General features: G+C 49.1%; 3 protein-coding genes and 2 pseudogenes across 4 annotated transcripts; 3 read left to right on the forward strand and 2 right to left on the reverse strand.

Moving 5' to 3' along the window:
- Positions 1–20,728: 20,728 nt before the first annotated feature.
- Positions 20,729–28,284, reverse strand: LOC136539661 (cyclin-dependent kinase E-1-like). Its single transcript, XM_066531625.1, has 15 exons — positions 27,948–28,284; positions 27,728–27,838; positions 27,536–27,639; positions 27,403–27,445; positions 27,212–27,310; positions 26,869–26,938; positions 26,683–26,777; positions 26,386–26,419; positions 26,222–26,303; positions 26,053–26,130; positions 25,899–25,946; positions 21,756–21,788; positions 21,515–21,623; positions 21,159–21,368; positions 20,729–21,074 (listed from the first exon to the last, which is right to left on the reverse strand). The coding sequence occupies exons 1-15, from the start codon at positions 28,167–28,169 to the stop codon at positions 21,000–21,002; spliced, it is 1,413 nt and encodes a 470-aa protein (XP_066387722.1). The 5' UTR covers positions 28,170–28,284; the 3' UTR covers positions 20,729–20,999.
- A 530-nt stretch (positions 28,285–28,814) lies between these two features.
- On the forward strand, positions 28,815–32,190 carry LOC136491935 (ATP-dependent Clp protease proteolytic subunit 4, chloroplastic-like; annotated as a pseudogene).
- A 344-nt stretch (positions 32,191–32,534) lies between these two features.
- On the reverse strand, positions 32,535–35,040 carry LOC136491945 (uncharacterized). Its single transcript, XM_066488137.1, has 4 exons — positions 34,866–35,040; positions 33,942–34,111; positions 33,555–33,833; positions 32,535–33,334 (listed from the first exon to the last, which is right to left on the reverse strand). Exons 2-4 carry the CDS (start codon positions 34,086–34,088, stop codon positions 32,675–32,677), a joined length of 1,086 nt encoding a protein of 361 aa, XP_066344234.1. The 5' UTR covers positions 34,089–34,111; positions 34,866–35,040; the 3' UTR covers positions 32,535–32,674.
- A 2,379-nt stretch (positions 35,041–37,419) lies between these two features.
- Positions 37,420–39,529, forward strand: LOC136462268 (probable serine/threonine-protein kinase At1g54610; annotated as a pseudogene).
- Positions 39,530–46,404: 6,875 nt separating this feature from the next.
- Positions 46,405–49,714, forward strand: LOC136539670 (probable methyltransferase PMT21). 2 transcript variants are annotated; one of them, XM_066531642.1, is made up of 5 exons: positions 46,405–46,744; positions 46,823–46,930; positions 47,091–48,690; positions 48,800–48,877; positions 48,957–49,714. In XM_066531642.1, the coding sequence occupies exons 3-5, from the start codon at positions 47,135–47,137 to the stop codon at positions 49,168–49,170; spliced, it is 1,848 nt and encodes a 615-aa protein (XP_066387739.1). In that variant the 5' UTR covers positions 46,405–46,744; positions 46,823–46,930; positions 47,091–47,134; the 3' UTR covers positions 49,171–49,714. The 2 variants fall into 2 exon arrangements, with proteins under 2 accessions (XP_066387739.1, XP_066387734.1); XM_066531637.1 differs by having other exon boundaries at positions 46,410–46,744; positions 48,960–49,714.
- Positions 49,715–70,235: the final 20,521 nt, after the last annotated feature.

Genomic DNA, 70,235 nt, shown 5'->3' on the forward strand with positions numbered 1-70,235 from the left:
ATTCCTGTAACGTAAATGCACTTCACATATATACATATAGTGATTATCAAAAATAAGGGTTATGCACCGAGGCTTGCCTTAGGTAGGCGCGGTGTCAGCCGAGTCAGTCGGTGGTGGCTCCGGGACCTCCTCCTACATGAGAATCTCCTCGTACTCCTCGACTATCTCCTCAAACTCACGATCGTCTATGGTCACTATCTCCACCAACTCGTTCTCTACATGCATGTAATGATGATGCAACACTTAGCATTTAGGCAACAACAACTCTTAAGATAAGAATACGCATACTAAGCTACTAAGCTAGCTCTAATGACTAAGATACTAAGCTAACTATCGTTTTCATCAAGCAATGTGTTGGGTCCAACTAACAAACCCTTAGCTTGGCAAATTAAGGATATATCTTTATTTCTACTAGTGATTTAATGTATATTGAAACAAAGAGCATTTAACTACCCTAATGCTTAGTCTATTCTAAGGCTACAAAAATTACAGTGAGCACATAATATTACAATGAAACTACCATAAAAATTTCAGGATTAAAGCTATCACCAATTCACCACAAAAATTCCTACAATAATCAACTTAATAATATTAAGCATTTTCATACTATTTAATAGCTCCTAGTGTCAACACATATAAACATGAACTAAATACACTAACAGATAGAGCACAATTTTAGGAACCTAAGATTAGCCCAAAAATTAAATTAGAAAACTATTTCTAATTCCTTATGAAAAGAAAAATGAAATCTCCTACGTGGTCCACAGGCGTGACCCATGTGACGTAGTGTGCACGCATGCAAGTGCGTGGCAGCCCATAGATGCCACCCACGCAAGGCCGGCCTGTAGCGCGAGACGGCCCGTGGCGGGGGAATCCTGCGCATGCTGCCATTTACCCAAAAGAGGCCTTGAACTTCTTCCAAATCATAACTAAGTACTAACACTATTTCTCCCTCTCACAGGCTTTCTCACTTAACTCCCCGACCTTTCCCTAATTCACCCGCGCACACCCCCAGCGACTTAGTGCATGGCGGCGCTGTAGGCGATGGCACAGCATGGCTATGTCGGCCACCTAGGGCTCACGCCAACCCGTTAGCTGGGCTAACCTTCAACTATGGTCCAACCACCTACGCCAAGCAGCAACGCGGGGTGGCAGGACGCGTGACCATCCACGGTGGCGGCGCACCCATTCTAGTGAGCTAGGGCTACTACGAACCTAACTATCTAGCGTGTGAGTATCAAGAGGCTACCATGGGCCAGGAAGAAGTGACAGTTAGAGTGGAGGATGGTGGAGGAGGGGTGGCCACATGCGACCAAGCCATGCGGCGCTGCACCGTGGTGGCATGGTCACGTCAGCGGTGATGGGGAGGCGGTAGCGGTTCCACAGACATGCGCAAGGTGGAGAGAGAGGCAAGGCAAAGCTAGTAGTGCAGGTGAATTGGATCGGTGCAGACAGTACAGGGCTGCCCTCGTCCGCGACTGGACATGGCCTTATCGGCATGGTAGCGGGAAAAGTGCCAAATTGGAGCTTGACAATGCTTTCATGGCTGGGTGTGGTTGGGTAGCTAGAGAACTCACTGGTGGGGCCGTAGATGGGCAAAATTGATTGGAGATGACCTCTCGCTGTCTAACGTGTTGGTGCGGCTCCGATAGCAGTAGTAGAGAGAGAGAGAGACGGGGCATGACCGGTGGGCTCAGCTTGGGCTCTCCTTGGCGGGATGTGGTCAGCATGATCATGGAGGAACACACGCAAACACTATGGACAAGCGCGTGCGTCAACAACCAACATGGCCCGCGCGTTCGTAGTGCCATAAATGGCATGGCGACGGTGAGCTCGACCACGTGCGCACAACATCTAACCAGGCCAACAGTAGGGTAAAGGTACAGCGGACAGGCGTGGACACGACAACGATGAGATGGCAGCAGCAGTGGCTATGTCATGGCACGAGGCGGGTCGGCAGAGCGGTAGCACGGCGAGGTAGGCGGCCGCACCGCTCGGCCATGCGAGTAGCAGCAGTGGCTCCTCGTGGTAGGGCTAGTGGCGGCTAGGACAGGGCAGTCGTAGCCAGCCATGCATCGCAGCACGCGTGCGCATGCAAAGCGAGCCGGCGTGGTGACGTCGTGCTCCTAAGGCGTGGTGACCGCGCTCACTTGGTGAACTAACCCGAGGACGTGTTGTGCATGAAATTTAAAGCGGCTATAACAACTAAACGGTTGCTTCTGGACCTAAACCATCTTCACCATGTTTAAGATGGCATATGAGGCTACCAAACTAAGCTAAAACATGACACCTTTCCTTAACCTGATTTCACAAAATAAATTCCTAAACATTGCATTGTCTTGCTGCCTATGAACTTGAAAATATTCTAAGTCTTTGAGCTAAACTTGATTCCTAGTTGCATTTCTAGGCTATTAGAAACATTAGCTAACAAGGTTATTTTTCAACAGCAAGGATTTCATTGTGATCTACAGAGTTCATATGCCAAACTTTATTTAAGTACCATATAGATGTTCTATACTATTTTTGTTCAATAAAAATTGGCTTAAAACCCTACTTGATAATTACATGAGTTATGGAATAGCTTCTTGTTTAGTATTTTTATTGATCATTTTAGGTTGCAATACTTCATCTATTCATTCCATCACATGCATTATCACGTAAACATAATGCTCATGACATGATTTGGTAATTTATTTAGGGCATAACACCGAGGGTGTTACATTAGTTGATCAAGCAGCCGAAACTGAAATGCTAAGTTTCTTGGATTGTTTTTTCGGCTATCATCAAATTTGGATGAAAAATGAAGATGAAGAATTCACAAGTTTTATCACCCCATTTGGGACATACTATTTTGTAAGAATGGCAGAGGGGCTTCACAATGCTGGCACAACATTTGTTAGAATGACTTCAACAGTGCTACGGGAACAAATTGGCAAAAATCTACTCACTTATGTTGATGACATAGTAGTCAAAAGCAAGAAAAGAGGAGATCGCATCGAAGACCTCCAAGAAATATTTACAAATCTCAGGAAAGCAAATTTAAAGTTGAATCCTAAAAAGTGCACCTTCGGATTCCAAAAGGGCAAAATTCTAGGCTGCATTGTATCAGCAAAAGGAATCGATCCAAACCTAGACAAAGTCTAGGCAATCTTGAACATGAAAGTTCCTGAAAATATAAAGGACGTCCAAAAACTGACAGGAAGACTTGTCGCCTTAAACAGGTTCATTTCAAAATCAGTAGAGCGAAGTCTGTCGATATTTCAAGCACTCAAAGGAACAAAAAGAGACTTCGCATGGGGACCTTCGCAACAACATGCATTCAAAGAAATAAAAAGTTACTTATCAAAACCAAATACTCTAACCACACCAACCCTAGGGGCTGAATTGCTCCTATATGTCTCAGCAACAGAAAGTGCAGTAAGTGCAGTCTTAGTTGTAGAACAGGAAAATGAACACACAAAAAGACAAGCCCTAGTCTACTTTATTTCAGAAGCTTTATCTGGCTCAAAAATCTATTACTCGGAGATTAAGAAAATAGCTTATGCAATTTTAACTGCAGCAAGAAAATTGAAGCACTATTTCCAAGCTCATAAAATCAGAGTACCAACAAATTATCCTCTGAAAGAAGTTTTACAAAGTTGCAGATCATTTAGAAGATTGGGAAAATGGACAGCAGAACTATCTCAACCTTACATCGAATTCAAAAAAAGAATATCAATAAAAGCTCAAGTCTTGGCAGATTTCATGGCAGATTGGACTCCGTCTCAAAATCAAATCGAAGACAAAAAGCAACCAGATGGGATAATATATTGTGATGGAGCATGGGGCTTCGTAGGGGCTGGTGTAGCAGCAATAATCACATCACCCTCAGGGTCAAAATGAGATACGCTGCCAGACTTGAATTTTAATGTACCAATAATATTGCTGAATACGAAGCCATTTTACTCGGACTCTGAAAAGCAAGAGCAATGAGGATCCAAAGACTAATAATCAAAATAGATTCACAAGTCGTGGCTGGACACATCGAAAAAGATTACCAGGGCAAGATATCTAGAGCTAGCAAAATATTTGCAATTTTTAAGAGAATAAGAGAAATACTTTGAAGGCTTCATAGTCAAAAATATCTTAAGAATAGACAACTCAGATGCTAAAGAAATAGCAAAAGCTGTAGCTCAAAATACAAGTTTGCCTCAAGATGTCTTCTTCCAAGTACCAACTCATGCATCTATCAAGGCAAAGCAAGAAGTTCTAAAAAGGTTCATAAAATACAAAGCAAAGACTGGAGAGCACCAATCATGGCATACCTTCATGGACATTACGAACCAGAAGATGAAGTTAACTAAGTCAGAATGAAACACAGGACAAGAAATTACAAAATCATCAACAATCAATTATACAAGAAAGGAATTTGTGAACCCATTCTCAAATGCATATAAGTAGAAGAAGGAAAAGAATTACCATTAGAAATACATGAAGGGATTTGTGGCACACATCTAGGGGCAAGAGCCATGGTAGGGAAAGCATTCCGACAAGGATTTTATTGGCCTTCAACACAAAGTGACAACAAAGAAATAGTGAAATCTTGTCACAATTGTCAAATGGCTGCCAGCAAGATAACAGCTCCAGCAACAAGCTTACAAACAATAGAACCAACATGGCCACTTGCAAGATGGGGAATTGACATAATAGGCAAATTGCCTCCAGCTCAAGGAAATTTCCAATATGCAGTTGTGGCAGTAGAATATTTCACAAAATGGATCGAAGCCAAGCCAGTAACAAATATGTCTTAAATCACAATGAAAAAAATTCTATGGTAGAACATCATATGCCATTTTAGAGTTCCAAGACATATTACAGTAGACAATGGAACTCAATTTGATAGTCAAGATTTCAAAAATTATTGTCAAAATATGGGAATCCAATTATGTTTTGCCTTAGTCAGACACCCACAGTCAAATGGTGCAGTCGAAAGAGCAAATGGAATCATATGCACTAGTATCTCAAAATGCCTAGTGGGGCTTCCTAAGGGAAAATGGCTCAATGAATTACCTAAAATTATTTGGGCACACAATACAACTACTTCAAGATCAACAAACTTCACACCATTCAAGCTATTATATGAAGAAGAAGCAATGACACCTGAAGAAATAAAGTTTGAAGGTCCAAGAACCAATGTGCAAATCATGGAAGAAGAAGAGCATATAACAAGCAAAGGCCTGCTCGAAGAAGAAAGAATGAAAGCAATTCAAAATCTCGAGAAATACCATAAAGATACAAAGAATTGGTATAACAAGAAAGTAAAGCCAAGGCAACTCTCACCAGGAGACTTTGTCCTAAAAAGAAAAGGAAATGAAGATACAGTTGGAAAGTTTCAGCAGAAATGGGAAGGTCCTTACCTCATCACAAGAACAAATAAGTTGGGGTCATTCCACTTGGCAGATATGAATGGAAAAGAGATTGACCACACCTGGAACATTGAAGCACTACGAACATACTACCCTTAGACTTTTCATTTTTCTCATTACAAGTATTATTCTAGAAGTATATTAGTCATTTTTATATTCTAAAGTTTCAATTCAAATATAAACAAGTTGCACTCTTTTTCCACTTAGGGGAAGCTCTTCACAGAGTGAGTGGTTTTTTAACGACACAATCTCTATTTTAAATTCTCATCAAATATAAATGAGAAATTATTCCCCTAAAAAGTCTCGAGTACAGCAAAACAAAAGAGCCAAAGAGTATACTTAAAATATACTAAAAAATCAGCTAAAATAAACCAAAAATAGGTAGCTTCATTTTTCAAACAAGCAAAAAATAACGCTAACCTACCTAAAAATATAAAATACTTCATTTACTTTCTAGTTTTTCAAAATTTCACTAAGGTGAATTATGACTTCTAAGCGAAGTCCACGCGTTGCCTTCGCAAAAAAGTGAGGGGACGGCGTTTTTCAAATTCACTAAGGTGAATCATGACTTCTAAGCGAAGTCTACGCGTTGCATTCGCAAAAAATAGTGAGGGGACGGCGTTTTTCAAATTCACTAAGGTGATTTATGACTTCTAAGGGAAATCTATGTGTTGCCTTCGCAAAAAAGTAAGGGGACGGTGTTTTTCAAATTCACTAAGGTGAATTATGATTTCTAAGCGAAGTCTACGCGTTGCCTTCGCAAAAAAGTAAGGGACGACGTTTCTCAAATTCACTAAGGTGAATTATGACTTCTAAGCGAAGTCTACATGTTGCCTTCACAAAAAAGTAAGGGGACGACGTTTTTCAAATTCACTAAGGTGAATTATGACTTCTAAGCGAAGTCTACACGTTGCCTTTGTAAAAAAAATAAGGGGACGACATTTTTCAAAATCCACTAAGGTGAATTATGACTTCTAAGCGAAGTCACAAAAAGTATGGAGACGACGTTTTTTTCAAATTCACTAAGGTAAAATTATAACTTCCAAGCGAAGACTACACATTACCTTCGCAAAACTTCAAACATTAACAAAAAAATACAAAAATTTAAATTTATTGTACAGAATCATTTATTACATATTACAAACACTATACAACAAAAGTCACAATTAGTCACATTCAGAAGCTACAATAGTGGCAGCTTCACTAATTAAGTATTCAACAATTTTATCCAAAACACGATTCACTTCTGAGCAAAGAAAATCTTTAGAAACAAAGCTTGGCGAAGCACTTGAGCATGATGACTAGAAAAAAAATGTCAAAGCATGACTTACCCAATTCAAATATCATGATAAAAAGGGAAAAGGAAAAAAAATAAAACAACTACCTAAAAAAATTTGTTGAAGTCAACAATGTGTGGCAAACAAGATTTCTAGTTCTCAGCAATAAGATTTTTAGATTCAAAATCTAAAACAGGATACATCATCAGCAAAATAATCACAGCATCAAAACATAAAGACATCATAACTCAACACTTACGTTAGCTTACGTTCAACAAATATATCAAACGTAGGATTTGCCTCACTAGTTGCATACTCCTACCACAGCAAAGGTTCAATGACAAAGTTGTTCTTACACATTAACAACGGCATAACACCAACTTCATCTAGCCCAGTTCAATATTTACAAATGTCAAAAGGTCTTTTAAAACCTCACCCCTCAACTAAAAATCTAAAAACTAACCACAAAGACAACTAAAATGAATTATCACCAACATCGTCATCTCTAGCACTCACTTCCTCACGCTTGTTCTGTTCCCTCTGTGCCTTTTCATCAGCAGCAATTTCCTTCTCAAGCTACTGCAAAAAGAAAAACAAATGATAGAGTATAAAATAAAAAGAAAGAAAAAAATCAATCTAACATTCTCCATCTTCTTCTTCGCCTTCATGAAAGCACACTCTCTACCACCTAAATTCCAATATTGGTTGAAATACTTCTTGCAAAGCAATTGAGTCTGAGAAGAAACTTGACTCAACGACTCCACAGAAGAAAACTTATAATCTTTATCTAGCATTTGCTCATACAAAGGATCTTTTGCCTCTTTCATCAAATGGAAAAGTGCACGAGTTACGTACACACAACTTAGATCAGCACTAGTCTGAATAACACTTGGCAAATCCTCATATTGATGGCACAACCAAACAAAGAATGGATCAAATTCCCCAAGTTCCCAACAAGGATCTTCTGGCTTCGCACCAAACTTATCATAGCAATTCTTGCAAAGTTCCCAAAGACAATTACACTTGTCATGAAAATTTTAATCTTTCTCAGCAGACTTTTTCTCAAGGTAATTTTTCTCCTTCATAATCTTATCAAAATCTTTCTTTAAATTATCAAAATCTTCAGTCTTTGTCTCAAGCTTGGCCCCAACAGAGATACAATTTGAATCCATATTATGGAGAGCTTCAACTATTTCTACTCTTTCTTTTTCTTTGGCAGCAAGTTGAGATTTCAAAGACTTAATTTCTTCAACCAAACCCTTCTCACGAAGTGCCGCATTCTTCGCATCTTCTTCAAGAGATTTATGCAAACTCCTTTGCAAAAGTGCAGTCTACAAAATTCAACACCCTCAAATATTAAGTCGCAAAGCCAAATCAATATACGAAGTCAGACAAAAACATACGTACCTTGTAAACCATAGTAACACTCGCATCTGCCAACTCAAGTAAAGATTTCCCAAGCGTCAAGAATTGCCAAGGCATCATCAATATTCTTTGACAACTTTAGCTCTGACTTTGGCATAATGCGAAGTCTGTCCAAGCCAATCCCAACAAATTTAAAAGTGTCTAAATTCACACCTTGAGCTTGGCAGTACTCCATGCATCTTTTATACGCCTCAAGGTCAACTCCACCAGGAATTGCTTCTAAGGCTTCGGCAGGAGTAGCAGGTTCCTAAGCCACATCCTTCATCTTCCCAATATCAACAGTAGTCTCCTTCTAAGACAAAGGATAGGGAAAAATCCTCTACACAAAAAGAAACAAAGTTTAAAGTAAAAATAGAAAATTAAAACACAAATCAAACAACACACAAATAAAAAACAAACTTACCTGTAGAAACACCCTTTTCAAGTTGACATGCAACTTTTTCCCTAGTGTTCACATCAATTGTAGACTCAGTCAGACGTGAAGCCTGAGCATTTTTAGCCTCTTTGTCAAACACATCATCATCAGAATCATCAAAATCAAGGGTAACAGTAGTAGTACCCTTACCCTTAAGAGCCTTAGCTTTTGGAGCATTAGTCTCCATAGCCCCACCTCCTAAATTAGAATCTTGCATCACAACTCGGGGAGGTGAGGCAACATGAAGAGTAACACCAACATATCCTACAATTCCTTGTGGAGTTTTGGTAGCAAATCTTTGAGAAGACGGCTCTGCAGTTTCCCGCGAACCCATAATCATAATCCCACCTTCTTTAGTCTATGCCCCAGCGGCAATAGAAGCAATAGTAGCACCAGCATCAACAATAGCAGATGAAGAAGGCAAAGTGTCTTCGCCAATATTTTTCTGAGGTGAAGACAAATTACCTTCAACAACATTTTCATTATAATGAAAAGTACTCGCCAAATTCTAGAAATAGTCACCAAGCAGAGTCAACATTGGTGGAGTCAAACCACTCGAATTAAAAACTAAACTAATCATTCTCACCTCATCATCACGAGCTTGTTGACTAAGACCTCTTGGCTATCAACATCAAGGCCCAAATCAACTTCATCTTCTGTAGTTTTTTCTTAATCAAAAGAAGCTAAAACCTTCTTTTTCTTGCTAGTCCTCTTAGCAAGTTGACCACCAGCTCTTTTCTTCTTTGTAACATTTTCTATGCTCAGCTTCGTTGCACAAGTATACGCTGGTGGAGGTCTTTCATCATATTTGATCTGAGAGTAGTTTCAAATATTCTATTCAGACGCTTGTAATCTGTTCCAAGAATTTTGTCCATCAAATCTTTCTCTTTCTTCAAAAATTTGCCCAAAATCTCAACTGCCTTAACTTTAGCAGCAGAAACAAAATCTTCATCTCTTTTATACTTCTTCAGGTGAAAAGCTTCTTTGTTAGGATAAAAATAATCTTTCCCCCTCACAACTTTCTTATGAAAATGAATAAAGCTCCAAGCCTTTTTGAGAGGCCAAACTCGAGCTGCAATATATTCTTCGCATAGATCACGAGCACTTTGCAGACTAGCAGTCAACTTGTAAGCCTTTTCACAAATCTTTAAATTCCTTGTACTAAAAAATTTAGGCTTGCAATCAAAAACATTCTTCCCCATCTTTGCAGCCAATGGATAGTGCTTCGCAATCTTCTTTGACTCATCCCTTTCTTCAACCATTGGAACTATATGGTAAAACCAGTAACTATACCAATTTTCAACCCGTTTATTCTTGGAAGCAGGAGAAATTTGCTTAGCACCTTGAGCAGGTTTAAAACTGCAACAACCAAAGTACTTGATAACAGTCTTCCCATCCACATTCTTATTCCTAAACTGAGCATGCATCTGATGAAGAGCATAAAAAGCCCAGATGTCCAAGTTTACATCTTGAGACTTCATGCCCAAAAAAAGAGCAATCTTCGCTATTCCAATAGGAGTCAAATGATGCATTTCTATGTTATATACCTTTAGAAGTTCTTCAAGAAAATCTTAACATGGCATACAAAGTCCAGCAACAAATTGATCCCGAAAAACCACACATTCATAAGGTTTTGGATCAGAAATTACTTCACTTCTAGGCAAACGAACAGATGCCCTCTCCACCATCCGATTAGTCACCATCCAATCTAATTATTTATCATCCATCAAAGTTTTGTCAAACTTCAAAGACTTCGACTTAGACACAGAAACATCTGATAAATCTTCGACCAAATCAGACTGATTAGGTCCAACCGAAGAATTTACAGAAACATCCTTCTCTTGATTAGACATCTAGAAAAAGAAACATCTCAACAAGATAAAAATAATAAACAAAAAAGAAAATAGAAACAAACATATTAAAAAACTAACCTTAGTCAATCAAACTTTCACCTCTGGAAAGAAATAATCTTCGAAAAAGAGTCTTGGCTTCGCTAAAATTTTTGACTTCGCTTCAAAGAAAATTTCAATAGCACCTCCCTGTCTTCGACAAAGTAGCAAAAACAGGGGGAGGGAATGAAGTATATATAGGCAACTTTAGGTCAAACCTAATGGTTCAGCTTTCGTAGGTCAAAAATGACCGTTATAATTCAAAAAACAACTGTTCAAAAGTCTAACAGCTATAAACGAACAACTCCAAAGTCCGGGACGGTGTTTTCTGTATTTGTTTTAAATCCAAACTTCGCAGAATTTAGACCTTTGGAGTAGGCCTTCGCCCGCGAGGGGTGCTGTTGGGGATTTAACTTCACCAAGAAAACTCAGCCCCTAGAACTTTGGAGTTGAAATTGTGATTTCTATAACAAAGTTTACTTGCAAGAAAAATAAGTGATGCGAAGGTGGAAGTTTGACTTTGCTAGAAAGATTCTATCTTCGCTGAAGAGATCTCATCTTCACTGGTGAAAAGAAGAAGGCAAAGTTAGGCGAAGACAAGAGTTTGACTTCGCCTAACATTCTGGAAGAAGAAGAAAACCAAGATAGAAATCGACTAAGTCTAGAAGACGAAGACATCGATAAAATTGATGTACAAAAATTGAAGAATGAAGACTCAAAAGGGAAAAAAGACCACTTCGCCCTTGTAGTTGAGAAGGGTTGTAACTATTTGAGTTGTGGGTAAAATAGTCATTTTATGTAAAGTACGAAAACTAGGACCCCTATAAATACCCCCTCTGACATGTACAGTATGGTCATGAAATGAATACAACTTTAACTTGTGTTAAGATTTTGATGCTTGAGTAACTTCTTTACCCAACAATCATATACCATTGATCCCTAGTGCTTAGCCAGTCAACGTGAAGCCATATAGATATGCTCCCCAACAAAAGAATGAGATTGAAAAGCAAGTATCTAAGATGTTGTAGTCTAGGATCATAAAGCACAGTGTCAGCCCATTTGCATCTCTAGTATTGTTGGTCAAGAAAAAAGATGGATCATGGAGACTTTGCATGGACTACATACAGGCATTTGAATGCAATCACAGTGAAAAATAAGCACCCCTTACCCATTGTAGATGAATTATTGGATGAGTTGTCTGGTGCTTGTTACTTCTCCAAATTGGACTGTAGGTCTGGCTATCATCAGATCAGGGTAATGGAAGGAGATGAGCTGAAGATTGCTTTCAAAACACAAAGTGGATTATATGAGTTCAGGGTTATGCCATTTGGGCTGACCAATGCTCTAGCTACATTTCAAGCAACCATGAACACAATTGTTGCTCCATTACTAATAAAATGTGTCCTAGTATTTATGGATGGCATTTTGTTTTATAGTAAATCTTTGACTGATCATATTACTAATCTAGATCAAGTGTTTCAGATCTTACACAGTAATAGCTTTCTGTTGAAGAGGTCCAAGTGTGTGTTTGCTGAACAGTCTTTGGAATATCTTGGCCACATTGTATCCAGAGCTGGTGTAGCAACCGAACCTTCAAAAGTTGAGGCAGTAAACAAGTGGCATGTTCCCAAGTCAATCAAGCAGTTAAGAGGCTTCCTAGGATTAACTGGCTATTATAGAAGATTTATCAAGACATATGGCTTGATCAGTAGACCCTTGACTCAACTACTGAAGAAAGGGGTGTAGTTTCAATGGACAATCTCTACTCAGGAAAAATTTGACCTACTAAAGTCTGCTCTAACTTCTGCACCAGTTTTGGCTATACCTAATTTTGAAGAAACATTTGTTATTGAGACTGATGCTAGTGATAAAGGGATGCGTGATGTATTAATGTAGAATGGTCACCCAATTTCATTCCTGAGCAAGGCCTTTTGTCCTAGGAATCAAGCACTGTCCACATATGAAAAAGAGTGCTTAGCATTGGTTATGGCTGTGGAGAAATGGAGGAGCTATTTGCATGGCAAGGAATTCATCCTTAGAACTGATCACAGAAGCATGTTACCTCTTAGTGAGCAAACAATGACATCTAGGCTATAGCAGAAGGCCCTCCTAAAACTCATGGATTTGCAGTATAAGATACAGTACAAGAAAGGTATCACTAACACAGCAGCTGATGCTCTATCCAGAATACCTGAATAGGATGTGATCCTTTCTATATCTAAGAGTACCCCAGCATGGCTAGAGAGATTACAGCAAGGTTATGAAGACAACACTAAAGCCAAGTAGCTTCTTACTAAACTGGCCTTGAGTTCTCAGAATGATAAAGGTTATACCTTGGTTGATGGTATCATTAAGTAGAAAGGAAGAGTGTGGGTTGGTAATAATACTCTGGCACATCAGTACATATTGTAGGCCCTCCATGCTAGTGGGTTGGGAGGACTATTAGCCCATAGGATCACCGGCTCAGGTGAGTGAACCACTCACCAGTCTTACCAAGCACCCACTAGTGTTGCTGAGCACCCACTAGCTATGACAACCACGAACAAGCGTTGTCCATTCCCATGCACTATGGCTAGAGCTAGAAGAAGGGAGAATAGAGCATACACACACAGTACAAGACACCAGCGTTGGCCGAAGCCCTGTCTGGGAGATGGCAAATCTAAACTCTCTTTACTGAGTTGTCGTGGTAATCTATTTATACAACTCTATCCATCTAATCCTAGTACAGCTGCCATGCTGCAATAGTGACTAGATAACATATAGGGCTGACTCTGCGCCGGCCTCTACATATGCCTACAGTGCTGCAGGTGAGCCATGCGGTGCCTGCACCTGCTGCGGCTATAGTATCACAGCAGGGGGCCTTTTCGATGCCGCCTTCCCCTTGCTGTATTCACACAAGGTAGCAGTAGATTATCTAACAATCTTCCCCTAATCCTACTATTAACCCTTGTACCCCCTCCATGCCGACCATCTCCTTTAGCTCCATGAGTCGAAGACGTCTAAGTGGCTTGGTGAGGACGTCCATGAGTTGCCGACCAGTTTCGACAAACTCAATGATGATCTGCCCTCCATTAGCATAGTCCCTGTGGAAATGGAACTTCACATCGATGTGTTTACTCCGGTCATGCAGAACCGGATTCTTCACGAGGGCGACGACGGGCTGGTTGTCCACCATTAGTGCTGGTGGGTGAGCTTCCACACCGGTCAGCTCGCCCAGCAGCCGATGTAGCCACACAACTTGGCACGCCACTGTGGCCTCCGCTACGTACTCTACCTCACACGTAGATAGCGCCACCACCTTCTGTTTCAGTGACAACCATGAAATAGGGGCCGACCCGAGGAAGATGAGCACACTAGAGGTGCTCCATCGCCCGTTGATATCCCCCACCATGTCTGCATCGCTGAACATAGAGAGCTACAACCTACTCTCGCCGGTCTTTGGGAAGATAATCCCATGATCTACCATCCCCTTGACATAGCGTAGTAGCTGCTTCACCGTAGCCTAGAGATTCTCTCTAGGATCCTCCATGAAGTGACTAATGTAGCCCACAGCGAATGTAATGCCTGGCCTCATGTGGACTAGGTAGCGCAGACCGCCGACGATGCTTCAGTAGAGTGTTGCATCCACCTTTGCCGCGGTACTGGCCTTCATCAGCTTCAGCCGCTCCTCCATCGGAGTCACGCATGGCTTGCACTCAGCCATGCCGCTCCTCTCCAATAGCTTGGAGGCATACGCGCTCTAACCAAGCGTGAGTTCCTCCTTCCTTTGTCTTACCTCGATGCTGAGGTAGTAGAAGAGTGTGCCAAGATTGCTCATTCAAAAATGAGCCACCATCTCGCATTTGAAGCTGTTGATGTCCTCCGTGCGTGCATCAGTGATGATCAAGTCGTCCACAAACACACCGACGATGAGCTCCTCCTTCCCCCATCGCCATGTGTAGAGCGTGTGCTCAGTTGCGCACCGTTGAAACCCAAGCTCACCCAGCGTGGCATCAAGCTTGGTGTTCCATGCTCCTAGGGTCTGCCGCAGCCCATAGAGCGCCTTGCGTAGTCAGAGCACCATGTGCTCCTCTCCCTTGACAGCGAAACCTAGAGGTTGCCTGACGAAGACCGTCTCGATAGCTCATCATTGAGGAAGGCCGATTTAACGTCTAAGTGATGGAGACGCCAATCCTTTGTTGCTGCCAAAGCTAGTAGCAAACGGACTGACTCCATGCGCGCTACTAGCGCAAAGACCTCCACAAAGTCTATGTCCTTGCACTGAACAAAGCCTCAGGTGACGAGGCGTGCCTTGTGCTTGACAACGGCATTGAGCTCATCTCGCTTGACCTTGTACACCCACTTTAGGCTGATCAGATGGCATCCTGGAGGTGGATCGATGAGCTACCAAGTCTCATTTTCCTCGATCGCCTTCATCTCCTCCAACATCGCCCGTCACTAGTTTCTGTCTCGCTCAGCTAGCGCGAACATGGGTGGTTCCTCTGCATAGACAAGCTATAGCTCTGCATCATTGAGCAGCCGACTAGCTAGTCCTGAGGGTTCTGTGCCACCGATGATGTTATCTAGCCTATAGAACCACACCTCCTCACCTTCGTGGAAGGCATCCACGAACTCAGTGATGTCACTTGGAGGTGAGGCGAACTCAATCAGCATCGATGGAGTTCCCTGTTGCGCCGAAGTGCTCATCACAGCACCTAGAGTGCTTGGCACCCTAGTTGTAGTGCTCGGCACTACTTCTGGATAGCTCATCATAACTCCTACAGTGTTTGGCCACACTGTAGGAGTGCCTAGCCTCAGTCTTGGAGTGGTTGGCACCACTGCAAAATGTCTTAGCTTCGCCACAAGAGTGCTCAGCACCCGTCCTAGAGTGGTCGCCACCACTGCAGAACCTCCCAGCACCACTCCTGGCGTGCTCGGCATCCCTCCAGAAGTGCTCGACACTACTCCCGGAGTGCTCAACATCCCTCCCGAAGTGCTCGGCTCTACCACCGGAGTGCTCGGCACCTCTTCCCTAGCATCTCCACCACAGTAGATGACCAAGTGCTCAACGACGAAGGTGCTGGTGAAGCCGCCAGCTTCCCCCATGCTCGGACTGCTCTAGTCCCAAGCTGCCTCCTCATCAAACACGATGTTGCGCAAGACAAGCACCATGTCTCCATGTGGGTCATAGAGCCGGTACGCCTTGGTACCCTCCGCGTAGCCTAGGAACACCATCGGTGTGCTCCTATCCTCCAGCTTGGTGAGGTTTGGCTTTGTCTTCCTAACGTGGCCGATGCAGCCGAATGTCCGAAGGAAGGACACGCTTGACTTATGCCCATACCAAGCTTCGAATGGAGTCTTGCCCGTTAGGGCTTTGGTCAGAGCGTGGTTGAGGATGAACACCGCCGTGGTCACCACTTCTCCCCAGAACATTGTCAACATGCCTTTGGCCTTCATCATGGATCGGGTCATGCTGACCATCGTCTAGTTCCACCTCTCCACCACGCCATTCTATTGTGGCGAGTACGGCATGGTGTGGTGTTGCCCCACACCCTGATCCACGCAGTACGCAGCGAACTCCACCAAAGTGAATTCGCCGCCGTGATCAGTCTTCAGCACGCAGAGCTTCTTGCCGCTCTCGGCCTCCGTGCGCATCTTGAACTTCTTGGTCACCGCCGCTGCTTTGTCCTTACTCATCAGGAGTTGCAGCCACATGTAGCGACTACAATCATCCATGAGTAGGAGGAAGTACTGCCGACCACTGTTTGTAGCAGGCGTGATCGGCTCGCAGAGGTCGCCGTGGACAAGCTTGAGAGCGTCCTTCATGCGATACTTGGCCGCCTTTGGGAAAGGTAGCCTCCTCTACTTCTTGGCCAGGTAGCTGTCACATAGCTTGCCTCCATGCTTGATGTAGGGTAGCCCTCGGACCATCTTCTCCAGCCGACCAAGCGTGTCAAAGCTGAGATGTCCAAACCAGGCATGCCACATCCATGGTTCCTCAGAGTGCCGTGCCGCTAGGCACACCGGCTGCTCTACCTTCAGGTCGAGCAGGTACAACTGGTTCAAGGACCTCTTCACCTTGGCAAGAAGTCAGTGCTCCCGGTCCTTGATCCTAAGGACTCCATCCTTGATCAGTACCTCGCTACCATGCTCATCCAGCTGACTAATGCTGATGATACTGGAACACAGCTGTGAGATATAATATACATCCGTTAGCGCGTGGTGCTCCCCGTTCTGGCACCTGAAGATAATGGTGCCATGCCGTTGGATAGCCACCCTTGAGCCTTCACCAAACTTCACCATACCGGTAACATCGTCGTCGAGCTTAGAGAAGGATTCCTTGGAGCCCTGTCATGTGGCTTGCTGGCACCAGAGTCCAGATACCACCGCTACTCCTGGTCGGCGCCCACACGTCTGAGGTGGACTTGGGCACGTGGTTCGTCGAGGTTGACAGTCTTCAAGGCCTTCCTAGGTCCTTCCACCGTCGTTGCCTCTTCCCTCTCCTCAGCCTCGATGTCGTGCAGTGCACAGAACAACGCCATCAGGATAGTGACCTCATCCTCATCATCGGCTTACGCCAGATGAGCCTGAGCCTTCTTCTCCTACTTACGATTTAGGCACTCCCATACCCAATGGCCCATCTTCCCGCAATGCCAGCAGGCGTTGGGATCGACCTGCTTCTTCTCCGAAGAAGCCTTGCTGCGGCGCTTGCCATCGCCACCGCGGCTGGAGGAGGCTGCCTTCCCGGAGTTCCTCCGAGTAGCCCACTCCTCTTCCATCAGCAGGAGTTTCCTGTTGTCCTTCATTGTTGTCGCCTACTCTAGGCACTCGTCCACCACCCTGTAGACGGCCTGTCACATCCTCAATGGTGAGGGTGGACAAGTCCAGCATCGTCTCTATGGAGAGAGAGATCTAGATGTACTTTGTCCAGCACGGAGTGGAGGTACTTGGAGACCGCCTCCTCTTCGTCAATGGTGATGCCATGGCTCTTCAGCTTGCTGATGAGCGTCTGTAGGCGGAGGGAGAAGTCCTCCACCATTTCATCATCCTTGAACTTGAGGTTGGCGTACTCCTGCTTCAGAAACTAGGCTGTTGCCTTCTTTGCGTGGTCGGAACCAACGCGCATCGCCACAATAGCCTCCCACGACTCCTTAGACGAGCTCTTCACCCCCAAAGGCTCCCTATACTCCGTCGATACAGTAGCGAGGATAGCCTCCAACGCTGACATGTTATCTTCCTCAGTTGGTGCCCTTGTCAACGGCATTCCAGAGCCATCGGGAGCTTGACCTTCATGGTCACCGACCACTCTCCATAGTTGGTGCGAGTCAGCGTCGGCCAACTAGGTGCCACTGACCTCCCGCACTATGCGAACAACAACCTCCGGTCATGGCTGGGTAGCCACAGCAGTGCCACTGTTGTCGCCCATCTCCAAACCGCCCATCATCGCCAGCAGTTAGTTTGGCGATGGCGCTTATACAACTCTGATACCACTTGTTGGCCCACAGGATCACCGGCTCAGGTGAGTGAACCACTCACCAGTCTTGCCAAGCACCCGCTAGTGTTGCCGAGCACCCACTAGCCATACCGACCATGAACAAGCGTTGTCCGTCCCCACGCACTATGGCCAGAGCTAGAAGAAGGGAGAACAGAGCATACACACATAGTACAAGACACCAGCGTTGGCCGAAGCCCTATCTAAGAGATAGCAAATCTGAACTCTCTTTACTGAGTTGCCGTGGTAGTCTATTTATACAACTCTATTCATCTAGTTCTAATATAGCTGTACTGCTGCAACAGTGACTAGATAACATATAGGGCTAACTCTACGCCGGCCTCTGCATGTGCCTATAGTGCTGCAGGTGAGCCGTGCGGCGCCTGCATCTGCAGCGGCTATAGTATCATAGCAAGGGGCCTTTTCAGCGTCGCCTTCCCCTTGCTGTGTTCACACAAGGTAGCAGTAGATTATCTAACAAGGACACTCTGGGATCCAAGCTACTTACCATAGGGTAAAAGCTCTTTTCTCTTGGCCAAAGCTCAAACAGGTGGTGACTGATTATGTTCAGAGCTGTACAGTTTGCCAGCAGGCTAAGGTGGAGCACAACAAGATACCAAGCATGCTTCAACCATTCCTAAGTCTAGATTCTACATGGTCTATTATAAGCATGGACTTCATTGAAGGGTTACCAAAAGCTGGGAAACATGATATCATACTTGTGGTGATAGATAAGTTCACCAAGTATGCTCATTTCTTGCCTCTATCTCATCCTTATATAGCACTGACGGTTGCTCAGCTGTACTTCAGTAGTATTTACAGGCTACATGGGTTACCTAAGGAAATTATATCTGATAGAGACAAAGTGTTTACCAGCACACTTTGGAAAGAGCTGTTCAAGTTGTCAGATACCCAGTTGTTGATGAGTTCATCATATCATCCACAGACTGATGGTCAAACCGAGAGGTTGAATCAGTGCCTGGAAGCTTTCCTTAGATGCTCAGTTCATGCTTGTCCCAAAGAATGACCCAAATGGTTACCACTTGCTGAGTATTGGTATAACACTAACTTTCATTCAGCCCTAGGGATAACTCCATTTGAAGTATTGTATGGTCATCCTCCTAGAAGCTTGGGTATTCCGAATCCTACTGTAGTATCCATCAGTGATCTGTCTGCTTGGCTGACTGAGAGGAATTTGTTGCATGAACTGATTCAGCAGTAGTTGCTTAGGGCTCAGCAGCGTATGAAGAATCAGGCAGATAAGAAAAGATCAGAGAGGGAATTCAAAGTTAGAGATATGATTTATCTAAAGCTCCAACCTCACATCCAGTCGTCAGTGGCATTCAGAAGCAATCATAAACTTTCATTCAGGTTTTTTGGGCCATTCAAGATCATAGCCAGAGTGGGTGTTGTAGCCTACAAATTGGATTTACCACAGACTGCCCAGATACATCATGTGGTGCATGTCTCACAGTTGAAGTTGCATATCCCTCCTAATACTAAAGTTTAACAGTCACTGGATATAGTTGCTACTGATCATGCAGTACCTATTTTGCCAGTTCAGGTGTTGGATGTTCCGAACATATGGTTGGGTGGAAAGCTGAAGCAAAGGTTGTTGGTGCATTGGGACGGGCAGCCACCATCTATGGTGACTTGGAAAGATGTTGACATGAAGAGGAGATTTCCCACAGCTTGGGGTCAAGCTGTTGCTAAAGCAGGGTGTAATGTCATGACAAAGATAAGGCCCGTGAAGAAGACCAGGAGAAGCTCCAAGAGTGGCTATGCTCTTCATCGTTATGTTGATAGCTTTGTAAGCTGGGCTTGGCCCATGTAGGTGTAGGGGCTCGTCCCATGTAGTTGGTCGGTGGCTGCGACGGTATATGAGTCGTTGTAACAAACTCTGAAGGCTTATCGAATAACAGAACTCCAAACGGTTCCCCTACTACCTCTGATCTCCACCCCATCTCTCTGCTGTTCTTGCTACTCTTCCCCTGTTCTTGCTTCTCCAATCCCCAAATCTGTCGGTTCCTGTATCTTGGTTACTCAGGATTGTTACACCCTATTCTCCAAGGGACATCACGACGATGATGTGTTGCAGGATTCAAACCTAACCATTAAAGGAGAAGCTGTGGGAACGACAAAACCTATGACTACATAGGATTTTTTTGGAAAGAATCCTAACACTTCATTGGGTGGGATGGCGGAACAAACCAAAAAAATTGCTTTATTTGATAAGGTTCTAAATTAACAAATAAGAAAGGAAAGAGTAAATATTCACCCGCGAAATCCTTATTGGATTAGAATACTTTACCACGATTCAATAAGAATAAAAAAAAAGGAGATTCAAAAAAAGGAAGGATTACATTTTATATAAATATTGAATTTTGATATATTCTAGATCTTCTTTCTTGACTATATATTTATTTTTCTTTTTTAAGAAAGTCAAAATAAAAAAAAAACCTAACTTTTAGAGCCCATTTGGAGGGGTTTCTCTCGGCTTTGGCTCCTCCACTATGGCGGAGACGGGAGAAGCCCCAAATGTGGTGCTCCTCCGGCTCCTCTTTCTAGTTCATTTTTGAGGAGCCGGAGCTGTTTTTCTCCTCGCTACAACAAAAACAATGTTGCACAGTATATTGGGAGCCAGAGCCGGAGCACCAGGAGCCACGAGCCACACCAGACACGGCCTTACTTCCGCTAGAATTTAATGGAGCTCACTTCAGTTTCAAAAATGAAATGAAAGTCCGGTCATAAATTTTTGGACCACGGCCAAAATTTGTCTCAAACCAAATAGATGCTAAATTTACAACGCATGTGCATAACTTGCTTGATTCACTGGGCCAAGAAAATAAGTAAAACCTTTCTATTGCAAACCAAAGCAGCCAAATTCAAGCAGCTTAGGTCATAACTCACAACGACGACCGGTATCTCGAGTCTGAAGTCTGAACTGATTAATGTGTTTTACATATACCAGCATTCGCATTCCGACGCTGATAACAAAATACAACAGCTGCGGCAGCAGCCAGCTTACACAGGCAACGTGTTTCAAACACCTGATATACATCACAACAGACAGTGCTACACATCAGTCGGTAGCCAGATGGCTCCCTCTTGTCAGGGTCAGAACCGTCTCTTCTGCTGAGGATACCCAGGGTTCTGCTGCATCCCCGTCCCTTGATCCGCCTTCCTTCTCAACTGTTTGTCACACACATCAGGTTTAAGTGCTTCCACAATCACAAGCCTTCTTCAATAACACATCACACTTAAGGCCAAAATTACCTGGTGCGGATGAGACTGGCCACCTGCGCCTCTCTGCATAGGGATGTTACCAGGATTTAGCCCAGCCATGCCAGCCTGTGATGCATTGAAGGCAGCCATGTTTGCTCCAGCTGCCACTCTTGGCATCCCCCCAACCATAGGTTGCTGCGGCATTTGTCGTGGCATGGGTCTTGCTATAGATTGACCTCCAGGTGGAGCATTCCCTGATGGCTGAAATACAGAAATGCATCGCAATATAGCTTGGACAACCCAGACACGATTTCACATCTATGCTGCAGATGGGTAATTGGAACTAACAAGAAGTTGGGTTCCTAAACCAGGTATGGAAAATGAAGTGTTAGGAAGAGGTGTGTTACCGGTTGAGTTGGTTGAAGGCTTGTAGTTCCTTCAAAATCTGTTGTAGTATCTACTGGACGAACAGGATACTGTACAATTTTCTCCCCTGGTTGGGATGGTAAAAGCGCGCTAACCAGAAAACAAGTTCAGTCAGGAGTATAGGAAATACCGAAATCTTATGCCAAACATCTGAGAATTTTTCTGCATGAAGCCATTCAAACTAACAGGTATTTCTTCGGAATTTGCTCACACATAACTTACTTTCGTCCAGGTAGTGGGTCCATCCGAAAGTATCTAAGCAAAGAAAAGAGCATATTCAGAAACATTTATGTACAAAAAAAGTAGTCACAGAGACCACAGCATCAAGTACATGAGCGGCAATGTCAACTTTTCAGGATGGAAAAATATACATCTTTGTTTAAGCTAAAGAACTCCGCTTATGTTGTGTCAACATAGCAGGTCCCAAGCCCTGGTAAAGGAGTAGGGTTGTGATAGGCGTGGCAAGCCAACGTTAAACCTAGCCATTCTAATAGAGATGAAACCCGAAAGAAAACCATTGGGGCGTAACCCTCTTAGCGACGCGCCATATCGGAACCCGAGTATGGTGTTAAATGAGCAAGGGCCGGGTCGTCACCCCCGTGACGCACCGTGTCGCGATCTGGGCAGTGTCAAGTGAGCAAGGATCGGGTCGTCGCATCCTTAGTGGCGCGCTACATCGGCACCCGGGTGTAGTGAAAAATGAGCAAGGGTCTTCACATCTGAGTCGACGGGTGCGAAGGGTAAGGAAGCTAGTTAAACCAACTAGGATCCGTTTAGGTAGTTGAAATGTAGGGTCGCTTACAGGTAAGTTAAGAGAATTAGTTGATACCGCGACTAGGAGACGTGTAAATATATTATGCGTTCAAGAGACTAAATGGAAGGGTCAGAAGGCGAAGGAGGTGGACAATACAGGTTTCAAGCTTTGGTACACAGGGACAGTTGCGAATAGAAATGGAGGAGTTTTGATTGATAAGAGCCTCAAGAATAGTATGGTGGGAGTGAGAAGACAAGGAGATAGGATTATCTTAGTCAAGCTTGTCATTGGTGATATGGTCTTGAACGTAATTAGTGTGTATGCCCCCCAAGTAGGTCTTGACGAGAGTACTAAGAGACAGTTCTGGGAAGACTTAGATGGCCTGATTAGAGCTATACCTAGTAGTGAGAAGCTTTTTATAGGAGGAGATTTTAATGGGCATGTAGGTACTACAAGCGCAGGTTTTGAGGCAGTTCATGAAGGTTTTGGGTATGGTAGTAGGAATCAGGAGGGGGAGGAAGTTCTAGACTTCGCGGTAGCTTTTGACCTGATGATAGCCAACACTTTCTTTAGAAAGAGAATCTCATCTAGTGACCTTCAGTAGCGGACAACACTCTAGCCAGATTGACTTTGTCCTCACAAGAAGAAAGGACAAACGAGCTTGCTTGGTTTGCAAGGTGAAACCAGGGAGTGTGTTGTTTCTCAACATAAGCTTTTGGTGACAGACTTTCGTTTTCAGGTGCGTGCCCATAGGGATAAACAAGCTAAGATTGAAAGAACAAAGTGGTGAAAAATAAAAAGGGAGACGTCAGAGGTATTTAGGGAAAGGGTTATCAAAGAGGACGCTTAGAAGTAAGAAGAGGACATAAACAACATGTGGGAGAAGATGACAACCAACATTCGGAAGATGGCCTCAAAGATGTGTAGAGTAACCAAAGGAAGTGGAGGCGAGGCTAAAGATACTTGGTGGTGGAACGAGGAAGTCCAAAGGGCTATTAAGGAGAAGAAAGAGTGCTATAGACGCTTGTACCATGACAGGAGTGTGGACAACATAGAGAAGTACAAGGTGAAAAAAAAGACTGCAAAGTGAGTTGTAAGTGTAGCAAAGGGTAGAGCGTACGAGAATCTTTACCAACGTTTGAGTACGAAGGAAAGAGAGAAGGATATTTATAGGACGGCTAGGGTTCGTGAGAGAAAGACAAGAGACTTCAACCAAGTTAAGTGCATTAAGGATGAAAGGAAGCATCTCTTGGTGAAGGAGGATGAGATCCGACATCGATGGCAAGAGTATTTTGACAAATTGTTCAATGATGAGAATACGGACACAACCTTTCAGTTGGATGACTCTTTTGATGACACCAATAGACGCTTTGTGCGGAGAATCCAAGAATCTGAGGTCAGAGAGGCGTTGAAAAGGATGAAAGGAGGTAAGACGATAGGACCGGATGGTATCCTAATCGAGATGTGGAGATGCCTCGGGGACATAGCTATAGTATGGCTAACCAAGCTATTCAACCATATTTTTCGATCGAACAAGATGCCTGATGAGTGGAGGAGAAGTATATTGGTACCGATCTACAAGAATAAAGGGGATATTCAAAGTTGTACTAATTACCGGAGAATTAAGTTGATGAGCCATACTATGAAGCTATGGGAGAGAGTTATCGAGCATCGCTTGAGAGCAATAACGCGGGTCTCTATAAACCAATTTGGTTTCATGCCCGGAAGGTCAACCATGAAAGCCATTTTCTTAATAAGACAAGTTATGGAGCGGTATAGGGAGAAGAAGGACCTACACATGGTTTTTATTGACTTGGAGAAGGCTTATGATAAAATACCAAGGGATGTTATGTGGTGGGCTTTGGACAAACATAAAGTCTCAACGAAGTACGTCGAGCTCATTAAGGACGTGTACAACAATGTTGTGACTAGAGTTCGAACAAGTGATGGAGACACAGATGACTTCCCAATTAGGATAAGACTACATCAAGGGTCAGCTTTGAACCCTTATTTGTTTGCCTTAGTGATGGATGAGGTCACAGGGGACATACAAGGGGACATCCCTTGGTGTATGCTTTTCGCGGACGATGTAGTGCTAGTTGATGAAAGCCGGACAGAAGTGAATCAGAAACTGGAGTTATGGCGGAAGACTTTGGAGTCCAAAGGTTTTAAACTCAGTAGAACTAAAACTGAGTATATGAGATGTGACTTCAGCACTACTACTCGGGAGGAGGAAAATATTAGTTTGGAAGGTCAAGTAGTGTCTAGGAAGGATACCTTTCGATATTTAGGATCAATGCTATAGAGAGACGAGAATATTGATGAAGATGTTAGCCATATAATCAAAGCTGGGTAGATGAAGTGACGGCAAGCATCTGGTGTCCTATGTGACAAAAAGGTACCACAGAAGCTAAAAGGCAAGTTTTATAGGACGGCGATTAGACCTGTTATGTTGTATGGTGCAGAATATTGGCCTACGAAAAGACGTCTGTTCAGCAGATAAGTGTCGCGGAAATGCGTATGTTGCTAGATTAGGGGTAGCACCAATTGAAGAAAAGTTTGTCCAACACCGGTTGAGATTGTTTGGACATGTCCAACGGAGACCTCCAGAGACACCGGTGCGTAGTGGAATCCTAAGCCAGGATAGTAACGTGAAAGGAGGCAGAGAAAGACCGAGGTTGACTTGGGTAGAGGCAATAAAAGGAGACTTGAAAGGATGGAATATACCCAAAGACTTAGCCTTAGATAGGAGTGCTTGGAAGACAACTATCCACGTGCCTGAACCTTGATTGCTTATGCTGGGTTTCAACTCTAACCTACCCCAACTTGTTTGAAACTTAAAGGCTTTGTTGTTGTTGTTTGTTTAAGCTAAAGACATATATATCATTATATTCTCATGTTATTATAAGGGAAGCAGAAATATCTACAAGGCTATTGATGAGCCCAATTAGCCTTCAATCCTAGCAGTTAATGCTCACTCATGTCTCGAAAGAAACATATCAGTACTAATGAAAGAAAATAAATTAGATTTAAACACGAAATGTGGGTATAGAGATTTTAGTCCATAGATGTTCATTTATAATTTTTAAATCATACCTGAATAAATGAAAATAAGGAAACAAACCTATAATCAAAATAAAAATAATGGTAGGCAATAAATAAGCAAAGAGGCATGGCCGCATGACCAAGTCATTGCGTAGTGACTACTTAAGTCTGAGTATAATGATTTTTAGTATGAGGCCTGAATAAATGAAAAAAAAAAAGGAAATAAACCTATAAATCAAACCGGGAATAACTTCAGGCAATCCATCAGAAAGAAGTATGGCTAATTCATTGCATAGAGACTACTCAAAGTCTACCGAGTATAAATGAAAGCTAACACATGATTCTTAGTTTGACAAGAACAGGTCACAATGGTCCACAAGATGGCTCCAGCATATTACTGCAATGCTGTCTTTTGTAACATTGCTAACTAGATTCAGGCCACAATGAAATAGAACATTAATGGACTAATTATAGGCATTTTGGAAATGATCAAAATATACAACCACTCAACCAGGCCACAAGGAAATAAAAGAGCAATGAATATGTGAAAGTATTTAGTTATTTACTCATGCTCCAAAGCTTGTGCAGCTGTTATACGCTTTCGGGGATCATACCTAGAACAGGACAATGTCATGGTGATGAATCAAAACAACAAGAAAGCATTAACATATAATATGTTCAATTGCTAACAAGCTAGAGAGCAATGAGCAAGTGACATACTCAAGCATTTTTGAGAGAAGGTCAAATGCAGGACTCTTCGGTGGCAAATGAACAATGTTATGGAGACCGGGGTTGTCACTGAAAGGAAGAAAGGATTTACCTGAACAGATGAGTGATGAAAAGGTAATAATCTGTGTATCTTAGAGCAATTAAAAAACGTCAAACATACTACTTATGGCCTTGAATGTGTTGGTCGTTTTGCCACCATGGAAGATTGGCAAGGGTAGGCCACTTTTCAACTGTAGGGTGACCTGCAGAAGGATTGGATTATATATAACAAATACAAGAATACAAAAGCCAAACAGTACAGAAGAGGAAGCGGGCCATCCATACCTAAGACCTTAAAAATCTTGTCAAGTTGATCAAGCTACAAGACATGCGTAAATCAACTGTGAGATTTAAGGTGCAAATGAATGGCATACACAGAGGAAAATTTCTATAAAATGTAATACAGCAGATCATACAAGACAACAATATGTAAGTATCTACCTACTTGATTTTATTAAGATGAAGGATTGGATCACACAAGACAGTTATTTTACTTGGCATGTAAATGTGGCAGTTTTGGTCTTATAATCTAATCTGGTAGCAAGATAACAACCATAATTACTTGAGTGAAAGTGACCATACCTGGAATGGATTCGGAGTATTTTTTGCTTCCACACCTTGGAACAGAGGTTTCAGTGTGAGCAGTTCAGCAAAAATGCAACCAACTGCCCACATATCTATAAATAATTTAAGGATTAACTGAACTGAATCAAACAAAGAGAAATACAAGGTAAAAGAGATATGTTTTTGCTCTCCAGGCAAGGATACCAACAGCACTCGTGTAGTGTTTTCCCCCAAGTAACAGCTCAGGAGCACGATACCAGATAGTTACAACAACCTGAAAATCATTGATAAGCCATATATATACACAGCGGATATCGGTAACAAACCACATGCTCCCACATGAATAAAAGAGAAATCAATGATTACCGAAAGGTTCAGAAAATGTAAAGAGAACTGAAATGTAATATGGGTGTGTATGCATCTTCTAAGCCTCAAATTTATCAGAAGCAACCTACAGCATATTTTCCATTACTTGTATACCTGGAAAGAAGGGCAGAGTACAGCAGCATGCGTGCTAGCTAAAAGGAATGCATGTGGAGGTGCTCACCCCATTGTCACATAATGGTTTCAGTGGAGCTTGATATATCCTAGCAAGTCCAAAATCAGCTATCTTTATAATTCCATGCTCGTCTCCTTCTCCCATGACCTGTAGCGGCACATATGCAAGAACTATAAGCAAGAGGACAAGTTTGCACAAATTTTGCAGTAATATTTGTATATCTGCAGGTGGCACCATACCAGTATGTTGGAAGGCTTTAGATCTCGATGTATGATCCAGTTACTGCAGGAGGTAAAGGGGGGATAGTTGAGATGAGCCACCGGATTTTCACTAGGGCTTGCCATCGAAAGCAGCACATAATACTCCATTTACCTGTGAAGATAGTTGAGGCCGTTGAGCAGTTGCCACAGTAAGGATTTGACAGTGTATGGGTTAATGGAGGAGCTCAGCTTCTCCCTGTGATGCCTGATAATCTCCTGCGGTTTGTTTGGTTGGTTTGGTTAATCAATTAGGTATAGGACTCAAAAAATGAAGAGAAGATGAATTGAAAACACCATCACATACATAGAGGTCGTGCTCTGCGTAATCGAATGCGAGGTATAGGGACATGTCAGCGTGGTTGATGTGCACATTGACAAGCTTGACGACATTCTCGTGGTTGATCTCGCGCAGGAGCTGGCAAGCAACCAGGTATATTAGGCTAGGGTTTGGTGCTCCAGCCCCAGAGGGCCGATAGGATGGAAAGCGTACAGGAGTAAGAAGCAAAGCAAAGGGAAAAACAGACCATGATCTCTCTAATTGCGGTGGGTGATACGCCGTCCCCCTCCTTGGACTGCTTGAACTTCTTGATGGCGATAGGGGGGCCGCGGCGACCGGGCGCCGGGTGGGACGGCTTGAGGCGCGCGAGGAAGACGAGGCCGTAGGTCCCCTCGCCGATCTTGCCAATCAGCTCGTACTGCTGCAGCCACGCCGGACGGTTGGCGCCGCCCGCGCGCCCGTCCCCCATCCCCGTCGCCGCGCCGGCCAACCGCCGCAGCTGAAAGTCCTTGTCGTCGTCGTCTTCTCCGACGCCGTGGTGGCGGCCGGCTTCCCTTGACTTGTTGGACCAACGGCAAGAATGCTCGGATGGAATACGGACGGATACGATCGATATTATATTTGAGTATTCAGATATGGATACGGTATTGAATATTGGATTTCCGGACTCGGATATGGACAGATCTCAATCCCTCTAAACGAATTTGGTTTCGAATATAGTCGGAAAATATCCGTACCATTTTCATCCCTACTCTTAACATATCTGCTCGTGGTTGTGTGGAAGATTATAGTTAGGGCCAAAGAGAATGACGCCCAGTCCACATACGACTATAAGACCTAAAATCAGTCTACAACATATACAGGAAACTTATTTTGGGTCGTCTAATAGGTACAATGTATTTTCTCTCCTGAAAACATATTTATAGAAAGAATTTTCTTTTAGATTTTACTATTGGAGAATATATCAAGTAGGTATTGAACCATTTGACTTAGTGCTACCTAAATATTAAATAGGTTTTTAGGTTATGTTGTTGGAGATAGTATAACCGTATAAGGGAAGACTCATCAAAGTAGTGCTAAAAAAAATTCAAAATTATGAAAGAGTGTGCTGTGTGTTATCCATTTCTTCTCTGCTCTGCTCCCATCTCTCTAGTAGGGAGCGCCGCCGCCGCCACCAGAGCAGCCCAGTTCGGTCCCATTCGGTAGATATGGCGACCGGGAGTGCCAGTGCCACGGCGTCCCTCTCCGTGGCGGCGGCAGCGGCTGCTGCTCTGCGCGTCAGGCGGCCATGCGTTCGCTCTCGCGCTTAGGCCCCCTCGCAGCGGCCGCAAAAAGGGGCAGTCCTCAGCCTCAAGCCTTGCGCCTCGCTGGCACCACACGCTCCTCTGTGGCGGGCGGAGTCGGATGCCGCAGGCGGTGGTGCCGGCGCCGGCGACGTCATGGGCCTCCTCCTCCGGGAGCGCATAGTCTTCCTCGGCAACGAGATCGAGGACTTCCTCGCGGACGCCGTTGTCAGCCAGCTCCTCCTCCTCGACGCCATCGATCCGGACTCTGACATCCGCCTCTTCGTGAACTCGCCAGGGGGTCCCTCAGGTAAAGGTCCTATCTTCCTTCCCTTACTTACAACAGAGTTCCATTTCAATCCTCCTTATCTTTAATCCATTCATTCATCACCATGGACTACTCTTAATTTGTGTGCCTACTTCACTTCGAAATCTAACTCAAGGACTACACTTGTGACCACTCTGCTGCCTTTCAGCGTACAAATGTTAACTCGATCCTCAAATTTATCTTTGCAATGTACGAACTTTAACTGAATTGGTGAATCATGAAATTTATTATCTAACCCAATCCAGTAACCCTGAACTTTTCATTCTTTCAATGACAAAACTGAAAAGGGATAACATGTAGGCATCTCGATTCTATATGTGATAGCCACAAATCGCAGTCAAATTCATTTCCACGGGCTGACTTCGGGTCTTAGGATTCCCATGTATAGGATATAATGAAGGGCAGGCCTGGTGCAGTGGTGAGAGCCGTCTCACTGAGTCACCAGGTCGTGGGTTCAAAGCAGCCTCTCCACAGATTTTGCGGGGGAAGGCTTGCCTCGGTTTTTCCCTTCCCTAGGCCCCACTCATGTGGGAGCCTCCGGCACTGGGTCTGCCCTTTTTTTTAAGGATATAGGCACAATAGATTGACAACTTTTGTTTGTCATGATTCATGTTGTGGACTAACTGATCCAAGCCTATACAAACCATAACCCTATCAGGGTCAACATATTCTTCTGATGTCTGCAGTCATCACAGTTTTTGGTGCATCCTTGCAGCACTGACTGGCTAGTTGATCCTGTTGCTGAGAATTCTTCAATTCCTACAAATATTATTTGTTCACTATATGTTCCTTTCCTTCAGATATCTCCAATCATAGATGAAAATCATGTCTGCAACTGCATCTAGATTGCTCTGAATCAGTTTAATTAGTCTTTTCCTTAAGTTATAAATTCCTGAAGCAGCAATGCCTTTTACTGGAATTCCAAGGGAGAAGACTATTTGTTTTTATCATTGAACTATTGTCGGAGTTTGATTTTGGCCATGAGTGACCAGAAATCTTTGACCATCCAGCTATCAAAACCATTCACATATGTACATCCAGCAGTTTTGATGGTGGTTTTCTCTTGCGTGGACAACATGCTTCCCTCTGCATGCTCTCTCTTAATGCCGCAGTAGTCCCCCTCTTCTCTATCTCTCCACCGTGGCCCTCTCTATCAACGCTGCTGCTTCGGGTTGACCCATCCACCATGGCCACCAGCGTGCCCACCGCACGCTCGTCTACGCGTTTGGACATGGCGCGCACTAGCACCTTCACCGCCTCCAATGCCGATGACCACGGCATTGCGGCCGCCCTTGGCATGGTATAGCCGCTCCACGGCCGCCAGCACATTCTCAGGCTCCCCTGTACCGCCCTCCGCCACGCACCGGGACAGCATTGCCCCCCAAACCGCGATTGGGGGCAGGTCCAAACCGACATAACTAGGCTTAGAAGAGGGGTCGAGAGGATCTTTGGGGCACAAGTAAGCTCATCCTAGGCTCAAATTCAACAGAGAAGCAGTAGAGGCAGCTGGCCATGGTGATGCCTAGCGGCGGCGCAGCACTGAGGATAGGAACAGCGAGGGCAGCCGTGCCTAGGCTTAAAGAAGCGGTTGGGAAGAACCGCGGCCTTGCACCAGAGCTCATCATGGGGTCAGCGGGGGAAGAAGAGCACCCGAGATGGCAGTGGAGAGAGGAGAGAGAACTGTGATGTGGAGAGAGACAACATGTAGAGGAGGGAGAGATGGAGAAGAGGGTCTAACATGTGGGCCCCACTTTGGCATGTCGTCCATGTAAGCGAAAACCACCTTCAAAAATGCTGGATGGCTACACATGAATGGTTTTGATAGTTGGATGGTTAAAGATTTATGGTTTTGGAGTTTCATGTCCAAACTCGAACTCTGGTGATAGTTCGATGGTCACAAATGGACTTCTTCCAAATTCCAAACCTATACTATTCTAGACCTTATATGCACTATCAAAATCTAGTTATAACTGCTGCAGAACTTTTTAAAGGAACAAAGTAATTTAGGCTGCAACACCTGTGTTCTGAGTTATCTAACTGGTATCATGCCTCATTGGTGACTGCTTATTCTGTCACGTTATTTGCCTAAATGGGAACATGTTCTACTTGTCCATCATGAATTATACTTGTCTGAGCAGATCATCAAGCCTTTTGCTCATCATAGAAATGTTAATACAAAATCCTGTCATTTGCCGACTGACTGTTTTGTTACTCTTTCAGTGCAACAATGACCATCTATGATGTAATGCAGCTTGTGAGGACGGATGTCTCCACTATTGGAATGGGCATAGCTGGGTCAACAGCTTCTATAATCCTTGGTGGTGGCACGAAGGGCAAGCGATTTGCCATGCCCAACACCAGGATTATGATCCATCAGCCTGTCGGAGGTGCAAGTGGGCAGGCCCTAGATGTAGAGGTCCAAGCAAAGGAGATATTAACCAACAAGAGGAATGTCATTCGGATCGTATCAGGCTTCACAGGCCGCACTCCGGAGCAGGTAGAGAAAGACATTGACAGAGATCGCTACATGGGCCCTCTTTAGGCCGTCGATTATGGACTTATTGATGGCGTGATCGATGGAGACAGTATCATCCCACTTGAGCCTGTCCTGGAGAGGGTGAAGCCTAAGTCTAACTATGAAGAGTTGTACAAGGATCCGCAGAAGTTTCTTACACCAGATGTCCCAGATGATGAGATATACTAGTCTAAAAGTTGTATTTTATGCGAATCTTGAGTCAGTTCTTCTGCAAGCAGTTGCTTTTGATCGCCTGTAGCTGTCAAACAAATCCTAGCACTAGCTGTAGCTTATTGATCTGGTTTACTGCCTGTTTTACTGACTGAATGTTGATTCGAGCAGCAACTAGAACCTGTTGGTTGTGGTTGCCATCGCACATGTGTTCTGGTGTTATTGAGGGTTAGAATGGTCTGGCTGTTTCGTTTTGATGTCTGACCATTTCAGGTGTGGCACGTTGAGATCGGCCAACTGTTTGGTTTTTTTTACCACCAGCACAAGCTTCTGCATCCATTTCGAAACATTTTCTTTGCGATGAAGATAGGTCTTATCAAAGTATAGCGAATATATAACTGTATAGTTAGTATCGCATGCAATGATGACAGCCTCTTAGGACGTGTCTTCCCAGAGAGATTTCAAAGGAGAGTTCAAAAGTTCTAAGCAAAAAATGTTCTCGAATTTATTCGCTGCCATGTGCGCTCCAAAACAGAATGAAGAGTTTGCCGTAACAAGTATTTCTTTCTTAAACTCAAAGGTACAGTAATGAATACAACAATCAGCTTGTTAACAAAAAAAAAATGAATACAACAATCAGCGATGCTGATATAATCGTAATGAAGCCATTCCTGTCATCAATTGAAAGCAGAAACAGCAGGGACAAGAACTGCTGGGGCACCTGCACCTACGGTGCTTTCAACTCTGAGGGAAAGCGGATCCCAAAACTGAACACTGTGGTTCCCGCTTTTCAGACTCATTGGTGCTTTGATGCAGTCAGCAGCAGCATCACCATGGCTCTCTCTTGCTAACTTTGCTGCCGCGGCCCTCGTCAATCTGATACGTTCAGCTCTTGACCCGATTGTCTGACCCAGTATTGAGGCGGCTATAGTAAGGGCCATGGCTGTCTTCGGCATCAGCACAGATTTCCTGAGCATCCCTATGAAAGGCACTGCTGCATGCACTGCAGCAAACCACTGCACTGAAAACTTCTTTGTGTGCTCCCTCCAGATGCCGAGAGGAACATTTGCTGCCATACCAAGCAATGCAATCACCAGTATTTTTGTTGGCAGGGGCTGAGGGCGAAGGCCCTTTGCAAATGCTGTGCGGGATAGTGCTGCGCGGGCAGCAACCACTGCAGGTGGGCACTTCAGTTTCATACCAGCTGGGGGTGTCATCATCTTTGCTACAAGTGGCACAACACCGCTTAATGCCCTATAAGACTTTGCAAGTGGACATTGGCCCGTTTCCAGCCACTCGTTACTCAGTGCTTCATGATTGTTAGACTGGCCTTTATTCTGAAATTCCAGGGAAAGCAAAATCAGACAACTGAATGGCATGCTCCCTCACAAAAGAACATGGTAGAGTTTTTAACCATCTAGTGTTACCACTTTGAAGGATGGTTCAGATACATTGCATGACATGTGTCTACTTCTACCAAATAAATTACTTTCTTTGGTGATGAAAAAGATACACTGGAGACAAGAAATATTGAGAAGCATAGTTAGCACAAATTACCTGGGGGAGGTTGTTGGGGTTCTTTTTGTTGGAGTTTTTCCTATTGTGCTTATTTGAGAAGTCACCAAAGCTGAAAAACCCTCCAAATGCAGATAGACTGATGGTTGCTGCTTTGGCCGCCAATGGATTGAACTCAGGATTGGGCTTTCGCAGTGGCTTCTCAATCTGGGCCAATGATCCTTCTGAAAGCGGGACAACCCCATCTCTACCATGGAAAACTCGAAATGCCATGTCAAAATTAGGCCCATCTTCGAAAATTGGTCCCTTGGCTCCTCTTGCCTTCACAAGCAGCAAACAACACATTTAGTGATCGCATCCAAAACATCAATGATCTTCAGAAATGGATGGTGTGGTAATGTAAAGAGGAGCGGGAAGTAAAGGGCATACCGGAACAGGGAAGTTGACAGATGAGAAGGAAAAACTTGTAGGCTCATTGATGTTCCTGAGGAATGGGCATCTTTCAATTCCTTGTTGGACGACAGTTTCTTCCAAGCACATAGGCTCATTGAGAGCTCTTCTAAAAGCTGAATCCATATGGAGGCCACCGGCTAGTCGACCTGCAAATGTGGAAATGTTGAGAGAGCAATTTGAGCAAAGAAATTATATGTGTCATAACAAATCATAGCACCAACTGTCTCCTATCATCATGTGTAAAGTCAACTCTAGACTAGATCAATGGTATGCTCGAATAGAAAAGATGGTGTGAACTCTGAAGCCGAATGCTGACAGGCAAAGCTAGCTGGGCAAGCCTAAACGTGAGAGCCTTTTGTTTTGTGGCTCCGTTTCAAGTGTGAACCAGTTGAGTATTAGCTGTATTCCAGCAAACAACTCGGTAGCCCATGTCAATTGTTGACCTGCCTGCCTACCTAACAGCACTAGAGCAGTTGGTTAGCACATGAGCGCAGGCCGGCCTGACCTGCCGTGCAATTGTGCAAAAAGCACCCAAATTTGCCTCCCAGGCCGACTGTTTGTTATCGAAATATTTGAAAGAAGGTTGTGATCGCCGCGCCGCTGCCGATGACGTTGACCAAAAAAAATGGCTACAAAATCAGGAGGAGATGCTGCTCATGATTCGATTAGATCAGAAATCGGCCCTCTAGTTGCAATTAGAATGCAAAATACTTGGAAGCATGAGTCGAATCCTTCGTTAAGGGTCCTAACGAATTCCTTAACCCTGCACAAGTTGGAAGCATCCGCCTTGCATCGAGTCCTCCCCCGAGAGAGGAGCAATCCGTCCACATGTACATCCTAATTCCTAATCCAGTAATCCTAGCAGGCGGGAAATCCAGGAGGAAAAAAGAGAAGTCTCACCTCCGATTCGAAGCGAAGCGAAGCGAAGAGCAGGCGACGGAGATCTTCTTGTCCTGGCTGGCTGGCTGGGTGGGGGTTGCGCCGCGTGTGGCGAGCACAGGGACAGGCAACAGGCGAGAAGAAGAGAAGAGAGGTGTGGATGCGCCGGAGATGAGGAAAGGAGGCCGAGGCCGAGGCCGAGACCGAGACCGAGTAGTTGGTTGCGGGGTGGGTGGCTCGTTGTTGCATCTGCGTTGCCGTATCAGTTGTTGGTTTGACTCTGACCCGGCCTGCACTGCACCCTGCACCTGCACAGCACCAACGCGCACGCACGCTTTCCACGCGCCCCAGCCCCGCGTCGCACTCGAACATGGGCTTCTGGAAGCGCTACTTCTTTCGTCATTCCGTGCGTTGACACGATCAAGAAACCAAGAGATTAGAGATGGGATATTCAATTTATTAACATCCTATCAAATGGCCCATAAAAAGCCACTCATATTTGTACAAATTTGCCACATAAAAAAAAACTTCTTACATCACTTTCTCGTGCGTGGTTTCACGTGTCACCATGCAAACGTAAAGGGCTCATGCGAAAAGATGTGATAACCTCTCCCTTATGTCCATTTATCCTTTGTGTCCCTCTTCTCCCTCCCATGATCCGTCTGAGCGCCTCCTCCCGGATAGGAGCAGCAAAGACAAACTCACAGCTACGAACACTGTCTCAGGATGGGCACTGAGAGGTTGTTCATGGACAGGTCGAGGAACACTAGGTCGCCTGGAGTGCCGGGGCTAGCGGCGGTGGCACCGTCACCATCACCAAAAGCCGCTCCGAGGGTGCCATGCATTGCGTTGATGGCCATGAAGCAGTAGTGCAGCATCGGCGATAACGGCTGGAGTGCGTCGGTGAGGGTGTTCCGGGCGAGGTCAACATGGAACAACCCTAAGTTCGCAAGCCACGTAGGGATAGCTCTCACCAGAGAGGTCGCTGTTTGTTGGAGTTGGAGCATGGTGGAGAAGATGATGACCACAAGATGCAAGTGCTCAACATGAAATTGGAGCCATTGGAAGGAGTTTAAAGCAAAGGCTTGGCAATGGTATAATATAGGTTCTTTGTTTTTTATGGGCCAAAGTGTAATAGAGTGCACAACCGGGTTTAAAATAGGCAGTCCTATTATTAAGAGAACTTTAAAACTAAGATGGTTGTCTAGTGCCACTAGTTGAGAACTAACATCACATATGTGTTATAGCTAGTGACGTGGTGAGGAAGCGCAAGATAATGCTTTGAAAACACTAACTCAGTATCACATTTTACTGGAAAAACTGGAATAAGAATTTTTTTTCTCATGTTCAAAAGAGGCTCTTACGAGCTTATAACTCTGTAGCGTATACTTTAAGTAGCATTGGCTTAAGCTATAAATTCTAAGTCCCCCTTAAGAACGCGGGATTTTTTTTCATGTTTCTATGTTTTTTCTATGAAAAATAAATTTCTATATAATTGCTGGAAAATTCCTGCGTTCGTCTCAAACTTTTTGTCTTGCGAGCTTATAACTCTATGTTTCTATCTACACTCTACAGCGAGGGCCTGGACAATGTGATTATGTGAAAAAAAAAATGCGGGATGTTAGTTTGGGAAAAAGAAAACTAGCTGTTCGGCCCAAGGCACGGTTTGACTGTGCTGCAGTCCAGTCCAATTAGGAGCCGTACTCGGGTCGATACTAGGTAGGAGCGTGGGCTTCCTTGGAGGCCTTTTCCTCTGCTTGCAGCACTGTCGCGGTCTGGCGGCTACTCGTGCAGCAGGAGTACGTGATACGTGATACGTTGGCTGTTGGCTCCCCATCTATCACATGGGATATTGGCCATGTTCGCTTCTCCATATTTTTCAGCTCGTTTTTTTAAACGGAACAGATAACAAATCAGTCAAAATAATATTTCGGAGCGAACGAGGCCGTTGAATGAAAGTATATACGTACTCACGCTCGCTTGAGAGAAAATACGGCATTTGATGATGCGCGTGCTCCTTCGTGCAATCCTGCAAGTGCATGCGCCATGTCGAGTATGAATACGTGATGACCCAAATAAATGAGAGCATATCTCTATCTCTATATCTATCTATCTATAACTAAAATATTTATAACTATTTCGTCCACAGGTGCGACACCAAAGCCGTTCGCTACCATATATCCCCGGGTGCGACACCAACCTCGCTCCCTTGATTTCAAAAGGAAGGAAATAAAACATGCGTCCCTCGCGCTCTCTTCCCCTTTGGCTCCCCCACCCAACATGCAAGGAAATCCATGGACACCATGGCAAGTCAAATCATACCAACCTCGCTCCCTTGATTTCAAAAGGAAGGAAACAAACCGTGCGTCCCTCGCGCTCTCTTTCCCTCCGGCTCCCCCGCGCAACATGCAAGGAAATCCATGGGCAGCAAGGCAAGTCAAATCACCAATCACGTAACAACGGGGTGAGCGGTTCCACAGGGAAAAAAACAATCACCCTAACAAACGGAGGAGCAGTTTCACGGCATTAACCCCACGATCACCGCGCGCCGCCAGTTACGCGATTGCGCCTTGACCCACGCCCTCAGTCCCTCGTCCATCGCCAGTCGCAGCTCTACCTCAGTCCCTCGTCATCTCGCCGTGCTGACCGCCTGCGCCACCACATCTTTGTTTCCAACGCGTCGTGACTCGTGAACCGGCGTTGAACCCCGCCGTCCAACCTAGCGCATTTTCGTTCCTCCGTGCGTCGCCGACATCGATTTGGCGAGAATGCTCGCGGTGGCGGCTGTCCGTCGGCGATGGGCGGCCTCTGCTCCAAGGAGGGAGTCGTGGAGGCGCCGCCTGCCGCCCCGCACCCCGTGGCGCACCTGCAGAAGGCGTCAAGCCAGTCCCTCAAGCAGCTCATCACGCTCACCGCCAAGGAGGACGACGCTGTCGTCGTGCGCGCCGTCATCTCCCGGATGGAGTCCAACGCCAAGGCCAACGGCGGCATCGTCGCGCCCGCTCTGGCCAAAGAGGCCGTGGAGAAGACCGCGCCTCCCGTGGTGGTCATCACGTCCCTCAGCAAGTCCTACAGCCCCGCCGGGCCGCCCACGCACCACCGGTGCTCCACGGTGGACATCGGCGGGAGCAACAGGAGCGCGGCCGCGGACTGTGGCGGCGGCGCGCAGGTGCAGCAGGTGATCTCCAGCATGCCGCAGGGGTTCTCCGCCGAGCACGTCATCGCCGGATGGCCATCCTGGCTGACGTCCGTCGCCGAAGAGATCGCGAGGGTGGCTGCCCCGCCGTGCCGACACGTTCGAGTGGCTGGACAAGATCGGGCAGGGCACGTACAGCAACGTGTACAAGGCGCGGGACCTGCAGAGCGGCAAGATCGTGGCGCTGAAGCGGGTGCGCTTCGTCGACATGGACCCGGAGAGCGTGCGGTTCATGGCGCGGGACTGCAGGAGATCCACATCCTCCGGCGGCTTGACCACCCCAACGTGATAAGCTGGAAGGCATCGTCACCTCGCGCCTCTCGCACAGCCTCTACCTCGTCTTCGAGTACATGGAGCACGACCTCGCCGGCCTTGCCGCGCTGTCCGGGCAGCGCTTCACGGAGCCGCAGGTCAACTGCTTCATGCGCCACATCCTCGAGGGCGCGGAGTCCTGCACCGGGACATCAAGGGCTCCAACCTCCTCAAGTCCTCATCGGCGACAACGGCGTGCTCCGGATCGCCGACTTCGGGCTCGCCAGTCGCCACCTTCTTCGACCCCGGCAAGACGCAACCCATGACCAGCCGCGTCGTCACGTTCTGGTACCGCCCGCCGGAGCTCCTGCTCGGCCCCAACGAGTACCGCGTCGCCGTGGACCTGAGGAACACCGGCTGCATCCTCGCCGAGCTGCTCGCGGGCAAGTCCATCATGCCCGGCCAGATCGAGATCGAGCAGTTGCACAGGATCTTCAAGCTCTGCTGCTCGCTGTCCGAGGACTACTAGGCGAAGGCGAAGCTACCCGACGTGACACTCTTTCAAGCCGCAGCGGCCGTACCGCCGCAAGATCGCGGAGACGTTCAAGGACTTTCCCCCCACTGCCCTGGCGCTCCTGGACACGCTGCTCGCCATCGAGCCGTCGGCACGGGGCACGGTGGCCTGGACAGCGAGGACCAAGCCGCTGGCGTGTGATCAGGCGAGCCTGCCCAAGTACCCGCTCTGCAAGGAATACGACGCCAAGCTCCGAGGCCAGGAGACCAGGAGGCAAAACACAGCGGGCATCGGAGGCAAGGGCTCTGTATCCGTCAATCCGGGAAGAGACGACTCCAAGGGCGCCGCGCCAGCTCAGGACCTCGCCATTGCGCGCCAACAAGAAGAGCACCAACCACCACTACAGCTCGCTGGAAGACAGCGTGCCGGGCTTCCGCATTGAGCCGCCCGACGACGCTGCACACCGGCGGCGGCTTTGGGCCGACGTGGTACAACAGGAGCGACCAGCGGGTGGTCCCGTGCGCGTCCAGCTCCGTCAGGGCGTCTGCGTCGCACCTCACCTCGCAGCGGTCCTACGGCGCAGTCCCGGGGCATCGACCTGCATCCGAGAGCTCGTCGGCCGCCACCAACGCCAACTCCAGGTACAACCGGCTGGACGTCGCGGAGCCGGCCAACGCCGTCGGCCACCCTGGCTCTCCCACCACCACAAGGACCTTGGCATGAGGGCCCACCGTCCGACACGGACGCCGAGAAGGCCCTCGTGGCACACATCGTCACACACGCGACGTTAACGTCGCTGTTTGCACCAGCGCCGTCGTCCTCACCCCGCGATCGCCCACGCCGCCGCCTCTCCCTCCCTGCCGTAAAGGCGAGTTAAAATGTTTTCAGTGTTTCTTTTGACCTTCTCATTCTGTTTGGTTTGAGTAGAGGTTTCTTTTAATCTTCTAATCTTTTTTGTTTTCAGTGGATGACTCGCTGGAGCGGGAGTGGGTGACGAAGGTCCACAAACCAACATTCAGGGTATACATATGTTATCGTGGTATTATGTGTTTTCGTTGCAGGACACGGATATTTACCTAGTATATATATAAACGTTGAAAGGCGAAGAAAATTTTGCAATCCCACTATCCCAGTGATCCGACCGCCATAGCTAGCATGGAGGGCGACAGCTTACCTTGCGGCGCAGGCGTGGGGCCGGGATTTTATTTGAAGACTAGAGTATCTACCTAGCTCTCATGAATGTCCCTCGTGACGAAGCGATGCAGACTCGCAGGCTTACCGACAGATTGATGGGTTTGCATGCATGCACGCAGGTAGAAGTAGAGGCACAGAAGCGCTCCACTCCAATGGACGACGGTGCTTGACAGACTACGCTACGCTGCATCGCTCCAAGCAGAGGTCACGTGCTCCCCTTTTCGGCGCGGCGGTCGCGCGGTGCGTGCCTGTGGCCTGTGGTCTGTGTGCGTGGCGTCGTCGTTCTCCCTCCAGCCTCCGCCAATGCGCACATGGACTGCAATATAGTTCAGAGTTACGGACGAGGGGCGGCAGGTGGTCACGAGCACGCACAATTGCTCAGTCTCAGTGTCCTCGCTCCTCACGGTACAGCAGGAGACCTGCCTGCTGTTGACTTGCATTGCCCTCGAAATCAGTCGCTCCAGTGCTCCACCGACCCAAGGCGTTGTAGGAGGACTCCGCTACTCCAGACGACCTATTCTGGCCTCCAGCTCGAGCAGGGCATCATCCATCTTACTATGCGCGTCCGGCGTCCTGTGTCCATGTCTCCATAGTCCATTCTAGTACTCTCTATTGATTCCTCTGTGTCTTTTTTTTTTTTTTGGCTTTACACTAATCCGCAGGCTTCAGTTTTCTGTCCCTCTCATGTGGTTTATTTCCAGCAGTGATATATATACTCCCCGTATAAAGTGGTACTTAGCATCGGGATGGAGGGAGGAAAGGATTGATCAAATGTGCCAAACATTACCAATTGGATGGAGTACAATCTCCATGCTCTAAATTAACAAGAAGAATAAAAGTCACGGATCTAGCAATGAAATGGAACTAGATACTCCATCTCTATTATATATATGCACGCATGTGCCATGTTTTGTATTCACATAAGCAATAAGAGGACTTTAAGGTGGGGGTATGACTCCGGATACCCAAGGCAAACTACATGGGCTGCGCTCTCAGGGGCGGTCTAGCCCACAAGACGAAGCATTCCAAAGCACGGCGCTGCTCGGCGTGCCCCGTAAGACACCGGGAATATATTCTAAAGATACTACGAGATCTGTTAGGATACGTTCGATCCCATGATTCCTGTAATCTGTTATTACTTTCTGGTTATCTTCTAGATCTAACCGACTTGTAACCCTGCCCCCCAGACTATATAAGGCGGGCCTGGACCCTCTCAAAAGGCACACAAGATCATACGATCGCCAATACAAACCAACAGACCACAGGAGTAGGGTATTACGTCGCGCTGATGGCACGAACCTGTCTAACCCTTGTGTCTCTGTTGCCTTCTTGTTGTCGATTACACACACCTCTGCCGATCAATCTATCTTCATGGGATACCCCTCGGAGAACCGCCGATGATATTATGTCGACAGTTGGCGCGCTAGATAACTGTGTGCATGTTGTTTCCATGTCGAACAAGATGGTACGTTTTACAGGCTCTTCGTCTTTCCCACAGCTCGGCCAGATCTTCACGGTCGGATCGATCTCCTGGGTCATCAACGCTGACGGAGACGGAGAGCTCATCGAGCCAGTGCAGATCGATTCTGCGCCGACCACCCCAACACCTGCGACTGCAGATCCGATCTTAAAACCGCCTCTGAGGTCGTCTTTATCAACAATTCGCCGCCCCGCTCCCCCGCTACCTGAGGAAGCGAATCAGCAACGACGATCTGATCACATTCATCGATCAGGTCGGCCAGAAGCTCGCCGACCACCTAGGAACAACAATAACGCCTTTTAGGATCACGACCAAGTGGTTGCCACTATCTTCGGGGGCCTCGCCGCCATCGAGAACAGAAAAGATCAAAATCTCATCGCCCGCCGGGTGCTCACCGTCAATGTCGACCAGATAACGCCATACGTCGCCGACCAGACGTTCTGTCTAAAGCTAAGTCACGCTTTAATATTCTTCTAAATATTCTCCAATCTTCATATATCGCCATGATGTTTCTCTGAGTTGTTTTCTCCATGTTTCTCTCCAAACGATTTTCTTTCATGTATACCATCTTAAAGATGACATACAACTAAGTCTAAGGCAAATCCCCGAACAGTCATGTTGATGCTCGGATGTCCCCAGAGACGGCCCTGTCTCCGGCTCGTCCCTACACGTGCACGAGCGTCTGCCCTCTACGTTATGGGTGGTCGGCAACGGCTCCTTAGCGACGCTTTGTTCTTCCTACACGCACACGGGCTCCACGCTCTGTGTTATGGTTAGGGCTGGAGACTCAACTACACACTAACTGGTTGGACGGTTTATATTAAATATAAATACATCTTCATAATAACACTAAGTGTTCACACCAACTGATCGCCGAGCTGCACATGCTATTTCATCACCATTGCTGATTCTTCTCTGGAGTTCATATATTTTACATCATGTACTACCCGTTCTACATATTTGTATTGCAGGATCATCGTCCAGGTGGTCGGACCACCTGGTGCTCGGACTTCTCCACCGATCAACTGGTCGGACTGCTAGGTTCATGGACTTTGTCGCCGACTAGTTGATCGAACTATTCGCCGGTCGTTTCTACTCAATGCTCACTTCGCCGCCGACCAGTTGACCGGACTATTCATCGTTCGTCGCTTCATCGTTAGCTACGCTGGGGGCTCGCTAGCTACGCTGGGGACTCCTCGGTGAATCGTAGCCCTGAAATAAAAAAACGCACATTCACCGTAAGGTAAAGTGTGCCCACTTAGTCCCCGAGCCTGCTGGAAGATGAAGAATAAGTCTTGTAGCAGGGTCAAAAAAAGAAATCTGAAAGCTTGCCGACGTCATCTGACATGCGCGTATCAAGACCCCTTTGGGAGGTATGATCCTGAATACCCACGACAAACTATATGGGATGCGCTCCCAGGGGCGGTCCAGCCAACAAGACAAAGCCTTGCAGAGCACGACGCTGCTCAGCATGCCCCGCAAGACACCGGGAATATATCCTAAAGATACTACGAGATCTATTAGGATACGTTAAATCCCATGATTCCTGTAATCTGTTATTACTTTCCGGTTATCTCCTAGATCTAACCGACTTGTAACCCTGCCCTCCAGACTATATAAGGCGAGTAGGGACCTCCTCAAAAGGCACGCAAGATCATACGATCGCCAATACAAACCAACAGACCACAGAAGTAGGGTATTATGTTGTGCTGATGGCCCGAACCTGTCTAACTCTTGTATCTCTGCTGCCTTCTTGTTCTCGATTACACGTATCTCTGCCAATCAATTTACCTTCATAAGATACCACTCGGAAGACTGACGACGATATTTTGTCGACACTCAATCAATTGAAGTATCGGTTGTTGTCAGTTGTCACGTACACGATCGATAAATGGTCCTGGTGGACCGACATATCCATGCATGCATGAACACAGTCTGCCAGCCAAATTATGTCAAGTGAATGGGAACCTTTGGCTAATCTTACTGGTGTGTGTGTGTTTATTTCTAGAAATGCCACATCAGTTTTATATGTTTTAGTTGATGAATAAATAGTCTCATTTTGCTAGGAGGGCTGAGCTGAAACTAAATTATCTCTATCCATCCTAGTGCGCCAATGACGCATGGTGTACCTCAAACTTCTTCTTCTTAATACAAAGATATACAAACCTTTTGCGTATTCGAGAAAAAAAATAGTTTTAACTTACCATTTTATAGATAGCCTTAACTCACTATTTTATAGATAGTCACAACGCTGAATGGTTATGTGATGTTATGATTTAGTTGATGAATAAACAAGTTTTTATAGGAAACTTTATATTAAACTAAGAGCAATGTAAATGAAGTAGGTCTAAAGGAACCTAGATATATTAGGCCTCGTTTGGCACAAAACGGCTCCAAGCGGCTTCTGAAGCCGGTAGAGAAAAGTTCTGCCAAACGGGGCCTTAGAAGATTGACGGTTGTATAGGACCGCTAGTACGGTGCAGTACATGATTGCCTATTTGGAACCTAGAAATGCAAAACAAAAGATTAAAAAAACAGGAATATAATAGAGCGAAAACTAGAAAACTATAGAATTTCAAGACACAAAAATATAAACTTTTGGGTGTTTGAATTGCAGAAAACACATGAATGTGACATGTGCCCAAGAATTTCAAAACGCAGAAATATAAACATTGGGGTGTCTGGATTGCAGAAAAACAGGGATGTCACATGTGCCCAAGAAGCAAAGTTCCAGGTTTCGGTACATGAGATAACATTGCGGGAATTTTTTCTTTGGGTTTCTTTGGGTGCTTTTGTTTTGCCTATGTTCTGTGAAGCAAGGTTAGCCTTTTCCTCTGGAAAGGAATACAAACTTCCTTTGTTCCAAACAACAAGTTAAAAAACTTTTCTAAAAAATCCATTCCTTTCCTTTTTTTTTTTTTGGAAATCCTCCATTCCAAACAAGGCCTACATTTTTTTTGGCTTGATTTGCTAGGGTGTGAGCTACTGAACCATGGGGTTCTGGCTTCTTGAGATTTTTGTGGGTCCGGTAGGCAGCCTCTAAGTTGAGGGATTTGAACTCTTCCTGCAATGGAACTATGGAAGTAGGTCTCCAATGTGGCACTTGCTTGAGTTGGCTCCACCTGACTGAGGAAGGTTACCAGCGTTTGGTTGCCAAAGAAATAGTTGATCATTGTATGGTGCAGAGAATTTGCCAAGTAAAAGGGCTTCTGCTTCGAGTGCAGAGAAGGTTCCCACTTTGGCTCTAACGTCTGACGTATATTGCCCGAGGCGGTTGAACCTAGAAACTCTCGTTGAGACTCACCTAGCCAGGGTGCGTGGCTGGCACTAAATGTGATCAATGTTTTGTTTATGAAAGTCACGATAGTGTTGAGCAGTTGATCTGCGAAATTAAAAAGCAGACAATTCACCCTGCTAAACTGTAACGTACTGTACGTGAAGACCTGATGGAGTCGGGCAGTGGTTGCACAAGATTAGATGTCCTTAGCTGTACCTTGCATTGATTAGTGTACATCTGCACTTGTAATTGTATATTTAGATTATTAATCCGTAGGAGTAGATTATGTAGGACGAGCACTTGTGAACTGCGCGTCAAATCAAAGTCAAAGGAAGCCACCGCGTCAGTTGGTGCCGCACTCACTTATCCCCACCATGATTGGCACCAGTAGCTACGAGACGTTGAAGCTGATCGAGCTGAGCAGTCAGCCAGTCACCGCACTCCCACTCCCATCAGTGTAGTGAGTGCAACCGGCCGAACCCGGGGCAGTGGCAGGCACCCTGCACTGATGGACTGGCAGTGAGTGTACCGGTACCAAACTACCCTAACTCCAGTGGACCAGTACTAAAGCACTAGTGTACTGTAGGAGTATAGCAATAGCAAGGACCAAACGGAAGGGCGTACTCTAGCGAAAGGAGAGAAAAGGCTAAAAAAAAAAAGGGACGACAGCAACCGAATAGCATGTGCGCCGGACGCGCCCGAAGAACGTTTCGTTTCGACGCTAGCCGCTGGTGCTTTGCTGGACTCGTCGGGATTCAGCAAATCAGCAGTAAATGGCCCGTGATCTGGTCCAGGAATTAGGCTGTGAGGCAGGTTTTAAAAATGATTCCTCACTATAGAGTTCTGCCTGTTCACTTGGCTAATAAGCCTGGGCTGAAAGTACTGCTGGCTGATTTGTTGTGAGAGAAAAATACCGTTTATAGGCTAAAAAAGTACGGCTTATAAGCCAAGCGAGCAGAGCTTTCGACCTTAGACCTCCGACCTTGGAACAGTCATCAAACAAGAACTAAGGATCTATCTATTTGAATCAACTAAAACAAGTTAGTAGCTGAGACTAAAAATTAATCTAAATTAGTTAGAGACCCGCTAGACGGTTAACAACTAGTTAGAAACTTAGCTAACAAATTAGGTTACTTAACAATTAGCTGTATCCATCCAAATACTATACCCTAAATCGGTAGTACTTGGGCGGATGAGAAGGCTGCGGACGCGGGTACGAGAAAACTCCACCAATGGCAAAGGGATGCGCCGGTTTTCTTTCCCAAAAAAGCGCGCCGCCCTTTTCACCGTAGCATGGATGGACCCAGATTCGGGCGGAGGTGGGAAGGCGTCCCGCGTGGGGTTCGGGGTCCCCTCCCTCCCTGAAACCACGTCTGCAGTGTGAAAACGCGAACCCGATCTGGATGGAAGGACCGACGCGTCGGCCTCGGCCAGCCAAGTCGCACGCACCTGCGATTGTGGACCCGCCCATCGGGGGCAAGGGCACTAGCAATTGCGGGTTGTGGGGAGTGCCCGCGCGCCGAACCAACCAGCCAATCCAATCATCAGTAAAATACTAGCGTCCAGTCCAGGCAGTCCGGCCGATGACCACTGCCTGTGCCTGCCGCCGTCCGTTTCGCTCGCCACCATTTCTTCCCTTCCCGGTCCCCTCGCTGTTTCCTGGCTTTAAATCTCTCGCTCGCTACTGATCGATCGAATCAGCGCAGAATCCACTCGATCCATCGTTGCCCTGTTCATTTCCTTCGGTTACTAGTATATCCCTTCGTTTCCGCTAGGTTTGTTACTCTACTCCCGTCCGTCGTCTCCTTCGAGGGCAACCGCGCCGCCTCCGTCGCAGGTAGCGGCGCCATTCCTCCTCCGTTTCGTTCGCAGTGCAATACAGACAGTATCTGTGGGGGCTTGATTTTGACCGCGTCATTCGCGGATCGCGCGCCGCCCACAGCCTCCTCCTCCTCCTCCTCCTCGTCTGGTCGTTGATTAACAAAAGGTGAAAGAAAGAACGACATCCACCCACTGTGCTGTTCCAGCGCACCGCGGCTAATACTCTGCTCCTACTCGTATATAGGCACGACTCCCGCTGGCCGCTGCCGTCGGTGCCAGGTCGTCGTCCTCCTCCTCCAGCTACTAGTACCAGCTCACTCCAGTGTCCACTCCACTGCCATCCCATCCAAAGGTAAACGCGTCAACGCGACCAGCTCACCTCGTCTCATCATCTTCCTCTCTTTCGTTGGATAGCATAATTAACTGCATATCATATTTGCATGCATCTCGGATGTCCGTCCCCTTTGCCTTTTTTTTTCTTTCGTAAAGTTTAATTTCTCCTCGTGCTGCAGTTGCAGTGCTCGACGACGGAGAGAGTGGCGCGGCGACTGGCGACATGAAGTACAGCAAGGAAGATAAGCCCGAGAGGGCGGGCGGCGCCGGCGCAGGGTCCAGGGCGGTGCCGGTGACGCTCGTCGTCATCGTGCTCTGCGCCTTCTCCTTCTACCTCGGCGGCATCTACAGCACGGGGCGGAGCCTCCTGGACGCCATCCAGCCGGCTCCGACGGCTCTCGTCACCCTCGGCGCCGGCACCACGGCCATCCATTCCTCCGACGACGACCAAGCTCGGCCAGCACTGGCAGCCGCGTCCACGGCCGCCGTGGCGTTCCCCGAGTGCCCCGCCGACCTGCAGGACTACACCCCCTGCACCGACCCCAAGCGGTGGCGGAGGTACGGCAACTACCGCCTGAGCTTCATGGAGCGGCACTGCCCACCGCCGCCCGACCGGCAGCAGTGCCTCGTGCCGCCGCCCAAGGGGTACAAGCCGCCCATCCGGTGGCCCAAGAGCAAGGACCAGTGCTGGTACCGGAACGTCCCCTACGACTGGATCAACAGCCAGAAGTCCAACCAGCACTGGCTCGTCAAGGAAGGCGACCGCTTCCGCTTCCCCGGCGGCGGCACCATGTTCCCCAACGGCGTCGGCGCGTACGTGGACCTCATGCAGGGCCTGGTCCCGGGCATGCGCGACGGCACCGTGCGCACCGCGCTCGACACCGGCTGCGGCGTCGCCAGCTGGGGCGGCGACCTGCTGGGCCGCGGCATCCTCACCGTCTCCCTCGCCCCCCGGGACAACCACGAGGCCCAGGTGCAGTTCGCGCTGGAGCGCGGCATCCCGGCCATCCTCGGCATCATCTCCACGCAGCGCCTGCCGTTCCCGTCCGCCGCCTTCGACATGGCGCACTGCTCCCGGTGCCTCATCCCCTGGACCGAGTTCGGCGGCCTCTACCTCCTGGAGATCCACCGCGTCCTCCGCCCGGGAGGGTTCTGGGTGCTCTCCGGCCCGCCCATCAACTACGAGAACCGGTGGCACGGCTGGAACACCACCGCGCAGGCGCAGAAGGCCGACTTCGACAGGCTCAAGAAGATGCTGGCCAGCATGTGCTTCAAGCTCTACAACATGAAGGGCGACATCGCCGTGTGGCAGAAGTCCCCCGACGCCACCGCCTGCTACGACAAGCTCACCCCGATCACCACGCCCGCCAAGTGCGACGACAGCGTCGACCCCGACTCCGCCTGGTACGTGCCCATGCGCTCCTGCGTCACGCCCCCAAGTGCCAAGTACAAGAAGCTGGGGCTCAACGCCACGCCCAAGTGGCCCCAGAGGCTCACCGTCGCGCCGGAGCGCATCAACGTCGTCCCGGGCAGCAGCGCCGCCGCCTTCAAGCAGGACGACGCCAGGTGGAAGCTCAGGGCCAAGCACTACAAGACGCTGCTGCCGGCGCTGGGGAGCGACAAGATCAGGAACGTCATGGACATGAACACCGTGTACGGAGGCTTCGCAGGCAGCCTCATCAAGGACCCCGTCTGGGTCATGAACGTCGTCTCCTCCTACGGGCCAAACTCCCTCGGCGTCGTCTACGACAGAGGGCTCATCGGCGTCAACCACGACTGGTAACGATTCCGGCCGGCCGGCCTCTTTGATTGGTTGGATTCATAGTTCTCAGAATGCACTTACTATTACAGTATAAGTAATCACGGATGATATATATAATCTTTGCAGGTGTGAGGCGTTCTCGACATATCCACGCACCTATGATCTATTGCATCTTGATGGCCTGTTCACGGCAGAGTCTCACAGGTAAAAAGAAACAAACTCAACTTCTCAACTCTATAATTGAAAATTGAAAATTCAGAGAAAAGATCTGCTTTTCCAATAGCAGGTGCGAGATGAAGTACGTGCTCCTTGAGATGGACCGTATCCTTCGTCCCACGGGTTACGCCATAATCCGGGAGAGCACCTACTTCCTTGATTCTGTGGCACCCATTGCCAAAGGAATGAGATGGAGCTGCGAGAAGCATAACACCGAGAACAAGGCTGACAAGGACAAGATCCTCATCTGCCAGAAAAAGCTTTGGGCAGGAAAGCAGTGATGACAAGATCAGAAGAGGATCATCCAGGTATAAACTATGAAAAGTAAGTAGCCTTAACCTGGATGGATGATGCGTAAATCTGCTGCTCAAGGGCATCCAGAGCTCAAATGTACGTGCTGTGGTCTCGGCCAACAAGGCAGAGGCGCTTCACCGTTCAGTACACATGGAAGATGAACAAGTACTCTGATACAATGCAAGAAGGTTCACAATTATCAAAATAAAATAAGCTGAGTAAAACTCCATATAGGATCCAATAGTTAGTACTATTTGTCATTAATCACACAGTTAATTCTTTTTTGTACGAAAAAGTTAGGGGTGGGTCGATTCATACCATGATGAGCAAGCAACTGTAAGTTACTCCACACTGCATGTGTTCATTTGTACGACATATATATAGGTTGGTTGGTGCTGTCGTTGTAATTGTAATAATTGTAATAGCGGGCCACTTATTTATTTAACACTTTTGTGGATTCAATATACGAATATTGATGTCTGAAAGCGACGGATTTTGTTGAATGTTGCTATCAGTTGACGTCACAATGCATATACTTGAGCAAGCAATTCCTCAGAAATTGAAATAGAACAGAAACGAAAAAGAAAAAGGAATCGATAATGCAATGTAGCCAAAGGGGGCAAAAAATGGGAAGAGGAAACACTGAGTACTGACTGTCAAACACTGAAACACTGCACCAGCATCATCGTCACTTGCTCTACTTCGCCACACCTTTGACAGCATTCACCGTCTCTCTTTAATTTCTGTCTGTCCCTAGCATAGCATGACATCTGAGAATGACCATCCGGTCCATCCCTACAAAGAGGGCACTAAAATGAGCAAAACAGACCGAATCAGTGAATCAAACGATTCATGTCTAGATTAGAGCAGCATTTGGCTTAGAGGAAACCTTTCCTTGGATAACAAGAGCGAGTCTGCATTCTACAGACAGCAAGGCAGAATAATTGGATAAATAATTTATATGGAAAACACGCCTGGATCATTCTTGAGAACTTAAGAACTTTCTGAATCCATTATGTGATGCCCTTAATCTGTTATTTGAAACCACCGAAACATCAGAATTGGATGAATGGGATCAGATATGTAATGTTTCAACTATTGATATGGTCTACCTGTGTCCCTTCAAATCTAGGAGTGTTACCAAATATCATCAATGGTTGTGCCTCTAGTAACTGAAGAGAACTATTTGAAGCCTATCATCAATGGCAGTGTAATCGCAAGTAACTAGCAGAAGGTCAACCGGAAGAAATTCGACTCCATGGTGCCTCTCGAAGCCCAGATGATTTGTGGCCCCTAACTCTAGTAGACAGGATCATCTTTTCTTGTGTTGTTTTCTGGCAAAGGCTCTTTGGTGGGGATTATTTGTTGTTTTTGGTATTGTTTCACCTCTAAGTGTTGCGAACTTTTTTTGAAAGTTGGTGTAAACAGGGAGGAAAAGAAAATAGATTATTTTTACTAACAAGGGCAGCAACCTTGTGTTGGTCTATAAGGTGTAAGGGTCACCAACAAATACATAGTTTCAAGTCACTTTAACTTTTAATCCAACATTGATTTGATACTTGGCATTACATAACTCATCATGACTTGATTAGTCCCTTAGATCGACACATGTACTTGCTTCTTCATCTTAGCCATGGTACCATGGCCGCCAAGCCATCACTTCCTTTCACCTTCGCATAGTGTCGGTGTTTTGGACCGGCGGGCCCTCAACCAGCTAGTGAAAGTGTACTGCGTGCTCCTAATCCCGGATGGTGATGCAAAGAGACACAAGGTTTATACTGGTTCAGGCAATAGGTGCCCTACGTCCAGTCTGGGAGAGCGATCTTGTATTCCTTGCACCGAGGTGCTTGTAGTAGGGGTTTACAAGCAGGGCGAGAGAGGAAGCTAGTCCCAGGTCTCTGCGTGAAGCGGCGTGGGTTGCTTGAGATGTTGATCTCTTGCAGCGAGGAGGAGTGTGAGTTACAGAGCGTTGTGCGTTGCTTGCACCTGTGAGTGTGTCCGTCTGAGCAATGTCTCCGTCTGTCTGTGCGTGCGTGCCTAGAAACGGCCCCGGTCACTCCCTTTTATAGTTGAAGGGGGGGGGGGGGACAGGGGCGATACATGTGTTCTCTACGTGGCGTTTTGTGAGCGGAGGTGGTGTGTTCGAGCCCTGTAGCTTGTCACTGTGGCGGCATGGTCGATGGAGCGGTCTTGTCCTCGGTGTACTGGAGCAACGCGCCGGTCACGCCCGATCCTGTGCGACATGGGAGCTCCTGTGATGGCTTGACGCAGGGCATGGCACATACTGTGAATGTCGTGTCGATCGCTGTATGTTGACAACGTAGAGAGCCGAGGCCCAGTTGGTGCAGAGGCTGAACCATCGTGGGGGGCTTGGCGGGCGTGAGTCCCGAGGCTATAGGGGTGCAGAAGCGGGTAGCCGAGGCTCGGAGGGAGTAGTTGGTCTTGTACGCTGATTCCGAGGCTACAGGGACCCGGACTTGACTCTCCATGCCGCACCGTCCTTGGAGCAGGTGGGGTTAGGCATCACAGTGCTGCATAGGTGTCAGTCGTGGGCACAGTGCCGAGCACAGCGGTCGGTAACCCCTGCCCCGTCCTGTCCCAGACGGTATGGCGTTGATGCGACTCCCATCTCGTCGGTCACTCCGCTGTGTCGAGCCGTCATTCGGCTGATGTCGCGGGAGTGGTTGGTCGCATTAGTTGGACGTGACGTCCCGGTCGAGGCGGCGGTGATGGGGTAGCTGCCGAGCCGGCCTCGAGTGAGCTAGAGAATCGGTACCTCGTCCGAGGCCTTACGTGCGGGGTCTCGAGCGAGGTGGAGAATCGGTACCTCATCCAAGGCCTTACGGGCGGGGCCTCGAGAGAGGCGGAGAATCGGTACCTCGTTCGAGGCCTTACGTGCGGGGCCTCAAGCGAGGCGGAGAATCGGTACCTCGTCCGAGGCCTTACGGGTGGGGCCTCGAGCGAGGCGGAGAATCGGCACCTCGTCTGAGGCCTTACGGTTTCATTTTGGGCCGAGCCCGCTTCGGGTGAGTCAGGATACTATTCGAGGTGGGCCGGGCGGTCCAGTCGAGCCTCGGATAAGGTGGGGGTTTGCCGGTAGTTGTCTCTTGGCTTCGATTTTTACAGGGTCTAAGCAATTTTTTTGGTTCTTGCTTAGGGGACCCCTTTTTATGGTACCCGACAGTAGCCCCCGAGCCTCAGGGAGAGTATGAGCGCTCTCCCTGAGGTTTTGATGAGACTTGGCTCACGGCAGCTCCTGGCGGGATGGTGTTTCGTACTCGAGGCCTCGGTGGGTGCGCGCGAGCGCACCCGCCGGGTGTAGCCCCCGAGGCCCTGGAGGAGTGGATTTATTCCTCCAGAGGCTTTTCTCATGTTGAGCGAGAGGTTTTATCGCGTTTGCTGAGCCCACGAGTGCGAGTTCAGGTTGCTGGGCCTTGGCTTGGTTGTAGGAAGAGCCCCCGAGCCTCTGCTCGGAGCAAGAGGGCGATCAGGAGTTTCCCTATCTTTTTTGTGCGGCCCTCACGCATCCTTTTTGTTCGGAAGGAGGGGTAGAGTATGCCAGGCTACCCTCGGTGGGCGCGAGTAGTGACACCTCCGGTGAGCTGTTATCGGGTAAGTCTAAGTGGAGGCCCGTGCCCCATTTGATACACATCCACGTTGCTCCTCAAGAACCCGATGAGCGCGTCTTCCTATTTGGGATCCAGGTTGGCCCCGATAAGGGCCGTTCTGCTGGGATCACCGTCGACCAGCTAGATCACCTTGTGTTCCTTGGACTTAATGTTCTTGCGTGGGGCCTCGAGCTCTGGGATCTCCAGGTGATCGGCCAAGGTCTTCTTGGCGTCGAGCATGGTCTCGGCCATGCGAATAGAGAGGTCGTGAGCCTCTGCTATTTTGAAACTATCGTCCTCGCAGGTATAAGCTGCGTACATGTTGCCTCGGAGGGTTAGAACTCCTTTCTCGGTAGGCATCTTGAGCACTAGATACCTGTAATGAGGTATGGCCATGAACTTGGTGAGCGATGGTCAACCAAGAATAGCATGGTAGGTGCCATCGAAGTCAGCGACCACGAAGTTGACGTAGTCGGTGCGGAAGTGGTCCGGAGTCCCAAATTGCACAGGTAACGTGATCTGCCCGAGAGGTGTAGAGCTCTGTCCGGGGAGAACGCCCTAGAACTGTGCCTCATATGGCTTGAGGTCTGCCTGGGCTATTTTCAGGGCGGACAGACTATTCTTGAACAATATGACGATGGAGCTGCCGCCGTCGATCAGTACTCTGTCGAACTGAACCTTGTTGATACAAGGATCGAGGACCAGGGGAAAATGTCCTGGCTCAGGTATTGCGGCCCGTTAGTCCTTTCTGCTGAAGGAGATTTCACGGTGAGACCATGGAGGGAGCCGCGGATCGGTGAGGAGGTTGTCGGTGTTGGCCACGTTCAAGCAAGCGCGGGCGAGCAGCTTACGTTCTCGTTTGGTCTCGATGGACACTTTGCCTCCGATGATGGTGTGCACGCGATAGGTTGGCTTGACGTACTTGTGACGAGGGTCTGCATTATCGTCATCGTTATCCTCGTTGTGCTGTTCCCCTACGTCGTTAGGCTTGTTGGATGTATCCAAAGCCTGTTGACGCGTGTAGATAGACTTGAGAACGCGGCAATTCTCCATGGTATGGTTTGAATTAGGATGGAGCTGGCAGGGCCCTTTCAATGCTTTGGCGTAGTCATCTTCGTAATTACAATGTCCGCCACCCTTTTTAACGGTGTTGACCTCATCGTCATCTTCCCGAGCATGCTTGCTCCTGTAATCGTCATGGCGGTTACGCCGCTGATTACGTTGGTCGCGGTGGTCACGGGAGTCATTGCGCCGGTTGCGGCAGTCAAAATTGTCGTTCCGACCATGGTTGCCGTGGTAGTCGTCACGGTGTGGGGGGTGATCAGAGTGAGGAACCCTTGCTGCTTCTTCAATAATTATCTTTTTAGCGTCGTCGACGTCCGCATATTTCTTAGCGGTGGCCAGGAGCGCTGTGACCGATTTAGGTCTCTTGCGGAGGAGCTTGTCCCTTAGGGCGTCGTGGAAGTGGAGGCCAGTGATGAAAGCCTTGATTGCCTCATTGTCGAAGATTGATGGGACCTTGATGCGCATCTCCGAGAAACACCGGACGTATTCGCGCAGTGGCTCATCTTTTCGATCTCGAATCCATTGCAGATCGTATTTGTTGCCTGGTTATTCACAAGTAGCAATGAAGTTGTCGATGAAGGCTTGCTTGAGCTCCTGCCAAGAATCAAAGTAGTTCACCGGCAAGCTGACCAGCCATTGGTGACCTGCATGGCCAACAGCGACTGGGAAGTAGTTAGACATGACGTGCTCGTCAGCCATGGCTGATCTGCACGCAGTTTCGTAGAGCATGACCCATAATTCGGGGTTCTCCTTACCGTCGTACTTCTGAAGTTTCTCGAGCTTGAAGTTCTTGGGCCATATGACTTGGCGAAGGTGTGGAGTAAACTGCTTCAAACCCGGTGAGCCGTGGGCAGTGTCATATTCCATATGGCGATAACTTTCGTGGGATGCTCGATCGTTGGCTCTCTGGTTGATGCGAGCGCGTAGATCACGTCCACCGAGGTAATGGTAGAGATCATTATTGCCATCGCGGTGATCTCGATTGCCATCTAGATTAGCCCTGCAACCATGGTTATCGCGGTGATTGTCGTGATTGTCTCGACGATTATCGTCCCCGACGTCGCGACAGTTGTCCTCTCGACGGCGGTTGTCATCCTGGACACCATCATGGCCACCGTTTCTGCCTTGACGGTTGTCTGATGGGTCGTTGTTGCGTGAGCCACATTGGTTGAGTGGCTGTGAGCGACTTGGGTACTGGCGGCTGTGGCTTGACTTGACTGAGACGGATGGAGCCCGGGCTTGATTTACAATCTCTGCGGTCTAGGCCATAGCTGCCGTCAGATAGGCTTGTATTTCATCGCGAACTGCTTGGGTTTCTAGGGTGTTGGTTAGCCATTGCATTGTCGCCATGGCGACGGCTACATTGGCGCTTGGAGTCCTGAAGACCTGTTTGTCCCCCACCCTATCGAAAGCATTGTTAAGGTCACGTGGCTGGATCCTTATGCGTCGTGCCTCTTGGTCTGCTTCGGCTTCAATTTGTCGGCGATTAAACCGATCAATATTGTGTGCTTTGCGTGCAGTCCTTTCTTGTTCTGTTTCACCAACTGCCGGCGGTTCATCATTGCTGACAACATGGATCAAATCCCCTCGCCTTGGCGGGAAAGATGGAAATTGTGGGAACCCCAGGGCGTGGTCTGGGATATCCAGATCGTATTTGACGTCTTCATCTTCGTGATGCTGAAGCTCGGTGTGGACAGATGCATTAGATGCGATGCCAGACAAGGAGCCGAAGTCGCCCTCTTGGACTGTGTGGACGGATCCTTCTTGATAATCTTCAATCCGGATCATGTTGACGAAGTTGCATGGCTTCGGCCGAGGTTGGTGCATAAAACACAGATCCAAGCGGCATTGTAGGTTATACGTGTAGTTGGAGGCAGCATTTCGCAGGCCGTAGGGCTAGGCCTGGTAGTTCTCTGTCGAGGCTTCGTACTCAGAGAGCCAGAGACCCGTCGTGAAGGCTGGCCAGCGATGAGCGGAGCGCCCTTTAGGAGTAGATATGACCACGAGATCTGTACCAAGTTGTGCAGGATGACTGGTCTGAGCTGGTCGGGTAGATCTATTGTGAGGAGCGGTTACCTGCTCATTAGGTTGACTTTGAATCGTACTTACCAGAGCTAGGGTTTCAGCGAGTTTGGTGCTGACCCGATCGATGGAGTCGAGCAGGTCGGTGTTGTCGATCTGCTTCCCTTTGTAGCGGAGAAGCGGACGACGGGTTATCGGCGTGGCTAAAGATGATGTAGGCATGGTTGGAGCCTGATGTGCCATGGTCAGAGCCAGATCCATTGTGGTCAGAGCCATATCCGTCGTGGTCGAAGCCGTATCCACCGTGGTCGGAGCCGTAGCCGATGTAGGTGAAGCAGTGGTTGGCGCAGACTGAATCCACGCCTCCTCCATGGTCATGGCGATGAAGTCGTCGGAGCCGGTGGTCCAGGTGATCTGGCTGACGGTGAACGTGAGGCCGTTCGACGTAGCCATGGAGCCAGAGATGATGACCATCTTGTTTGCTTGGAGAGCAGTACGCACACCCCCTACCTAGCGCGCCACAGTCGACGAAATATGGTTGGTAGTCTACCTAGGGGTATGCCCAAGGTAGTAGATTGTCAGTAGATAGATGCGCAAGCCACAAACAAGATGGTGACGCAAGACAGACATGAGGTTTTTTCCAGGTTCGGCCGCTAAGAAGGCGTAATACCTATGTCCTGCGTCTGATTGTATTGCTGTATATCAATGAGAGATGTTTTTTAGAGGGGTCCCCTGCCCGCCTTATATAGTCTGGGGGCAGGGTTACAGATCTGGAAACTAATCCTAGCCAGTTACAATTGCCATATGTGGCCGGATAAGGATTCCTATTCTAACCGACCAGGATCTTGCTTGATCGCCAAATCTGCCTTGACTCCTTGTGCGGGACTCCGAACAGGTTGGCCAGGCCACGTTGTCTTTTGGTGGATCGGACCCACTGATCCGGGCTGGCCCAAGCCTAGCCATAAGGGTATAGGGGTTAATACCCCCACAGCTGGTGGTCCAGAGATGCACTCCAAAAGTACCAGAGGGCTTCTCTAGTGGGTCCCAGGGCTGTTCCATTGGCCCCAGGGGCTCGGTGCCTCCCTACGGTGGGATCCCATTCAGAGACCTCCCTGCTGGTCTCGGACATGACTTAAGGCATCCCAAGCGATCGCTTGCTCGGGCCTCGGTCATGTACGGGCTTGCCCATAGTCATCCCTGACTCTATTGTCCTGGGGTGGCTATCGAGACCCTCGGGGGCCTAGCCTTCGAACCCTTGGACCGTAACAGGCTCAGTGCCCAGTTCCTTAGTCTGAAAGAAATCGGGTGGGTGATATTCCCCTCCCATCGGCTGACAACGATGGGTGCACCTTTTGAGGCGGTTTCTCGGGGAGACAGAACGGCGCCTACCGTCGCTGTGGTCAGATGCGACGCGATGTCTGTGGATGGGACGTTACTGTGCGTGCGCGGTTAATAAGGAAAAGGTGGACGCATGGGCGGTTTAATCGGATCCGGATTAACTACGCCAGATCTGAGGGAAACTTCCTCGGTTTCGTTGCCCGTCCATTTTGCCCCCCTTCCCTCATAAATACGTGACGAGCCTCGCCCCTCCCCTCCTTACCTTGCCTACAAATGTTTGACTTCTCTGCCCTCGAGCGGTTGCTAAGAACAGAGAGCACCGGGGAGAAGAAGGGAGAAGGGGGAGGAAGAGAGAGAGAGAGAGGGAGGGATAGCGAGAGCTCGCCTTACCACCATAGCCGCATTCTCCACCGCATCCATGGCCGGTGGTGCTGTTGTCATTCGGGCGGATCCTTGGGGTTCATCCAACATGTCCGCGGCGATGCTGCAGTCGCTTGTCGATGATGGCCTCCTCCGCCCGGTTACTAATCCCAACAGACCAGAGTGGATTGCTCCGGGGGGCGAGCCAGAGCCAAGGCCACGCGATGGCTACATCGTGAGCTTCGTGGCCTTCCACAAGCACAGTCTCGGCCTACCAGTGGACTGGTTCATGTGGGCGCTCCCACATTACTACGGCGTGGAGCTCCACAACTTCAACCCCAACTCCATCACGTAGGCGGCCATCTACGTCGCCGTCTATGAGGGGTACCTGGGCATTGCCCCCCACTAGGAGTTGTGGCTCCACCTCTTTCGGGCGAGGCTCACCACCAAGCTGGTGGGCATGATGGGCATGCGGAAGACGATGAGGGCCGGTGGCTGCACTCTCCAAGTGCACCAAGACTGGTAGCCCCTCTACATCCTAGCCCAGCTCACGTCGTCCAACCGTCACTGGTACAACAGCTGGTTCTACCTCCATAATGATGACGGTGGGCTTCCTCCTTATACCGAGCGGGTCGTGGAGAGCCAGCCGGAGAGGTGGAGGTATGGCGTCCTGATGGCTGATCAGCCCAAGTTGCGGCCGCTTCTAGAGGCGCTGGAGAGGCTACATAGCCATAGCCTTACGGCGGCTGTGGTCATGGCAGCCTTCCATCGCCGGAGGGTGCTACCACTAATGGCTCAGCGGTAGCGCCTGTTCGAGATGACACCGGACAAGCCGATCGATGGCGTCCGGTTGTTCGCCGTCGTCCTCTCCGATGAGGAGATTCTACGTCAGGTGAGAGAGATGGTGGAGGGACGGCTGAGGAGCAATGGTTTGACCCCATTCCCGATGCGCCATCGCGGGGGTACATCTCTCTGGTGAGTCACGCGCCGCCGCTGCCCCCGAGGCCTCCTTGCTCCTTGCATTTTCCTGTTCCCTTATTTGCGTTCGCCGTTCCTGCAGGGGATGAGGGATGTGCGAGCCTCCTCACCGCCTGTTCCTGAGGATGCAGAGCGGTGGGCGGTGAACAGGGCGCATGCTGAGGCGTACAAGGAGCGGAAGGCCACCGAGGAGGCAAGGCGCAAGAGGAAGAACCTTGATCGCGATGAGATGGAGAAACATCGCCGGCAGCAGAGGCACGACGGTCTCCCGGTGGAGCCATCCCCATCACCGTCGTTGTCGGATTCCTCGAGTGATGACGATGAGAGCGAGGCGGGGCGGGGTACCCTAGACCATCTCCCTGACGTCAAGGGACAGCGCCCGGGGCATCGGCGAGCAGCCCAGTGTTTCTAGGAGGAGGAGGAGAGGATGCCTCGGGGTCGGTGATCGCCCGCCCTAGGGCTAAGGCTAACATGCCCGAGGCATAGGTGTTAGGGAAGCACGCCGTCAGCCTAGTGGGCTCGACGACAGAGGTGGAGCAGGCGGTGGCGGGGGCGACGCAACCACCTCTGTAGAGGGTCGAGGGGGTGCCGGAGTCCAGCGAGGGCCAGCCAGCACCGGCGAACATAGAGGCCATGCCACCGCCGCCGCCACCACTGTTGCAGAGGACAAGGGATGCAGTGCGGAAGCGGTTATGTCCGCATTCGAGGTAGGTGTTTTGTTAGTGGAGTTGCAGCATCTACCGCTCATCCCTTGGTCGTATGCTGACCTTGTGAGTGCTTTGCCTTCAGCCAGAAGCGTTAGGCAGAAACACCCGCCCTGACACCACATAAGGCGCTCAAGGTAAGCACCAGCTCCACTGCCCGATGGGTGGTGGAGGCGCAGGCCACCATATAGTGTGGCGCGGTCTCGGCCAGGGCCAACCCGAAGGAGCTGAACGCCCAAGGAGAGGCTACCGAGGTGGCCACGAAGCAAGCGGGGGAGGAGGTGCCTACGCCCCTTGAGGCCAAGGCCCACGAGTCAGATGGGGCCGAGGCGCCCTCAGTCACTAAGGCCACCGAGGGTGAGGCCGAGGCCCCTAGGACCTCCGAGGCTGAGGCGACGGAGGCTGGGGCGTCCAAGACCACCGAGGCCGAGGTGGCAGAGGCCAAAGCTCTCGGGACCACTGAGGCCAAGGTGGGGGAGGCCGACATGGGTGCGACAGAGCCGGCAGCCTAGGAAGCGGAGATAGAGGTGGGGCAAGCTTCAGTACCACCCCTAGTCCAAGACCCACCACCGTTGCAGGAGGGCGCCCGGGAAGTGGAGATCTATTCGATCTCCTCCGATGATACTTCCTAAGGGAAGGAGGTGGCAGATGTTGAGGCGGCTAGCACCGTAGAGCAGCTAGCTCCGACTTCTGGTGAGGGAAGCTCGGCCCTCGTGTAGGTACAACCTGAGCCCTGTGGGTGGGATCACCCATGTGTCTTGTGGTGGAGCCAAGATGACCCTGAGGGGGAGCCTATGTTCGCCCTTGAGGATGCGGTCGAGGGGGGGGGGGCGCTGGGGCTCCTTCGAGTAATTTCGCCAGCTAGTGGAGTGGTCACTACGGATGGTGCTGTCCGTCGTGGCTGACGATCTGCCTGGGGTTGCCTAGGTGCGTGCTTTCTTTCCTAGTGCTGTGTCGTCTTTTTTTGAGTTTTCTCACAGTACTTGACCCCTATTCTGCCTACCTAAGAGCTCGAGGCCTGGTCCCTCGGGAAGTCGATGTTCCTCCGACGGGAAAGGGACGTCTAGGACCAGCTCCGGCAGCAGAAGGACCTGCTCGCTAATGCTAATGAGCTTCTATCGGTGTGGAGCACGGAGGTGGTGGACCTCCGCCTTCACTGTGCTGATATGAAGGCCGAGACGACCATGGCCTAGGAGCAGGCCATCCCTTTGGTGGCATGGATCAAGGAGCTAGAGGAGGAGCTGACCCGGGTGGCCGGCGAGCGGGACACCTTTAGGTCCCAGGCTGAAGAAGCGACGACCTCTGCCAAGGCCATCGCTGGGCAGCTAGGGGCGGAGCAGGAAGCGCACCTGCTGATGAAAGGTGCCCTGGTAGAGGCCCTCAAAGTGGCCGAGGCCTCCCGGGTCGAGGCCTTAGCCTAGAAGGAAAAGGTCGAGGGTGAGTCCTGTTGAGCCGTGCCTCTTGTTTTATTTGTTCTTCTTGCGTTTGACCCCTAACTCCCCGATGTGACGTAGAGCTAGAGAGGGAGGCTTCCAGGGTGGCCGAGGCCTCTTGGGTTGAGGTCCAAAGCTAGAAAGAGAAAGCTGAGGGTGAGTCCCATAGGCCTTCGCCCCTGTTCGGCTTATTTCCTTTTGTGCTTAACCCCATCCTGCTTATCTTGGCCCAGGGTTGGAGAAGGAGGTCTCCCGAGCAGCTAAGGCCTCCGTTGAAGTGCAGGCGATGCTCGAGGCCAAGATCGGGGAGCACAACGCATTGTAGAGCGCCGCCCATACCACTTGCGAGGCCCTAGAGGTCGTGAGGGGGGGTCGAGTCGGGCAGCTCCCTCAGGAGCCGCTTGATCGCGTTGAGCGGCCGAGTCCACGAGCGGCTCCAGGGGGCGCTGCATACAGGCATCAAGCATGCCCTGGCTGTCATCTCCTTGCACTATGCCGGCATCGACCTCGAGGCCATCAGCGATGGTTATGTCTTGGCTGAGGATGATGAGGAGGCTGAGGAGGAGGTCATGAAGCTGGTGGCGGCTAAGGCCCCTGGCACAGCACTGGCCAAGCTATTCAAAGAGGAGGTGGTTCATCCTGCTCCGAGCGCCGATGCTGGTGACCCTGAATTCTGACCTAGGCCAAAGGGGTCATGTAAACAGATTAGGACTTATGTTACCATATCATAATGCTTGTGGCCGTCGAGGCCTTTTAAAGTACTCATGTGTATACGCTTTTTAATCGTTTTTTATTGTATTTCCGAGCCTCTGCCCTCTGTCTCGTCTCTGAACATATCACTTGCAAAAAACTTCCTCAGAGCCTAAGCTGCCCCTTGGGCAAAAGGTGGTGAGGGAGTTGCCGTAGCCCGGAGGCATAGGCCGTCTTGTGGCTCGGCTGGCCTTTTGGCCCTGAGACAGACTTTCGGTCCTTAGGTTTTTTACAATCGATTTGTCAGAGTACGCGAGAGAGTTTGGCATAGAATTTTTTTTGAAAAACAACTAAAAAATGGTGCCTAGGACTTAGGGTGGGGTCCCCCCTTCTAGCCCCTGAGGGAGGCTCGGTTCTGCAGAGGCAAAGTTGAGTCTTGTTTGAGCCCCGTGATGGGCACCTCTACAGAGGCAGAGCCGAGTCTCCCTTGTAGCGTTATCGTAACGCTGATCCCCCATCGATAGGTTTGGGGGTTTCTCAAAAAATTAGAATAACTAAAGAACGCTTCTTTATTGTATTTCGAGAAACAATGTATATAATGCTTGGAAATTTAAGGGTAGAAGCGACGTAGTTGTTCTATGTTCCAAGCGTTGGTGAGGATTTCGCCCTTCTCGTTGGCTAGCTTGTAGGTCCCGGGCTTTAGCACTTGGGCGACGATGTATGACCCTTCCCATGGCAGGGTTAGCTTGTGGCAGCCCTTGTTGCTCTACCTTAGTCTCAGCACTAGGTTGCCCACCTTCAGGTCTCAGCTTCGAATGCACCGGGCTTGATAGCATCGTAGGGCTTGCTGGTAGTTGGCCGAGTGTAGTAGCGCAATGTCTCAGGCTTCCTCCAGTTGGTCGAGGGCATCCTCGCGGGCGGTGCGGTTGCTTTGCTCATTGTAGGCCTGTAGCCTCGGGGAATCGTACTCCAAGTCAGTGGGGAGGATGGCCTTGGCTCCATAGACTAGGAAGAACGGTGTGAACCCCATGGCTCGGCTCAGAGTGTTCCTTAGGCTCCAGATGACTGATAGGAGTTCAGCAAGCCATTTCTTGCCAAATTTCTTCAACCGGTTGTATATTCTTGGCTTGAGGCCCTGTAGGATCATGCCATTGGCACGTTCTACTTGGCCGTTTGTCCTAGGGTGTCCTACGGCTGACCAGGCCACACGGATGTGGTGGTCGTCGCAGAACATCAGGAACTTATGGCCGGTGAATTGTGTCCCATTCTCAGTGATGATGGTGTTTGGAACCTTGAACCTGTGGATGATATCAGTGAAGAACAGCACCGCTTGCTTGGATTTGATTCGATTGATCGGACGAGCCTCGATCCACTTGGAGAACTTATCGATCGCTACCAGTAAATGGTTATAGACCCCGGGGGCCTTTTGCAGAGGCCCAACCATGTTGAGCCCCCACACAACGAATGGCCACGTAATGGGGATGGTTTGGAGGGCTTGGGCCGGGAGGTGTGTCTGCCGCGCATAGTTCTGGCATCCCTCGTAGGAGCATACCAACTTGGTGGCGTCAGCAACCACCGTTGGCCAGTAGAACCCTTGGCGAAAGGTGGTTCCAATGAGCATCCGAGGCGCTGCATGGTGCCCGTAGGCCCCCGTGTGCAAGTCCCAAAGTAGGGCTTGGCCTGCCTCGATGGTGATGCATCATTGGAGGATGCTAGATGGGCTTCGCCTGTATAACTCGTTGTTGCTGAGGATGTAAGTTTTGGCTCATCGCGTAAGCCATTGGGCTTTAGTCCTATCTGCAGGAAGCTCTCCTTGAACGAGGCAATCAAGGAATAGGACTCGCCAGTCCATGCCTAGGTTGGCCTCGGGAGGCTTCGTGCTAACTTCCATGGCCTTGAGCTCGGCCGTAGGGGTCTCAGTGATAGAGGGGGCCTCGGGCCATGCGGTGGGCTTGACCGGTGGACCCTCTTCCACCACTAAGGCGTAGTTGATGGAAGGCTTGTGGAGGTCTCTGGCAAAGATGTTCGGGGGGACCGGGGCCTGTGCCGATGCCATCTTTGCTAGTTCATCCGCGGCCTCATTGAATTTTCGCGCAATGTGGTTGAGTTCAAGACCGTCGAACTTGTCTTCTAGGCGACATACCAACTTGCAGTACGCCTCCATTTTGGGGTCATGGCAGTTTGACTCCTTCATCACTTGATCGACGATGAGCTGCGAATTGCCTTGTATGTCGAGATGCCATACTCCAAGTTCGATGGCGATCTACAAGCCATTGATGAGGGCTTCGTACTCGGCTGCGTTGTTGGAGGTGGCGAAGTGGAGCTAAATCATGTATTTCATGTGCACTCCAAGGGGTGAGATGAAGAGCAGACCCACGCCTGCCCTGGTCTTCATTAGGGACCTGTCGAAGTACATGGTCTAGCATTCTGCCTGGACTTGAGCAGGTGGTAGTTGGGTGTCAGTCCAGTCAGCCACAAAATCAGCCAAGACCTGAGATTTAATTGCTTTCTAAGGCACAAAAGACAGGGCTTCCCCCATGAGTTTGATGGCCCACTTGGCTATCCTACCCAAGGCCTCTCGATTGTGGATTATCTCTCCCAAGGGGAAAGATGACACCACGGTCACTGGGTAGGACTTGAAGTAGTGACGCAGCTTGCGTCGAGCCAAGACTACGGCGTAGATCAGTTTCTAGATGTGGGGGTAGCATGTCTTGGTCTCAGAGAGCACTTCACTGATGAAGTAAATATGTCGTTGGAAGGGTAGAGCATGCCCTTCTTCCTACCTCTCAACTACTATGGCCGCACTAACCACTTGGGTCATTGCGGTGACGTAGAGTAAGAGGGCCTCGCCTTTGGCCGGCAGTACTAGGACAGGAGGATTGGTGAGCAGTGCCTTGAGCTTGGCGAGGGCTTCTTCGGCCTCGGGGGTCCAAGAAAAGCGTTTGGATTTTCTCAAGAGGCGGTACAGAGGCAAGCCTTTTTTGCCAAGGTGCGAGATGAAGTGGCTCAGGGCCGCAAGGCATCCCATAACCCTCTGCACTCCCTTGAGGTCTCAGATTGGTCCCATGTTGGTCATGGCCAAGACCTTCTCTAGGTTGGCCTCGATGCTGCGTTCCAAGACTATGAATCCCAAGAGCATGCCTCAGGGGACCCCAAAGACACACTTCTTGGGGTTGAGCTTGATGCCCTTCTCTCTGAGGCATCTGAAGGCTATTTCCAAGTCGCCGACGAGATCACTGGCCTTCCTGGACTTGACCACGATGTCATCCACGTAGGCCTCGACGGTTCGCCCGATGTGCTCACCAAAGACCTAGGTCATGCACCGCTGGTATGTGGCCCCTACATTTCTAAGGCCAAATGGCATAGTCAGATAGCAGTACATGCCGAATGTTGTGATGAAAGAAGTCACGAGCTGGTCGGATTCTTTCATCTTGATTTGATGGTAACCAGAATACGCATCAAGGAAGGATAGGGTTTCACATCCCGCAATGGAGTCAATGATTTGGTCGATTCGAGGTAATGGGAAAGGGACTTTTGGACATGCTTTATTCAAACCAGTGTAGTCTACACACATTCTCCACTTCCCATTTTTCTTCTTAACTAATATAGGATTAGCTAACCACTCTAGATGGGACACTTCCTTGATGATTCCAGCCACCAAAAGCTTCTGCACCTCCTCACTGATGGCCCTGCGCTTTTCCTCATCGAATCGGCGCAGGCGCTACTCCACCAGTCTGAAGTCGGCCCAGATGTCCAAGGCATGCTCAGCGACCTCCCTTGGTATGCCTGGCATGTCCGAGGGACTCCACGTGAATACATCGACATTCGTGCGAAGAAAGTGAACAAGCACAGCTTCCTATTTGATGTCGAGTGTGGCGCTAATCCTCAGCGCCCGGTCGTCGGAGCAGGTGGGGTCAACCAAGACGAGCTTGATGGCCTCCGCGGGCTCAAAAGTCTTGGCACGACACTTGGAGTCAGGCGCCTCGCTACCAAGTCGGTCGAGGTTGACGATGAGGGTCTCGGCCTCCACGAGAGCCTTGGCATACTCGATGCATTCGACGTCGTAGTCATATGCATGCTCGTACGTGGACTCGACAGTGATGATGCCATTGGGGCCCGGCATCTTGAGCTTGAGGTAGGTGTAGTTGGGGATCGCCATGAACTTGGTGTAGCACGGGCACCCTAGGATGGCGTGATAGGTCCCCTTGAACCCAACCACCTCAAAGGTGAGGACCTCCTTGCGGTAGTTGGAGGGAGTGCCGAAGCAGACGGGTATGTCGATGCGCCCGAGGGGTCAAGTGTGTTTCTCTAGCACAATGCTGTGAAAGGGCGCGGCATTGCCTCGGAGCTATGATTGGTCGAGCTCCAGGAGCTCTAGGGTGTTGGCGTAGAGGATGTTGAGGCCGCTGCCTCCATCCATCAATACCTTGGTGAGCCGGGTGTTGCCGATGATGGGGTCGACGACGAGTGGGTACTGCCCCAGGTTTGGGACATAATCGGGGTGGTCATCCTGATAAAAGGTGATCGCCTCCCGAGACCAGTCGAGGTACTAGGGAGTGGCCACCTTCACCGAGAAGACCTCCTAGCGCTCCTTCTTTCGCTGGCGCGCCGTGAGGCACGCTGAAGGCCCGCCAAAGATCATGAAGGCGTTGTGCACCTTGGGGAATTCGTCATCCTTATTGTTGTCCCTGTCGCCGGCATCCCGCTTCTTGGCATCATCGCTGGGGAGCCTGAGCTTGGCGTAGTAACATCGGAGCATGGTGCACTCTTTGAGGGTGTGCTTCACTAGGCCCTAATGGTAAGGGTAGGGCTTCTTAAGCATATCGTCGAAGAGTCTGGGGCCTCTGGCGGGGCCTCGGGGATTCTTGCAATCTACGGCCGTGACTAGACTGGCCTCGAGGACCTCCTACTTCCCCTAGTGACCCTTTTTCTTTCTCTTGGGGAGGTGGGAGGCTGAGGCCCTGGGGGCCTTGTCCCTCCACTTCCCCTTGGCATCATTGTCGGGGAAGATGGCCCTGATAGCCTCTTCGCTCGAGGTGAAGTTGGTGGCGATGTCGAGGAGTGCGACCATCGCGGTCGGCACGTTCCGGCCTAACTCTCGGATTTGGTCTTGGCAGGAGGTGCTAGAGAGGAATGCCTGGACAATTTTTGAGTCGCCGACATGGGGCAACTCGGTGCATTGTTTGGAGAAGCATCGGATGAAGTCTTGGAGAGACTCGTCCGGCCTCTGGCCACAACTCTTGAGGTCCCAGGAGTTCCTGGGGTGCACGTATGTGCCCTGGAAATTCCCGACAAAGACCTTTACCAAGTCACGTTAGTTGTGGATCTATAAGGGAGGGAGGTGTTCGAGCTAGGCTCGCGCTGAGTCTAACAGGAACAAGGGGAGGTTGCGGATGATGAGTAGGTCATTGTTCGTGCTACCTAGCTGACAAGCCAGGCGGTAATTGGCCAGCCATAGCTCAGGGTTGGTCTCACCGCTGCACTTTGTGAGGTTGGTCGGTTGCCAAAACTGGGCCAGGAAGTGAGCGCTGCGGATGGCCTTGCTAAAGACTCGAGGGCCAGGTGGCCCAGGAGAAGGACTGCGGTCCTTCCCACTATTGTAGCGACCGCCTCAGTGCGGGTGGTAGCCTCGGGCGGGCCCCTCGTTGTTGTGGCGCCATCGCCTGCTGACCACGTCGTGGTTGCGTTGCGCCTCGTGTCGATCACCAAGGCAGTCATGCACCGAGGGGGCCCTATTGGCCATCAGTGCCCGAGCAGGCTCGGGACGAACCGAGGCCTCCCTATCCTGCTGAGGCAGTGCCGTGGGAAGTTCCAAGGCGCCTTTGTGCCATCGAGAGGCGGAACTTTTGGCCTGCTGCACCACGGTGGTCTCAAGGCAGTCTCGGAGCTCGCCGTGGACCCATCGCCCCTCCGAGGTAGAGGGCTTGGGCATCGTTTGGAGTAGCATCGCCGCTGCCATGATGTTCTAGCTAGCGCGATTGAAGATAGGGGGTTGCTCGCCCCCTTTGTCGTTGTTGATGTAGTGGTTGATGTCGCGAGCCCTCCGCTAGGCTGCTTCGCCATCACTACGACCCCGCTGCTCTCGCTCAAGAGTGTCTCAGAGCTGCTGCAGAAGGAATCAGTCTTGTTCGACCTTGGCCTGAAGTTCACGGAGCTGCTCTAAGTCAAGGCATCGAAGTTCCTCGTAGGCGGGGTTCTCGTTCCGCGCCACTAGGAGCTCGACGTGTGGAGGTGTGGCATCGCCTACCCCTTCATGGAGTGGGGAGCGGTTGCCTACCCCTTCGTCCTCATTGCTCGCTCTTGTCATCCCAAGCTCGACGTTGAAGCACTCACGAGTGGGATCGTAAGTGCCTTCGTCATCGGAGTCAGAGTAGCCGAAGCAGTAGTCGCTCGTGGCTATGAAGCGGCGCATGGCTTCAGGGTCGCTAAGCCTGGAGAAGTTCACTCCAGCCCACGCCTCATCCTCCTCTGAGGAGTCAGCATGGGTGTGGGTCGAGGTAATGGCGTCGAGGTCGAGGGCGAAGCGTTGGTGGCGTCCTGGGGGCTCCACGTGAGCGGAAGCATAGGCAGAAGCATAGGCGGCGGTGGCATTACTCAACCCGAAGGGGTACGGGGATGGTGCCATCGCTGGGCTTCGCTCCGCTAGAGTTGACTCCTTAGGAGGTGGCGGGGCAGATCTTGATGATGGGCCATCGCTGCGCGCCACCGGCATCTTCCCCTTGCCCAGGCTTAGGTTGGACAGGTCCCCAACCAGGGACTCTGTACCAACAGCCGGGCATGGGGTACCGGCGGAGCGTAGTGCATTGCCCTGAGGTTGCACGGTGTTAGGGTGGTCCCACCTGCGTTGTGCCTGGCGAGCATGATGAGAGCGGTGGCCCAGGCATCGCCTGCGCCTAGGCTGCTGGTGCGTGGTGTCGTCGTCGGTCGGTGGGGCTCTAGGTGTGAGGAGTACCATATTGTACTCACATCCTAGAGATATGAACTCTAGGCTCTCGAACCAGATCACCATGCTAAGACATAGTGGTCATACGGGGTCTGCCATCCAGAACTCGTTGGGATGACGAAGCTGACATGTAGTATGCCCCCTACCTGGCGCGCCAACTGTCGGTGTTTTGGACTGGCGGGCCCTCAATCGGCTAGTGAAAGTGTACTGCGTGCCCCTAATCCCGGATGGTGATGCAAAGAGACACAAGGTTTATACTGGTTCAGGCAATAGGTGCCCTACGTCCAGTCTGGGAGAGTGATCTTGTATTCATTGCACCGAGGTGCTTATAGTAGGGGTTTACAAGAAGGGCGAGAGAGGAAGCTAGTCCTAGGTCTCTGCGTGGAGCGGCGTGGGTTGCTTGAGATGTTGATCTCTTGCAGCAAGGAGGAGTGTGAGTTACAGAGCGTTGTGCGTTGCTTGCATCTATGAGAGTGTCTGTCTGAGCAATGCCTCCGTCTGTCTGTGCGTGCGTGCCTAGAAACGGCCCCGGTCACTCCCTTTTATAGTTGAAGGGGGGGACAGGAGCGATACATGTGTTCTCTATGTGGCATTTTGTGAGTGGAGGCAGTGTGTCCGAGCCCTGTAGCTTGTCACTGTGGCAGCATGGTCGATGGAGCAGTCTTGTCCTCGGTGTACTGGAGCGATGCGCTGGTCACGCCCGATCTTATGCGACATGGGAGCTCCTGTGATGGCTTGACGCAGGGCATGGCGCATACTGTGAACGTCGTGCCTATCGCTATATGTTGACAACATAGAGAGCCGAGGCCCAGTTGGTGCAGAGGTTGAACCATCGTGGGGGGCTCGGCGGGCGCGAGTCCTGAGGCTACGGGGGTGTGGAAGCAGGTAGCCGAGGCTGAGAGGGAGTAGTTGGTCTTGTCGCTGATTTCGAGGCTACAGGGACCTGGACTTGACTCTCCATGCCGCGCCATCCTTGGAGCAGGTGGGGTTAGGTAGCACAGTGCCACATAGGTGTCAGTCATGGGCACAGTGCCGAGCATAGCGGCCGGTAACCCCTGCCCCGTCCTGTCCTAGACGGCATGGCGTTGATGTGACTCCCATCTCATCGGCCACTCCACTATGTTGAGCTATTGTTCGACTGACATCGCGGGAGTGGTTGGTCGCATTAGTTGGACATGACGTCCTGGTCGAGGCGGTAGTGATGGGGTAGCTGCCGAGCCCGCCTCGAGCGAGGTGGAGAATCAGTACCTTGTCCGAGGCCTTACGTGGAGGGTCTCGAGTGAGGCAGAGAATCGGCATGTCATTTGAGGCCTTATGGGCGGGGCCTCGAGCAAGGTGGAGAATTGGTACCTCGTCCGAGGCCTTACATGTGGGGCCTCGAGCGAGGCATAGAATCGGGACCTCGTCCGAGGCCTTACAGGCGGGGCCTCAAGCAAGGTGGAGAATCAGCACCTCGTCCGAGGCCTTACGGTTTCATTTTGGGCCGAGCCCGCTTCGGGTGAGTCAGGATACTGTTCGAGGTGGGCCGGGCGGTCCAGCCGAGCCTCGGATAAGGTGGGGGTTTGCCGGTAGTTGTCTCTTGGCTTTGATTTTTATAGGATCTAAGCGATTTTTTTGGTTCTTGCTTAGGGGACCCCTTTTTATGGTACCCGACACATAGTTTCTCGAAGCAATTTCCTTACGACCTTCACCTTATATAGACAACCTCAAGTAAAACCTTGCTTGTATCAACAATATGCCCTTCATTTGAAATCCATTTCTTATTTTGACCAATATGAAATCCATCATCAATACTTTTGATTTAATTGGCAGGTCATACATGTGAAACCAACTCATATGCCGCTAATCATGTCTCTTTATCTCTTTTCATATATACTTGCCATCTTGATCAATTTTGTCGTTCCACTTCTC

Source organism: Miscanthus floridulus, chromosome 1 (genome assembly GCF_019320115.1).
Source record: "Miscanthus floridulus cultivar M001 chromosome 1, ASM1932011v1, whole genome shotgun sequence".
NCBI lineage: Eukaryota > Viridiplantae > Streptophyta > Magnoliopsida > Poales > Poaceae > Miscanthus > Miscanthus floridulus.

What these genes read in the sequence shown, in the direction of transcription:
- LOC136539661 (XM_066531625.1), bottom strand. Translation starts at nt 28,169, where the DNA reads ATGGGGGACGGGCGCGCGGGCGGCGCCAACCGTCCGGCGTGGCTGCAG. An exon ending in GCACAAGCTTTGGAGCATGA is followed by an intron (nt 21,789 to 25,898) that starts GTAAATAACTAA and finishes TTCTTTGCTTAG; the next exon opens with ATACTTTCGGATGGACCCAC. An exon ending in GCCTTCAACCAACTCAACCG is followed by an intron (nt 21,369 to 21,514) that starts GTAACACACCTC and finishes TCTGTATTTCAG; the next exon opens with CCATCAGGGAATGCTCCACC.
- LOC136491945 (XM_066488137.1), bottom strand. Translation starts at nt 34,088, where the DNA reads ATGGATTCAGCTTTTAGAAGAGCTCTCAATGAGCCTATGTGCTTGGAA. An exon ending in CTGTCAACTTCCCTGTTCCG is followed by an intron (nt 33,834 to 33,941) that starts GTATGCCCTTTA and finishes CTGCTTGTGAAG; the next exon opens with GCAAGAGGAGCCAAGGGACC. An exon ending in ACCCCAACAACCTCCCCCAG is followed by an intron (nt 33,335 to 33,554) that starts GTAATTTGTGCT and finishes CTGGAATTTCAG; the next exon opens with AATAAAGGCCAGTCTAACAA.
- LOC136539670 (XM_066531642.1), top strand. Translation starts at nt 47,135, where the DNA reads ATGAAGTACAGCAAGGAAGATAAGCCCGAGAGGGCGGGCGGCGCCGGC. An exon ending in ATCGGCGTCAACCACGACTG is followed by an intron (nt 48,691 to 48,799) that starts GTAACGATTCCG and finishes TAATCTTTGCAG; the next exon opens with GTGTGAGGCGTTCTCGACAT. An exon ending in TTCACGGCAGAGTCTCACAG is followed by an intron (nt 48,878 to 48,956) that starts GTAAAAAGAAAC and finishes CTTTTCCAATAG; the next exon opens with CAGGTGCGAGATGAAGTACG.